Source organism: Nuphar pumila, chromosome 7 (genome assembly GCF_984573655.1).
Source record: "Nuphar pumila chromosome 7, dmNupPumi1.hap1.1, whole genome shotgun sequence".
NCBI lineage: Eukaryota > Viridiplantae > Streptophyta > Magnoliopsida > Nymphaeales > Nymphaeaceae > Nuphar > Nuphar pumila.
The window spans coordinates 104,643,787-104,715,875 of record NC_143255.1 but is presented as its reverse complement, the minus strand read 5'-3'; the positions used below and the strand labels follow the sequence as shown (position 1 = coordinate 104,715,875).

General features: G+C 36.2%; 1 protein-coding gene across 1 annotated transcript; it reads right to left on the bottom strand.

The window, feature by feature from the left end:
• Positions 1-29,956: 29,956 nt before the first annotated feature.
• LOC149832743 (protein argonaute PNH1-like) lies at positions 29,957-40,228 on the bottom strand. Its single transcript, XM_090014687.1, has 23 exons — positions 39,980-40,228; positions 38,139-38,861; positions 37,847-38,055; positions 37,459-37,608; positions 37,239-37,372; positions 36,996-37,105; positions 35,759-35,865; positions 35,392-35,530; positions 35,186-35,302; positions 34,840-34,947; positions 34,672-34,743; positions 33,383-33,505; positions 33,079-33,238; positions 32,835-32,956; positions 32,603-32,740; positions 32,309-32,451; positions 32,039-32,101; positions 31,897-31,960; positions 31,669-31,804; positions 31,234-31,307; positions 31,028-31,122; positions 30,534-30,565; positions 29,957-30,410 (listed from the first exon to the last, which is right to left on the bottom strand). Exons 2-23 carry the CDS (start codon positions 38,841-38,843, stop codon positions 30,181-30,183), a joined length of 3,231 nt encoding a protein of 1,076 aa, XP_089870813.1. The 5' UTR covers positions 38,844-38,861; positions 39,980-40,228; the 3' UTR covers positions 29,957-30,180.
• Between the last annotated feature and the right edge of the window lie 31,861 nt (positions 40,229-72,089).

Here is a 72,089-nt window from a genome sequence, read left to right as displayed (position 1 = left end):
GTGATTTCCCAGGGTAGTGGATAGATTTAGGGGCAACGCGACATGTGTCTATGACAAAGGAAGGACTTGTGAAAATGAAAGAGTTGAAGCCTGGATATCATAAGGTGTATATGCGAAATAACACTTATAGTGATGTGGTTGGGATAGTGACCTATAGGCTTCAGGTAGAAGAGACCAGTCTCCTACTAACAAATGTATTTCATATACCTTTCATGAGAAGGAATCTTTTATCAGTGAGAGATTTTGCTGAAAAGGGCTTCAAAATTCGCTTCTGGGGTGACAAGGTCATTATTGAGAAATATGAAAAAATAAAGCTCAGGGATCGCTATGATGTTGACCATGCTCTTTTTCATCTTAATGTAACTCCTTTTACAAGTAATACAATGAATATTTCTGGTTATATTGATTGTGCATTCAATGTTGATGCATATTTATGACATTTAAGGTTAAGACATATAAATAATAATAAAATAAAAAGAATAATTCGTATGGGATTATTACCTTTCCTTAAAAATGTAGAATTTAAAAAATACAAACCATGCATATCAGGAAAAATGACTAGAAAATCTTTTCTTATGGAAAGTTGGTCATGTAACTTGCTAGTTTTGGTACACACAGATATTTGTAGACCATTAACAGTAGAAACACATGAAAAAAAATCATATTTCATTACATTTATAGATGATTACTCTAGGTATGATACATATACTTAATTTTTAAAAAATATGAAGCTCTAAAAAAATTTAAGGCATATAAACATGAAGTTGAAGGATTACTAGGAAGAAAAATTCAAGTTATCAGATCTGATAGAGGAGGTGAATATAACTCTGATAAATTTAAGACATTCTGCATTGATAATAATATAACTCCTCACATAACTATGTCTTATACATCATAACAGAATGATATAGCAAAACGAAGTAATAAAACTTTAATGGATATGACAAGATCCATGTTGGCGCATGCAAGTCCTCCCAAGAAGTTTTAAGAAGAAGCAATTTACACCCTATAAATTATGGACTGGTAGGAAGTCAGTCTTGAGTCATTTGTGAAAGTGGGGGTCACCTGCTCATGTATTGATTCCTAGTCAAATGAGATGTATCTTCATGGGATAACCAAAGGGATATCGACTATATAATCCTGAAAATGGATTTATATAGAGTGGAAAGGTAGAATTCTTGGAAACTCAAGAAATTATTTTTTTATCTTGAAGATGATGATGTCTTTCTAGATATCATAAATGATCTTGGGATACCCATTCAAAAGTTAGAGCATAACAATCCAGTTGTGAATAATGAACAAACTTCACAACCCATAACTGATCAGAAAAGAACAAGAACTCCTCCATCCTATTTGAATGATTATTATACATTCTTGAGTGAAAAATTATGTTATTCTATAGATTTGGATAAAACTCTTGATAACTTGAGTTTTGAAGATACAATTACTTCTAATGAGTCTAAACTCTAAAAAGAAGCAATAAAAGATGAGTTGAACTCCATAGAAAAGAATGGAGTTTGGAAACTAGCTACCTTGCCTAATGAATATAGGGCAATTAGTAGCAAGTGGGTTCTCCAAAAAAAACTCAAGACAGATATATCTATTGATAGATTCAAGTCAAGATTAGTAATAAAAGGCTATACTCAATGAGAATTGATTGATTAAAAAAAAACTTACTCTCTTATTGCCAAACTGACATCTATTCGCATTATTTTGGCATTTGTAGCTTATTTTGATCTTGACCTATATCAAATGAATGTGAAAACGACTTTCTTAAATGGTGAATTAAATAAAATTATTTTCATGCAGCAATGAGAAGGTTTTGAAATGAAAGGTCAAGAAGATAAAGTATACAAGTTAAATAAATCCTTGTATAGACTTAAGTAGTCACCAAGACAGTGGTATTTGATTTTTCATAATGCTATAACCAAATTGGGTTATGAGGCAAATAGTCTAGATCATTGTGTATATGGCAAGAAAAGTGAGAGTAAGTTTATTGTGTTATCCTTCTATGTCGATGATATATTAAAATACAGAAAATGACATAAACATGATAAATATGACTAAATCATGGTTAAGTTCTCGATTTGAAATAAAGGATATGGGTAAAGCTTCATATATCCTTGGAATTAAAATCCACAGAAATAGAAAATCGATATTACTATGTTTGAGTCAAGAAAAATATCTTGATCACTTTCTAAAGAAATTTAGAATAAAAAGTACAAAGGCAAAAGGTATTTCTGTAGTAAAAGGCCAAAAGCTAAGTAAGAATGATTGTCCAAATGATGGACAAGAAAAGTTGAATGTTCCCTATGCTCAAACAATTGGAAGCTTGATATATGCAATGCTTTTGTATTAGACCTGACTTAAGCTTTGTTGTAAATCTAGTAAGTAGATATCAAAGTAATCCTAGGCTTTCTCATTGGGAAGCAATGAAGAAAATTTTTTGATATCTAAAGGAAACCAAGGAACTTAAGCTATGCTATTAGTCAAATAGTTTAAATCTTGTAGGCTACTCAGATGTTGACTTAGCTAGTGATAGAGATGAAGCAAAGTCTACCTCTGGTTATGTATTTATATTAGGAGGAGGGGCAATTGCATGGTCATGTAAGAAACAAGGGTGTGTGGCATAACATACCCAGAAAGCTAAGTATATTGCATATAGCATGACAATCACATTTGGTGTGTAGATAAATTATTTCTTAAATGAGTTGAAATTCGACATTCCAAAAAATTCAGTTCAACTATATTGTAACAATAAAGCAGTTGTAAGACTAATACAAACGGGAGTTGATAGCTCTAAAAGTAAGCATATTGAAGTTAAATATCAATATATTCATGATATGCTTATGAAAAATGAAATAGCAGTAGACTATATTCCTTTAAGTGACATGGTAGCAGACCTGCTAACCAAGGCAGTCACTGAGGATGTTTTCATTAGACATGTAAGTCAGATGGGACTCAGATATGTCTAAGTGTTAAATGAGTAAAGATTACTCAAGAAGTATGTGTGCAAGGTTCTCGTTGAGAACAAGCATATAAACACAATGAGAGTAAAAATTACTCAGGAAGTGTGTATGCAAGGTTCCAGTTGAGAACAAGCATATAAACACAATGAGAGTAAATATTACTCAGAAAGTGTGTATGCATAATTCCAGTTGAAAACAAGCATATAAACACAGGGTGACTAAAGATTACTCAGAAAGTGTGTATGCATAGTTCATGTTAAGAACAAGCATATAAACACAGGAAGTCCCTTATGACCAAGTGGGCGATATAAGGTCGTATGGCCATAAGTGACTGTTGGAGGCCATTCCAACTATCACAATACAAGAGACATGTCTCTTGGGGGATGAAGAGATTTCTCCCAAGGTTGTATCCCAAAACTTGAATCATTTTCATGTTTATAAATATTATGGAAAAAGAGTATGAAATATATACAAACATTCACTTAAAGTAACAGTTTTGGTTACTAAAGCATTGAGATAGTAGAAGGGTTGAGAGTTCGTACTCTCTGGCAATTTCGAGCGTAACTGTGAAGCCTTCATCCCGTTGATAATTCAGCCTCATTCAAGGTCGCTTTGCAACCGTTTCCTCTAAGATCAAATTCAGAATCTTTATTAGTACTTTAAGTTTTAGCTTTTCTATCCATAGTCATGGCATCATCTTTCAGAAGATAATCCTCAATTTCTAAGAGAAAGTAGACACCATATGAAGAGGTGCTTCACCATGTAAGTAAATTTTCAATGTGATTCAATCCTGATATTGCTAAGGAAACTAGAGCAAAGGAAAAGAAAGAATAAGACCTGGTGGTTGATGTTGATCTGAGATAATTTTTGTATATATGGTGTTTGCCAATTTTGCAGCTACGCAATGAAAGGGAAGAGAGTTCTGAAACCAAAGGAATTCTAGAAATCTATAGATGACAAGACAAAAAAGTCTCAGATCCTTGAGGAATTTCTTGGATATCATGTGAGCACCACCAAAGTAAATTTATAAGTTCACCTCCTTCTATGTGATCTACATTTAATTCGTACTCTTTTCACTAGCATTGGATTTTGTAGCTTGATGGATTACAGATCTAAAAATGCAGGAAGCAATTGTCGTTCCACTGTTTATTGCATTTGCAGTAAGAACTAATTCGAGAATCTGAGAATTCCTCAAAGTGAATGGTGATGATCTTCGCTCTGAAGAAATCTTTGCTTCTGAATACCTTAAAGTCAAAGAATGTGTATTTGATGAGAATTGGTATGTGCCTTCAGTTGTTGTGCAAGGAGCTTTATTCTTTGCTAATTCATCTACAATATGTGCTTCATTCAGATTATGACTGTAGTGATTGTTGCCAATTTGCAAAGGATTGGTGGTTTTGATAAAAGAACTAAGCACTTGTTACTGTTGATTTGTAAGGAAAATGATAAGAATTCTCTAGAACTGAATTTCGGGTCTCTTGAGTCTGCACTTCCCCACCTTAGTTTGAAGTCTTCAATCGGAGACGGAGTACATTTCTTAGCCAGATATTTGTCTTCAAAATGTCCCATATTCTTGAGTCTGTGCATTTTTGTCATTGGATCACTGTCAAACTGAGCCAAGTCATCTCGGTATGGGCTCATTGACTGTAATTTTCGAGTTTTGGAAGCAGGAGCCATGTTGAGCTGTATTGAGCCATGCAACCAACCTCGCATTCACACCACACATTATTCATATCACGGATGTATGATGCATGCAGACACACACTCATGCATGTGTGATGTTAAGATACTGGTGGTTTAAGGACTTGATTACATGTGCCTTAATCACCTTAGAACTTTTAGTTGGTTAAACACCTAACATTTAGTATCAAAGCAATTATCGTGGTCTAAGAGTTCAATTCCCAAAAGGGGTGACTTAGGAAAAGGGCTACCTATACCAGAGTGAGGGCCACCAAAGATAGAAAACACTACCTAGAGTTAAGGGCAAAGTAAAAGCCATTCTATGGTGGTAGTCTCTCAAGATCCTGGTGGTTTAAGGAGTTGACTTTACATACCTTTATCACCTTAGGGAACTTTTGGTATATTGGTTAAATACTTAGCAGTGAACAGATGCACACATGCATATTTGGAATTTCATTAGTTGTGTCATGCCCATAAATAAATTCCTATGAGGAAAGTTCTATACATAGTGATTTATTTACCGTTCACACAATAAAATCTATATTCGAATCTGAATAGTTTTCAAAAAACAAGCTGCAAAAAGTGGTCATGCAGGTGAATTCTCCCAGAACTGGGGGCATTCTTGGTTTCTCAAGCTCACGTAGGAGAACCATGCCTCAGTTTCCATATAGCTCACCTATATTTTGATAAATTTGTCTCTCATGTTTTGCTCGGTGGATTTATAAGCGATTTCACATTGGATAAAATTGATGATTCCATTGATGGGCCATTTTCTTGTTCGCAGTTATACATGAAAGATTTATGCAAGCAAGGTTGTCGACATGGGCTCAATCTACAACTTTTGGAGACAACTTAACAGTGAAAGCAAGCGAGAGAAGTAAAGATATTTACAGTTGTTTTACAACTTTCAATTCAGAACCTTAGTAAGCATTGATGAACAAAGCTCTTTTTTTTACAAAGGTTCCGGCCGAAGCGGGTAATCTGCTGGTGAGGACACCGACACCCAAAGCCCATTTAGAAACTTATGACTGTTTCATTTGTAAATTAATACACACACAACCTTAACACAGAAACTAATGAACCTTTTTTTATTGTTAGGATTAAAGGATACAAACCACTCTTCTTATTAGGATGATGGTTATCACTTAGAGGTGCAAGATGATGGCGTTCTTAAAATCGGAACTGAAAAAAGCAAGAAAACATACCGGTAGTTGCCAAAGGCGAAAGAAGCATTGGCGTAAGTGCACGACATTCTCCTTAGCCTATTGATGCCCATGATGATCACAGACCATCAAGTCGATGGTGAGCAGGACCCTGAACCCAAATGAGAGACAGAGGACACCTTGGTTGCTCTCATCAAGCAACCATGCCTCAATTTATAGTGGGGTGTTACATACATGGCATTCATGTATATGAACCCTTCACATGCCATATTGAATGTGAACCTTTTACATTCACGTAACCCCTTTCCCACTAACTTTCCACTAATGTCTTCATTAGTGCCTTGTGTCAAGTTGGGTCACTCAGGGTTGGACCTGATCCAAAATATTCAACATTCTTTCATTTGACATATTAACATAGAAAGGCACAAAATCAAGGTTCTTTACCATTATCTCAATCCAATTTTAATGTGGGTTCATATGTTATCCGTTATCACATGAATGAATCATATAAGTCATGCAGACGAACACTTCTTTATGAAATATCATATTTCTATGCACTATAATATAATTCATTTTCAGTATTTTAGCATATTAAGATTACCTTTATGAATAGATTGGTCTCTAACAATTTCTATTGGTCCTTTAATATTGTTATTTTGTTATTCTTTCTACCCAAATGAGATATCATTATGCAGAATCAACAATACATAAAGTTATAAAAAATCAATTTAGCATTACAAATGTGATCACATATAACTATAATGGATTGCCATACATCAAAAGGAATCAAATTGACTCGTCTCCTTTACATGTTAGGAATATAATCTCGGTACTAGCCCTTTAGCAAGGAAATCTACAGTCATTTTCTTCGTATCGATTGTATCAATACACACTAAATGATTCTCAGTCTTTTCTTTAATAAAAAAGTACTTTAACTCCATGTGTCGACACGAGATTGAGCTCTTGTTGTTATTCGAGAATGACACAACAACTTCATTATCACAAAAGATCTTTAATGGTCTCTCAGTCCACAATCCCAAGATCCATAATAAAGTTTCTTATCCAAAAGATCTAAGATAAAGTAGCGTATAAAACAATGAATTCTGCCTCCATGGTATAAGCAACAGTTGTGGATTGTTTTTTGCTTCTCCATGAGATAGGACCACCTGCCAGTAGGAAGATATATTCAGTAGTGGACTTTCTACTATTGGTACATCCTCCCAAGTTTGTATCAGAGTGTCCAATGACATCTAAGTGGTCAACATTTATGTATATCAACATATAGTTCTTTGTTCCTTATAAATAGTGCATGACCTTCCTTGTTGTCTTTTAGTGCGCAATGTCTGGATTAGACTGATATCTACTAAGCATTCTAACAAAAAATATGATATCTAGTCGTGTACACATCTGTGAGTACTGCAAACTCCCAACCGCCGAAGCATATGGGACAATTTTCATGTTAGCCTTTTTATTTTCATCTTGAGGATAATCATTTAGGCTTAATTTATCTTCTTTCACTATGGGTGTCGATTCAAGAAAATAATTCTCCATCCCATATCTTTTAAAAACCTTAATGATATAGGATTTTTGAGAGAAGCCAAGGATACCCCTAGTTCTATCATGATTGATCTTAATTCTAAGGACATATACGGCCTCGCCCAAGTCCTTCATGTCAAAATGAGAGAAAAAAAAAATCTTTTGTCTCATGTAGCATGCACAAATCATTAGTTATAAGAAGAATATCAACATATAAAACTAGAATTATAAACTTACTCCCACTAGCCTTAAGATATATGCATTAATCAAAAGTGTTTTTAGTGAATCTATAGCTCAAAATTACTTGATTGAACTTTTTATACAACAAGCGGAAGGCTTGTTTATGTCCATAAATTGGTCCTCAATTTGCAAACTAAATGATTCAAGTCATCTACACTGAAGTCAAGAGGTTGTTGCATGTATACCTCATCTTTTAGATCCTCATTCAGGAAAGCAGTTTTCACATACATTTGATGTAGCTCTAAATCAAATTAAGCTACGAAGGTCATGATTATTCTTAACAATTTCTTAGTTGAGACAGGAGAAAAACTCTCATTATAATCAATGATCTTCATTTGTGTGAAACCCTTTGCATAGAGCCTAGCCTTGTACCTCTCCACTTGCCTTTCAGAGTCTGACTTAGTCTTAAAGACCCACTTACAACCAACAAGTCTTACTCTATCAGGTCGAGGTGCAAGATCTCACACTTGGTTTTTTTCCATAGGATCAAGCTTTTCCTCCATGGCATTGATCCAATGTATCTATCTTTCACTTTCAATGACTTCTGCAAAGGTAAAGGGATCATCATCAATGTCTATGAAAGCATTGGCTCTTGCGAATACACCACATAGTCTGGATGGAGAGTAGATTTCTTGGTCCTGGTAGACCTTCATATAGGTGTTGCAGGTAATTCAAAATAAACTTATGCATCCTATTGTTATTGTATATCCTAATCAACAACTTGTTTTATTTGGGATTAATGTTAATTGACTAAATTTTTTGTAGCATTATTCAAAGGTATAATGATAGAAAAAAATGTATCCTTATTCTTCACAGATATGAAACATGAATCCTATATATCCTTAAATTTAAAACTTTTGGATGCATCTATCCCAATAGAACTATTTTCAAGAAATCTTGTTTTATTTATTTTCACTATCTGTGTTGTATGAAATGGACAGTAAAACTTAAAGCCTTTTAATCTTTCTAAATAACCAATGAAAAATCTATTAGTCATCCTAGGATAAAAAACGTTTATATGTGGGTTATACAATTTAGCTTTATCTGAACATCTCCATATAGTCATATATGACAAAAAAGGTTTTCTATCAATTTATAGCTTGTAAGGAGTTACTTAGACAACCTTCATAGGAACCTTATTCAAAATATGCACTACAGTCCTGAGAGTTTCACGCTACAAGGTTAAGAAAAGGTTTGAGTTATTCAATATTGCTCGCATCATTTCCTTAAGTGTATGGTTTCTTCTTTTAACTACATCATTCTAGTATACACTACCAAGCATGGTTTATTGATGTACAATGTCTTCCTCTTTTAGAAGTCATACTAATGGCCCTTCTTTTTATCTCATCTCAATGAAACAACTATAATATTCGCTAGCTCTATCATACTTAACCACTTTAATAACTTCACTGCCTTATTTTTTTACTTCTTTCTTAAAGTCCTTAAAAACTTGAAAGACTTCATATTTTTTAAATTATAAGTAGAGATACATATATTGTGAGTAATCGTTTATAAAGATGACAAAATATTTTTCACCTGTATAACGCAAGAAAAAAATACCCACAAATATTCATATGCACTATCTCCAATTTTTCATTGTTACATTTATCATTTTTCTTATATGTGTTAGAGTCTTTAGCCTTTATGTGGTCAACACATGACTCTGTATCTGAGAAATCAAGGGATCTGAGAATCTCTTCTTTCACAAGTCTTTAGACTCTCTCTTTTAAGATATGTCCTAACCTTCAATGCCAAAGCAAATAGGATTGATCCTCCTTTAAGTCACATTTATTATCAATCATTGTCTTCTTAACGGAGTAGGATTTTTGAATTTAGAATTTGGTTTTCAAATGATACAAACTATCACACACATATGCAGAACTTACAGAAATAAAATTTTTAACAATAAAAAGCTTAGAGCTTTCAAATTTAAAAACAAAACTAAACTTATTAAGTTTTGAAATTGAAATAAGATTCTAAGTATAGGATGGTACATAGAATGTATCAACCAAATTCAAAATGAATCTCGACTCCAACACAACTCTACAAGTCTCAATGTTCTTGACATGTGAACGCATCTTATTTTTTGAAAAGATGCTTCTTTTATGTTTTGTTGGTTCTCTTCTTGTAAAACCCGTGAAATTTATGAATTTCTAAATGAATGAAAGTGGAGCGTTTATGGGAAATAATAAGATTTTAAGTTAGGCAGTACAATTTTTTTTTATGACTTGTGGTTTCTAGAATATAACCTGTAAAAAAAAACTCTTAAAGGTGGTATTTGGATCCGGATCTTGGCAAGATCCGATAATCCAACCCTGTTCACGGGACCCAATGATAAATTCAATGGTTTTGGGATAATAGCGTGAGAACCGAAACACATTTAAAGTAAGCGAGTGCAAGTTTAAATCCAACATGTGAAAAATCCACTTGAAAATGGAAGAAATCCATCAACAAGGAAAAACGTCCAAATATGACATAAAAAGAATTTTCTTGCAAAAGTAAACAGCAAGTGATGGAGGGGTGTAGTGGTAGGATGCACGGTTGTGTGGAGCCACAACCCAAGTTCAAAAACCCGGAGCGCCCACGTAGAAGTGAAAAACATTATTTTTTTTATGAAATCCGGAACGAAACTGAAAAGGGTTAAATACAATTTAATTCATACACATTGCAACGAAAAGCAATGTAGCACAAGTGGTGGGGTTCGTTGCCCCTTTGGTAGAAGACCTTGGTTCAAAACCCCTTGTGCATGGATTCTTCCTTTTTGCACAAAAGGGGATAATGTGGGGAAAAAAAACTTCTATCTCATAACCACCTCCCACCAAAAACGTGTGGGAGTTGGTTTGAACTCCACTTTTTCAAGAAATAAGGAAAATCCCACTAAATGGGGGAGGGTAGCACTAAAGAAAAAAAGATGGGAAGTTGAAGATACATTTGCCAATGTGAGGGAGGGGCAAAGTTGGGACTTCCAAGCACCCACTAAAAAGGTGGGCTGGAAGTTAAGTTTTTGAAAAACCAAAACTCCCCTACGTGGGGAGAGAAAGAATTAAAGGTGGAGGAAGAGAAAGAGTTTCAAATTTCTCTCTCTCTCTCTCTCTCTCTCTCTCTCTCTCTCTCTCTCTTCTCTTCCACCGTGAGTGTAGACTCTATTGTTGTACGATTGGACTCCATTGGCATCGTAGTGGGCTCCAACATGAAGAAGAAACCACCATCGTTACTAGTCAAAACTTTGAACGAAGTTAGGGGACCAGGACTACCAGTGTGTCCTAGGTGGTAGATCCAAGTCTTCTGCAGAAGTACAGGGTGCATCCTAATTTTTGTTCTAGCCACTGGGGAGTTCTCTCTCGGTCACAGACCGTCCCCTTTGGATATTCGTATGGCTAGTCATACGGGTTATTAATTAATAAACCCTCGTATGGTCTCGGTCCGCTACGAGGTCTATGCATGTGCGTACCCACAGGGTAAGAGTAAGGGTAAGAGTAAGATAAACATTAAATATATTAAGTTAAATGAAATACTCATTCTTGAAGAATCGTGAATTGTTGATATGACTGTCGTAAAACTTGTAGAATCTACAGATTTTTGCTAATATGAATAATTGTATCTTTAGTTCAGTTATCTTTTGCACTGTATCATGAATTAGAAAGTATAATCATTTTCTTAGAATGATATAAATTCCCATGCTGGTTATATCTACAGTGGTTGCACATATTTGTACACATGACGCTGAGCACCACATATAAATATAATGTTTCTTACGCAGACAGGGTAGTCTGACCCTTCTGCTTTAAATGTTTTTCAGGTAGTAATTAAATTGGAGCATCGTTGGCGTCGCGTATGGAAGTAGTCAAGAGATCTCAGTTTTTCAGTGTTTCATGTTCGAACTCTGATTAGTAGATTTACATTTCTGTTACGAGAGGTAATTAATGACATTAATGTTTTAATTAATGAATGGTATGCTTAGTACTTCTCTGTTTTACCCTATAATGCACCCGACTTGTGTTTTTCGCACTTCCGCTATTTCAAAAAAAAATGTACTCCAAAATTTTTACTATAAAAAGTTGGGGCGTTACACTTCTATTCAGAAATGCCTGCAAAGAATTGAAAATGTACATCGTGGCACCAGAATCAATCTACCAACTATGCAAAGGAACATAGATTAAATTGCACTCATAAGAAATGAATGATTCATTATCTTTATTATCGAATCATTTCTTATGCTTCAAGCAATCCACCTTCTTATGTTCCTTCTTCTTGCAGAAGAAACACTTTATAGAAGAACCTCCTACCTGGGATTTAGCTTTCACCTGAGAGTTGAAACTCTTCCCAGATATTTTCTTCTTGTTCTTCTTCTTAAAAGTACTTTTCTTTGCTCCCGACCTATGTTTTCCCTTATGAGAGGTCATATGTGCACTCGGTACCCTCTCACCCTTCAGTCTTTCTTCCTCTTCAATACACTTAGTCAAGAGGTTACTAAAAGACCACCCATTATTATGTGTGTTGTAAGAGATCTTGAAGTGTTCATATTCTATAGGCAATGAAGTCAAGATAAGATGGACCAGAAAGAAGTCTGAAATGGTGAACTTTATGTCATTCAGATGAGATGCATTGTTTCTCATCTTCAAGATGTGTTGTCAAATATAACTATCAATGCTCCCACTTTTCAGAGCTAATCTTCTGTTTGTTTGTACTTTGCTCCGTAATAGTGGGAAGTTCATCAATTCCAAGGGCCAAATCCAAGTTTATGTAATACAAAGTTTATAATACTATTTCTTTCCAATATGAGAAATTGGATATGTCTAACATGAAGATACTACTTGAACCGTCAATAATAAAAGAACCTAGTACAATAAAAAATGAAAGAAAAATACCTTATAATTGTTCAAACAAGACTCGTATTGAAAAGGTAAAAACTCGAGACCATTTGTTATTCACCTTTTCTGAGACAAGCACAATTAGTTCATTATCGTTTCACTTTTATGAAAACGATAATACTTATAGTTGTTTCATCTCCTCAATTCACAAGGAATTGACTTCATTTGGTGAAATTAGTCAATCAATTAACTTAAAGTAATTCAACATTTTACCTTTGAGTACGAACATGCTTCATGGGCTAGTATATACATCTACTATTACAACCTATATGAATTTGGAACACAATGAGCTACCTTTGGGTATAACCATTGTTTAATAAAGTCACACATAATCATAATATTGAATCTTAACACGGTCCAAAGAATCCTCAATTAACACAACTCAGATCACTTTGGTGATTGCATGAGTCAGTTAATCGAGATCTTTTACCGTAAACATATTCATATTATTGAGCATGCCCATGCACATATGATAATGCATGTATATTCATGACGAAATATTTATTACATCATCAAAATACAAATTCATGCTTAAACTTATATGCATAAATAAATTTTGATGAAAACACATCTCATATGTCATGAATTTAGTCATAATTCATGTCATGCATAACTTAAATAACATAAAATGCATGTATTAGACATGAAAAAAGCATGCTTTTATAATAATAAACATATATAAAACATTAAAAATGATAAAAACATGCTCTAATTGATAAAACTTAGGTCCTCGTGATGAAACATGTCTAAAATTGCTCTGAACCAGCCCCAAACTAGTCAACAAAGGCCTTAACTAGTCCTGAAACTGTCGAACTGGTCTAAAACATGTACAAAAGCCCATAAACCCTAAACCTGAATGTGAAAATTCTTGTGCCTTCACAAATTCATGAAAACAGGGTTTTTACATTTAAGAACCGGTGAAAAACTGATAGAAACTGGTCAAAAATTACTCTAAACCAGTTCTAGAATGTCTCGTATCAGTCATAAAACCGGTTTAGTTCTTTAAAGGGTTAAATAGTACATGGACCTTATTTCAAACCTGATATAATTCAATCCAGATCTAGTTCCAATGGATCCTAGGTCGGATCCCCCCTCCCTCTGATTCGTATCTAGTCTAGATTCAAACCCATTTATGGTCCGGTCCTTGCTTGGATCCCATGATACAGAATTGATCGGATCCAGACCCAGTCTAAATAGGATCCAGATCTAGACCTACTCCATTATGGATCTAGTTCAGATCTGAATCCTGGATCCCGTCTAGATCGGGTTAGACCCAAACCCAGAACCCCAAATGGGTCTGGTTTCGGTCCATTCGGTTTGGGTCTGACCTAGATCCGAAACCCATAATAGGTTCGAGTTTAGATCGGGTTCCCTGGGATGTGGATCTGATACCTGATCCATTGGGTTTGGGTCGGACTAGCCGCCCGGGTCGGGATACCCGATCCACCCATACCAGGGTCCCCATTACCCGACAGCTTTCAATTTTTGAGAAACCAATAGCTATTCTGGACTACGCCTTAAAGCCATGCCCCCTTTCATCTCTAGTAACGGCCATCGGCACTGGCAGCTCCGTCAATGGTGACAGTATTCCACCCCGCGACTACAGCCTTCCACCATTAATGGCACCGATGAATGTAAGATAAAAAGTTTTTTCTTTTATATGCATGCATCGTTGGGGCTGCCATCGCCACTGGTGACCGGCCAAAGCAATCGGCAGTGATGGTCGGTCGATGGCGACCAGTCGCCATCTTACACTATCGTCCATCGCCAACAACGGTCGCTCAATGGTGACCTTTTTTTTGTTGTGTTGCATTCATCAGTTGTCGTCGCTCAATGGTGACCAATCGTCGTCTTCCACCGTTGGCTGTGGGTCCCGGATGCAACCAGCGACGACGTCCCAATGTTGATGAGGATCGACTACTTAGGGACAGTGTCCACTCAGAGAATGGCAGCAATCACCTAACTGGAAGTTGGTGGTAGAGGGTTGTGAAACAAAAAGGAGTTTTGCCTTGTCCCCGTGATCCCCTTGACCACAGCCGCCTCCGGTGGTGATTTCTAGATGCTGTCGACAGGGAAACAAACTAGCTGTTGCGAATGGTGGCGGAGACTGTCAGCACGGACTAAAAAAAAAAACTGGTGAAAAAATGGGATTTCGGCATCGCAACAACAGTAGTCGACCCACGTATGGTGGTGTGCAGATCAACTACTTACAACTTTCCAAAAACCGATCGGGAGTCTGATGAGAGAGTTCACCGATACCAATTCCATTGAGTGTCGCATCAGCATCGATGCACTCACACGCACAACAGAATGCGAGAAGTGGGCCCATAACCTAATGATGGTGTTCTTAAAACTAGAACTGAAAAAAGCAAGAACACATATTGGTAGTCCCATGGATGAAAGAAGCATTGGTGCAGGTGTACGTCATTCTCCTCAGCTTATCGTTGCCCACGATGAGCTGGGGCCGTCAAGTTAATGGTGAGCGTGAGAGGGGGGGGGGTTTACATACATGGCAACCTTTCACATGTCATATTGAATGTGAACCTTTCACATTCACTTAACCCCTTCCTCACTAACTATGCCTTCGTTAGTGCTTTGTGTCAAACCAAGTCACTTAGGGTTAGACCCGATCCAAAATGTCCAACACACGACTCAAACTCTATTTCAGTTTTTTCAATGTAAAACTTTTTGTCTGCCCACCAGGAAGAGTGGTTGCTTTTAAAAGCAAAAGATGAAAAGTAGACAAGATTTTACTTGGTTCGAATTTATGAGAAATCCTACATCCATGAGGGTAAACTCTCTCACTCTCTCTATATTATTCCAAAATTGAAAGCAGACATATATACACAAGAAGTGGCACCACCAATTTTTGAAAAGGATGTCAATCTTAAAAGATCATATTACACTTTAATGAGTTCCATAATTTTAGCAGATGTAACTATATTTCCCTCATTTGTTGTTTCTGCATTGTAGGCACTATGATCGACACACTTTATCTTTTGCATTTGAGTGATCTTCAACCGTTCAACGTTATCATTATCTTAAGCAGATGACTTACCAGCATTTCCTATACTGTAGGCAGATTCATTATTACTCTCCCTAAAACTAAGGTGACTATAGAGACCCAATTTGCTTCTCAAAGCATGAAAGTGAGTCTTGTCCAACGGTTTAGTAAGAATGTCCCCTAGCTGTTTTTCATATCTAACAAATTTTGTGATTAAGCTACCTTGAGAGACCATTTCTCTAACATAGTGAAAATTAATCTGAATTTGCTTTGATCTGTTATGAAAAATTGGGTTAAATGTCATATGTAAGGCACTATGGGTGATTTTATAATTGGAATGTCAATCTCCTTCAGTATAGACAGAAGCCATGTAACTTCAACAGTTGTGGAAGTCATGGCTCGATATTCGGCTTAAGCACTAGATCTAGCCACAGTTCTTTGCTTTTTAGCACTCTATAAAATATAGTTACTCCCTAAGAAAGTATCATGTGGCTGATCGTCTGGTGTTGGGGCACCCTGCCCAATCTGAATCACAAAAAACATATAGATCTAACATACTCGAGAGATGATTCTCATTCCATGATCGATCGATCCTTTGACATATTTAAGGATATGCTTAACTTTTTAAACTTTTCCAATAGTGGGATTAGATATGAACTGGCTCACATAATTTACAATGAAGCATATTTTTTATCTTGTTATAGTAAGATACTGCAAGGATTCTACAAGACTTCGTATAAGACCCGCAAAATTTTCTGAGGAATTTACTGTTTGCTTTGAGTTGATATGTATACTTTCATATGATTATGAGGTTGAATCGCGTAATTAGCTCTAATTTGATGATGCTTTATATTTTAGCTTTGTGCGCGTGACCCGAAAATTGTGTAAGTTTAGTGTATGAGTAAGAAGAGCTCAATTCCGGATGAATTGAACCCTAGAAATTTAGGATAAGTTTATATTATATTTGTATAGCTTGTCCCCGAATTTGGGATCTATACGATGAAAAAATTTCGTCAGTGCATGTGAATTACGAGATTTGCTTAACGATTAGACATGAGTCGTAATAAGCCTATTTCTTGCAAACAAAAGAGAATTTTCTTAAGAAGCATTGAACATTCCATGCCAATTAAGGTGTTGGAAATAAATAAATGATTTATTAAAGTCAATTTAATATTTAAACGCATAAAATAAGCATTGTTTTAAATTTAGTGCATTTGGCGATTTTGAATTTGGATCCGGATCGACTAGAGGTGGCCCAAACCTAAGTGGCGCCCCTCTAGGAGGACGATTTTGGTCATGGTGAACCAGGTACTCAGAAGTTGACCAGCTGGGTGGCATTGTTGAAAAAAAGGTTTGCATGGGTTGAAAAGGGTAGGCCACTATTGGCCACACACTTGATTCAAGACTCATGATGAAGCATAAGGCTTCATCATGAGGGGCGATTTCCCTAGAAAGGAGGCATGGGGCTGGCACCCCATGGCTTCTTAGTAATTATTTTGAAGGTTTTCAAACAACAAAATTCAGTTGGATGGGTTGGGCGGCACCTAAGGGCACTCATTAGTAAATTCTAAAAACTTTAAAGGCTTTTATAAAAGCAAATCAATGGCGTTTTTGAAAGAGTTTCAAAGGTTTTCAAATAAGAGATATGCATTGGACATATGGGCGGCTATGGGGGGGCGTGGATCACCCCAGCCCTCCATCTACCCTCATTCAATCCCAGCCATCTGTTTCTCTTGACCTAGATATATAAACTTTCAAAAAAGGAAGAGAGAGAGAGAACTTGGGCAATTTTCTTTGGAGGCCCTCTCTCCTCTCTTGCTCTCCCCTCTCACCTCTCTTATCTCTTCTTCTCCACTGTGAGCAGCATCTCCATCTCTGTTTCTTTTCGTTGAAAGCCTCGAAGGTGAGACATTGCTTCCTTTATCCATGTTGTGAGAACGATTGTGGATTTTAATTGAGCATGCATTTCGTTGAGCAAAATAGTGATAGGACGCCATTCCAATGCTCTTGTTTTCTTTCCATTTCATGTAATTGCTTTTGTTTTTCTCGTTTTTGCAATATAGCTGCAAAATGGTTGGAAGCCATCTCACATTTCCTGCGTTTTCTTTTGTTTCAACGCACCTTGTTAACTATGGCTTGTTTCGTGGCAGCCATGGTTCTGCCCGGCTGTGCAACGATCTGGTTATGTTTGCTATATGATTCGGTTGGCAAGGAGGCCACGGTTTGGCACAAGATCAGCAAACCCACCTATTCAGGTTAGCCCCTTTTTGGGTGCTGCTGGCTTGGGCTAAAATGGGCTAAGCCATGGTGGAGTGCACCATTTCTTTTCCTACTGTTATTTTTTTTCTGTTCGTTTGGCCCTGAACACCCTTGGCCATTTGTTTTATTTTCTGTTTGGCTGGACCAGTCCAGCTAGCTAGAAGTGTCCAGCAAGGGTGCGTCCCAGGTCGACCACAAATGGGTTAGCCTGGGCGCCCCTTCCCTTTTCCCTCTTTTGGCTCTGCGTGAACCCTGGCCGAACCCACTAACCGGGTGGGTGTGGGCCGATTTACCGATGGCCTGACATGGTCTGGACCGAATATGGTCCAGACCTGTCAAAGGCCTGAGCATAGCTCGGTTTGGGCGTCAACTCTTCACGCCCCTTTTTCTTTGGTTTTTCGTGCTGGCTGCAGCCATGCTGTGGTTAGGCTGCAGCCGGGTGCAAGTTGGTGGGCCTGCACCCCTTATCCTTTTCGTGCTGGATGAGCCCAGCCTGGATCTGGACTCACGGTCCAGACCGTGCTCAAGCATGAGCACACCCTCCATGGTCTGGACCAGTAGGTCCAGACCTGAACCGACTCTTGGTAGCTGAGCCCGAGCCACATTCGGGTCTGGACGTGTAGTCCAGACCATGCTCTCAGGATGGAGCCGGCCCAGCATGGGTATGGACCAATTCGGTCCAGACCTGGGGCCTCCCTGCGTTGTCGTGACCAGCTTTGGTGGCCTTCTTCTGGACCAAGCCCACTTGGTCCGGGAGGTTCGGTCCCTACAGCAACTACTCGTTGTCACCTTGCAGTTGGGCATTGTTTCTCCGGTTCTGCAGCATTGCCCAAATTTGGGCCTGCATGTGTGCGCATGGTGCCCCATGGCACTGAGGTGGCTGGTAAGGTTACTGGTCTATTTGAGACAGCTCCAGCCCAGCTGTTGAACTTTCCTCCTTTTCGCCACGCTTTTTGCTTCGTTAACAAGCTCCGGACTGCAGCCTATGAGGCTGCATGAGTGCCTATGACGCGGGTTCCAAATGACCCAGCAATTTCATAATTGTGGACTTATCATGACGTAGTCGATGACCACGCAATTGTCCAAAGCAAAAATAGCATACGTAGTTATGTATGCACAATGAAGGGTAGGAACCGTCAATTGGTGTAGTATTGATTCACCCTCGTTGTGGGTATGGCCGCCTTGACATAAAACGCAATATATTCACAAATGATACATTGTTAAACGCCTTCAAGTAAAAAAAAAGGGGGGGGGGGGTTTACACAACTACGAAACCTAAGGTGCATGTCATCAAATGAATGTAGTCACATAGTAGTGCTTGTTATATTTGATTGCACGAATCACTTTGGCAAATTTAATATATTTTCCCTAAGTACGTAGGGATCTTGAGGCACATCTGTATGGGAATTTAGTCTCTTGAGACTTATGAGTTATTGGAACTCCTTGGTGAGTCTTGGTGCGGGTGAAGGCCCCACCTCGCGAGATGAGCTCGCTTATGTTAAAGATACAAGTTTTATATATGCTTTTGCTCGCCTCTTGATTGGTTTCTAGAGCTGCCCTTCTGTGGCAAAATGATTCTGACTGTCTCATAGTAATGCACGATGTTTGGTATCACATCATTGCTGGTTCACATACTCAAGGCACGATGCACATATGCACACTTGTACCTACGTGCAAATCAAGGCAAACTATTTGTTCTGCATGACATATTTTCTCTATGTTAATACATTGGTTAATTATGTTCCTTGATGCATACTATGCTAATTGCTATGAATTGTGAAATGAATAGTCGTAGTTGTTTTCTCATGATTTGCCTAATTACGTTTCTAAAAGCATGTTATTGTTAGTAGTATCACTTATTGCTACATGTGTAGCTTTATTACTGCCTTATACTTACTCATGTTGTAACTGCTCAATTATTGCAAATTAGCATGATATGTGTTTCATGATAAACTGTACTCTCGATTTTCACACATTGGTATATTGTGATTAGTTTGTCTCACCAGCTCTATAGAGTACTGACCCCGTTTTATGGGGATACAGGTGTTTGATTAGGCATGTGATGGAGCTCGATGTGCGGCAGCAGACATGAACCCACACTTCTGAACCATCAAGGATCTTGGCAGTTGTTGTTTTTGTAAAAAGGGAATGATTTGTACATTTTGTAAAATGATAATAAAAGTTGTTTCAAATCAGTGTTGTTTCACTCTTGCGACCTGCCCAGAGTTTTTCGCTTGGTTTCCCTTTTTGTACTTCCGCACTTGCGCATTTGTCTTCAAAAAAAAATTTTACCCAAAAATCCAAAGGATTTTTATTTTACAAATCGGGAATTCTTGGGGGGGGGGGGGGCGCACTTCGATACAATGTAGGATCTTTAAAGTGAGAGTCATTATCTCGATATTGCTTATTATTAAGAACCAACATGTGTTCATGGGCTTACAATCCAATGTTCTTACTCACTCAAGAATTTCTTTAGCTTTAGTTGGTTTGGCATAAAAACATTCCTATATTGTTGTAAATAACTTTGATACCTAAAAAATAATGTAATTTTCCAAGATCCTCAACAATTCATCTAAGACGACTTGATGATTTTCGGTGAGGATCACATTATCAACATAGACCATTAAGATTAGAACATTGTTCCCAGTTCGATAGACAAACATAGAAGGATCTACGATGCTACTTGAAAACCCATATTCAAAAAGGAAAATGCTCAACCTTTCAAATCATACACGAGAAGCCTACTTTAGACCAAAAAGGGCTTTGTTGAGTTGGAAAACATGCTTGGGAAATCGTTTATATTAAAAACTTGGAGGTTGTTTCATAAATATTGTTTCATTTAGGAATCCGTGAAAAAAAGAATTATTTACATCTAATTGTCGAATATCCACCTTTTAACTATATCCACTATAAGTACCATGGTCGAATTACAAGCGAGAAAGTTTCATGGAAATTAATACCTTCAACCTAGTAAAATCCATGTGCAACAAGCCTAGCATTGAGTCTATCCAATTGCTCATCAGCTCAGTTTGGTTTTAAACATCCATTTTGAATTAACAATGTTCATGGTTGGTTTTCATTCTACTAATTTCCAAGTCTATTCTCAACCAAAGTTGTCATTTTCTCATCCATCACAAGCTTTCATCCATGATGATTTAAAGCTTCCTTAATGGATCTTGGTTATCTTGAAATAGTGTTATATAAAACATGAAGGTTAAGGTGTTTTGGGTTTGGCTTGTTTATACCTGCCATGCTCCGTCGCTTGAGGGGCAACATCATACCTGTTTTTTTGTAACGAGTCTACATTACAATGTGTTTGATTTTGATCTGACTAGATTGCATCACTTCCTATACTTGGCGGAGGATGATCATCTTGTTGTTGCACATTGTGACTCATAACTTGAATAACGTTATCTTGATGTGTTTCTTGTTGAAACTCGCCATTAGATCTTTGATTTTCAACTTCATTCTACTCACACGAATTCTAAAAAAATGATTATTATTCATGATAGGGACATCATTTCTCTGAGTATCAATAGTTGAATCTTGTTGTTCATTGCATTCTGCATTTCTTTGAAAATCAGTTTTTCATTTTTCGAAAAATCCTTCATGATCCCAATTTTCTATTGATGAAAAATCACCCTGAAAATCATCATCTTTATAGAGCGAAGTTGGAAATTAAGGCATGGATCAAATACAACATGTCTTGACATTTGTACCTTTTGTATTGATTACAATTGCCTAGAAAAACACAAGTGATTTTGGATTAAACTTGGTTTTCCCGTAATCTCTCGAGTAGCGAAAACATTGAATTCCAAATATCCGAAGACATAAGTATTATTGTTGTCTGCCTAATACATTGAAGTATATGGAATCCATATTCAAACTTGAAGAAGGGAGTCGATTTATTAGAAAAACAACATTAGAGAAAGCCTCTACCCAATATCTTTTAGGAATGCAGCTATGAAAGATCATAGTATGACCAAATTATATTATGTTCCTGCATTTTCTTTTGGCGACCCCATTTTGATCGGGTGTCATAGGACAGAAAACATGACGACATATTCCCATATTGTCAAGATGTTCAGAAAATTTTTTGCCCATATATTTGCCACCTCCATTCGATTGAAAGTTTTTTATCTTTCTATCAAATTAACATTCAACATACTTTTAGAAATGAATGAAACTTTCAAAAAAAATTGACTTGCGTTTCAAAGGATAAAACCATGTCAATCTTGTGCTATCATCGACGAAAATCACAATAATTTTGTCTAGATAGAATGGGTGCAGATCCCCAGATATCTAAATAGATTTTCTCAAAAGACTCAAATCACAATCAAAAGCAATACAAGGCAAATGACAAGATTTTTCAAGTTGGCAACTAGAGCAAATTAAGTTCTTATTGCAAGTGACATCAATCAAGTGTGATTGCAACCTTGTGAAAAATGGATTTCAGAAAAGAGATTTCAAGCCTACAAGCACGTTCTTAAGATCGCTATCTTTAGAACTTCAATTGCCCCACTTAGGGAATTCCAAAGATGCGAAAAAAGGTATTGTTACGACTGAGTTCCCAGGATACAACTAGGCTTGAACCTCAAGAGAGTCACTGCTTCGCAAGAACAGATGACATCTCTCACACATGAACTCTGCAAGCCAAACCGAGAAGAAAGAAAGGAGAAAACTGGAGAGTCAGAAATTTCGATAATTCAAAAGACGAAAAAGGAAGAGATTTATAGACTTGTGAGAAAGGCCAAAACATTTTGAGATAAATGAGATTAATGGTCATAATCCAGACAGTTTGAAAATAGGACGAAAAGGTCCTTGAACGGTCACTCACCTTTTACTGTCAATCAAAGGCCTCCAAAACCGTCCAACAGTCACTATGCAACATAAACTCAATATAAATGCTATTAAAACCTTTCAAATGGCCAAATATCTCAAAACCGAAAATCCAAAACGGGCATTTGCACCTCGCACCGCTGCGAGTGTGTGAAGTGCAAAGTGCGCCATCAAAACGCCTCAAGCACCCTTGCGCGTGCGCGTGCGCATGTACGTGAACGGCGGTCCGTTGTTGCACAATGCGCAACAGCGTCCGCAATCCACCTAAATACTCAAGGCTTACCAAAGTAAAGAATAGATAACAAACTCTCTATTTAAACCTCTTTAAAAAAATTTCTCTCTTACATATGGGACTAAACTTTTTCAAAACACTTTTGGTAGTAAACAAAATCATTAATATTTTAAAACTTTCCTAACAATCCCCCACTAGTTTTAAAATATATTTGGCTTGCATAGAAACTTATGCATCAATGAGAGTGTCTGCATGACTTGAACCCCCACTATTTGAAAGAAAACCTAAATTAACCAAAGTGTTGAGTAGACTTACCTTGAACTTAGCTCCTTATATTGTTAACAGAGTTTTCAATCATACATAGGTTTCCAAAAGTTCGATTGTGTGGATTTCATGTTAGCACATTTAGAGCCTTGTGCTTTCCTGGATTCATGAGTGCTCTAGAGAATTGCCAATTCTCATAAGAAATAGCTCACATTTCTACACTCATATAGGTGAGTTTTTTCTAGGTGTACTGTAACACACACCCTAGCCTTAAGTTCTACAAACTCATTAAGAGCTATTAGCTCAACCCTCATATTAGTTACAGCTCATGAGCACACATCAGTAATGGGTTTACATAAATATGCTCAATATCGGTCATTCACCAATTCGTTTCACATTGAACCTATGCATGTGAGATCTCTAGCGCTCTAGGTTGGGTATCCTTAGGTGATGACTTAATTGGCTTAATTCCCATTCCCCTTGATGTTTTATTGATGACATCTCTCGAAAGGCTTTTCGTAAATGGGTCTGCCAAATTTTGACATGACTTCACATATTTCAATGAAATAATACTGTCATCAATCATTTGTCTTATAAAACTGTGTCTTAGACTAATATGTCTAGACTTTTCATTGTATTTCATATTACTTGCTTTATATATAGCTGATTGGCTATCACAAAACATTGATATAGCAGGTATAGGCTTCTCACCTAGTGGAATATCCACTAGCATATTCTTAAGCCATTTAGCTTCTCTACAAGCAGATGCCAAAGCAATAAACTCAGATTCCATTGTAGAATGAGTTATACAGGTCTGTTTCTTAGATCCCCATGTTACTGCTCCTCCAGCAGGGGTAAAAACCCAACCACTCATAGACTTGGAATCTTCAAAGTCGGTATTCCAACTTGCATCACTATACCCTTCAATAATAGCAGGAAACTCGGTATAGTGAATTCCATAGTCTAAAGTATGCTTAAGATATCTAAGAATCCTGTTTATTGCATTCCAGTGTTGATGACCAGGATTATTAGTACATCTACACACTTTACTCATTGCATAGGCAATATCAGGCCTTGTGCAGTTCATTGCATACATAAGGCTACCTACAACACTGGCATATTTTAATTGTTGAACACTTGTACCAACATTAGAAGTCAATTTCATATTTGGATCATATGGGGTGCATGCCAGTGAACTATTAAGATATCCATACTTTGTAAGAATTTTCTCAATATAATGTGATTGACATAATACAATGTCATTTTTATTTCTTATAATTTTGATTCCTAAAAGAACATCTGCAACACCCAAGTCTTTCATACAAAACAAGGAAGATAAAAATCTTTTTGTTTGATTTATGCATTCACTATTGTTACCCAAAATAAGCATATCATCAACATATAAACAGATAATAATAATTGAGCTACTATCTACTTTACTGTAGACACATTTATCAGCATCATGAATTTTAAAACCATTATGTACCAGAGAACTATCAAATTTTTCATGTCATTGCTTAGGGGCTTGCTTTAATCCATATAAGGATTTCTCAAGTTTGCAAACTTTGCACTCTTGCCCTAGCACTACAAAACCTTCAGGTTGCTCCATATATATCTCTTCATCTAATTCTCCATTTAAAAAGGTCATTTTCACGTTCATTTGATGGATTTGAAGCTTATATATGGCAGCCATTGCAATCAGAATTCTAATAGTAGATATTCTAGTTACAGGAGCAAAAGTATCAAAATAATCAATACCTTCTTTTTGTTTAAAGCCTTTTGCAACCAAACGCGCTTTAAATTTATCGATTGTACCATCAGCTTTTAATTTCTTTTTGAAAATCCATTTGCAACCAATAGTTTTGCAACCAATAGGTAAATTCACTAATTTTCAAACATTATTAGACATAATTGATTCTATTTCATCATTAATAGCTTCTCTCCAAAAGGCAGCATCTTGAGAAGACATAGCCTCTTGAAAAGACACAGGATCATTCTCAATTAGAAATGTATAAAAGTCAGAACCAAAATTAGTTGGTTTTCTAATGTGTTTACTGTGTCTAACTTCAGTTTCTAGTTCATCAGCACAATCATTAGAATATTCAATCATGTCATTAACAGGATGTTCATCTACTATAATGTGATTGCCATCAAGAAGAGAATCAAATGCATTTTTATGTTCTATGAAAGACGCATCTCTAGATTCTATAATAACATAATTAACAATGTCCAGAAATCTATATGCTTTACTATGTTCAGCATACCCAACAAATGCACATTTAAATGCTTTAGGTCCAACCTTCTTTCTTTTATTTTCTGAAATTTTAACATATGCTAAACAACTCCAAACACGAAAATAACTAAGATTAGGTTTTTTACCAAAACACAATTCATAAGGTAATTTTTCAGATTTGGAATAAGGAACTCGGTTAAGAATATAACAAGCAGAAAGTATAGCTTCTTTCCATAAGTTGGAATGCAAACCCGTATTACGAAGCATAGCATTCATCATTTCTACAAGTGTTCTGTTTTTTCTTTCTGCTACTCCATTTTGTTCAGGAGTTCTAGGTGCTGAAGTTTGATGGATAATGTCATTATCTTCATAGAATTTATCAAATTCTTCTCCTAAGTATTCACCTCCTCTATCTGTTTTTAAATGTACAATATTTGTTTTAAACCTATTTTGTACTTCAGCAAGATAAACAAGAAATTTGGAAAATGCTTCAGATTTATGTTTCATCAAATAAACATAACAAAATTTTGAGTAATCATCTATAAAGGTAATGAAGTACCTATTGCCACCACTACTTAAAACATTATCCATCGTACACACATCAAAATGCATTAATTCAAGCAATTTATAATTTTTTTCTACACTAGAAAAGGGAAGTCTAGTTAGCTTAGTTTGAATGCATGTCTCACACTTATGTTTATGTTCTATTCTAACATGACAAGGAAGAAGACCAAAGTTATTCATATTATGAATGCAACGAGAATTTATATGTCCTAATCTTGAATGCCAAATAAAATAGGAGTCAACCATATAAACAGAAGTAGTAGCTTCATTTATGCTCATCTTGAACATTTCACCAGTGGCAAACCCTTTTCCTACAAAGATTTTTCCTTTGGTCACAGTTACAATCCGAGACTCAATAACAATCTTAAAGCCATTTCGTGACAGTAGATCTGCAAAGATTAAATTTTTTCGAACTTCTGGAGCATAGTGGACATTCTCAAGTGTTAGGACTTTCTCAGAGGTGAACTTAATTTTTACACTCCCTTTTCCCAGCACTTTAGTTGAGGAAGAGTTTCCCATAAAGAGATTGCATCCTTCCCCCACTACTTTATACGACTTGAACAAGTTCTTGTCGTTTGCCACATGAACAGTGCTTCCAGTATCCATATACCAGTCCTTATTTGCAGCCACCATGAAGGTTTCAGAGATTACATCAACAAGCCTCTCCTCTGACTCATTTGGTTTAGGGCCAGTCCTCTTCCTTTCTCTGCATTCTCTAGCAAAATGGCCAAACTTGCCACAAACATAACAACTAATTTTCTTTTTATCAGTTGGTTTTTTCCCTTTCACGAAATTCTTTTTGATTTTTTGGGTTTTCATGATTTTGCCACCCTTGTTACTAACAAAATTCACTTTAGGATAACCCTCTTTAGGACTCGAATTCTTTTTGTCACGAAGACGAGTCTCTGCCTCAATTCGGATGTCCTTAAGAAGATCATCTAAAGTGATTTTCTCATTTTTATGTTTTAGATAATTTCTATATTCTTTCCAGGAATCTGATAGTTTCCCAATGATGATAGCAACTTGAAAGTCATCATCAAGATACATATCTTCTCCTTTGATCTTATAGGCCAGTATTTGCATCTCATGAATTTGAGCAAGTATAGGCTTATCATCAACAATAAAAAAATTAACATACTGATCTACGATAAACCTTTTGTTACCAGCATCTTCTGCATTGTACTTGATCTCGAGAGCATTCCACAATTCTTCAGTCGACTCCAATGGTGAATACAAGTCAAAGAGAGAATCGGCTAAAGTGTTCAGGATATGCCCTTTGCATCGGTAGTTGGCAGTATGTCACTTCTCTCGCTCTTTCTTCTGTTCTTCTATCTAAACTTCTCCAGCAGCGACAGTGGGACAGAGCTTTTTGATGACATAGTCGATATGCAGCTCGGACAGCAAGAAATAGACCTTTGATTGTCAATGCTTGAAGTTTGACCCATCAAATCGATCAAGTTTTTCAAGGTCACGGCTAAGCAGATTGATGGAGTTGGATGTTGAACCAGAGGCCATGATGAAGTTCTAAAATTGTTATTGCAACCTTGTGAAAAATGGATTTCAAAAAAGAGATTTCAAGCCTAGAGGCACGTTCTTAAGATCGCTATCTTTAGAACTTCAATCGCCCCACTTCGGGAATTCTGAAGATGCGAAAAAGGGTTTTGTTACAATTGAGTTCCCATGATACAACTAGGCTTGAACCTCAAGAGAGTCACTGTTTCGCAAGAACAGATGACATCTCCCACACATGAACTCTGCAAGCCAAACCGAGAAGAAAGAAAGGAGAAAACTAGAGAGTCAGAAATTTCGATAATTCAAAAGACGGAAAAGGAAGAGATTTATAGACTTGTGAAAAAGGCCAAACGTTTTGAGATAAATGAGATTAATGGCCATAATCCAGACGATTTGAAAATAGGATGAAAAGGTCCTTGAACGGTCACCCACCTTTGACTGTCAATCAAAGGCCTCCAAAACCGTCCAACAGTCACTATGCAACATAAACTCAATATAAATGCTATTAAAACGCCACATTGTGCCTCAAGCGCGCATGTGCGTGTGCGCGAACAGCGCGTATGCAGCAACATCCGCAATCCACCTAAAGACTCAAGGCTTACCAAAGTAAAGAATAGATAACAAACTCTCTATTTAAACCTCTTGAAAAACTTTTCTCTCTTAGATATGGGACTAAACTTTTTCAAAACACTTTTGGTAGTAAAAAAAATTATTAATATTTTAAAACTTTCCTAACATCAAGTTCATTTTATTAATGTGTCTCACAACACTTTAATGCGGATGACCAAGGTGATCATGCCATCTTTTCTCTGAAACGTGTTGAAACCTGCTGGAGACCATCCAAAGCACAAAGTCCTCCTCTCTTACTCTCCTTGGCCACTATCCTTCCCGTCTTCCAGTTCTTTATGACATGTGAAGAGAATTTGAAAACATATGAAAGATCACTTGTTAGTTGACTTACGGATATAAGAAAAAGATTGAAACATATAAAACATCTTGCAAAGGAATCTAATTATTATTTGATTCAATATGTGCATCACTAATATGTGTGATTAACATTTTTTTTTTTACCGGTGCCGACTATAACAAGTTCTTTTCAAGTATATGGTTTCAGGTTAAGCAATTTACCTAAGTTTTCTTTCATATGCGTTGTAACTCCTGTATCCACCTGATAGGCATTATTAAACCGATTGAAACACTTCAAAGCTGATTAATTTTTTTTTGTATATCTGACACATGACACCATCTTCTTTTTCTTTTTGTCTTTCATTTTGCTGAAATTTTTCTTCTCATCATTTTTGTTTTGCACAAAACCTTGGCCTTTGGAATTAAACTTAAATTGCTTCCCACCATTCCATTTTTTGTGGTTTGAAGTATTTTGACTGTTGAAAGCCATTTGCTTTTGCAATAGTTCATGGAGCATGTTCCTCTCTTCCTGATTTTGAAGAAGAGGCAATATATTTATATGCAGGAACCGACGGTTTTGACATTGTTGTCACAAAAGATTCGTATTCTCTATGAAGGCCTCTCATTAGCAGTTTATAGAGTTATGCATTTGAAGAAGTGGTGTAGCTGCCAAATCCATCCTTTAGTCTAAATACAAAAGAGAAAGAGCCCCACTTCTCATCCCAAGTACATAAATGTCAACTTTGCGCCGAGATTCCAAATGCAACCACCATGGGCGTTTGACCAAGACTGTGCCTCAGAAGACCAAATGCATAAGCGCCCATCCCAGCGTCGAGATTCCAAACAGGCCTTAAAGCACGCCCCTTTTGAAAGGAAAACTGCTTTATGAAAAATTATTCCGTAGGTCGTACCATATGCTTCTCATATACCAACGGGGGACTCCGCTTATATGACAAAAGCAGACGTCACCTTGTGTGTGTGTGTGTGTGCGTGCGTGTGTGTGTGTGGGGGGGGGGGGGGGGGGGGGGGGGGACTTTGCATGTTTAAAACCCAATGGTATAATTGTTCAACTGGTATATACATTTCATAGACATTTGTTTCACTCAGTGTAGGAAAGAAGTCATACTTCCTATAAAATAGAGCCTCTCTTTCGGAGGAAAGAGCATGTAACAAACGGTCGTTAAGGCCTCCAAAACATTTGGATCTCTAGCCATTCTAAGATTCAGTGTTTGACACAAAAAAAATAAGAATCAGAGTTTCATTCTTGTTCCCCTTTATATGATGGGTCTGAGACCGAGGGAATTTGAGAAACCTCGGATCCTGGCATAGCCCCCACACCACATCAGATCTCTAACGCCCACAAAAGTCTAGAATCAGATCAGTAAGAAAACTTATGAATTTCCTTTATTAATTCTACAGCAAACGTGATTAGTCCAGATTCCAGAGGTGAAGAATATAAGAGCTATGGATCAGCATTTAACTTATAAAACAATTTCTTCATGTGCATTACTTTTATTAATTACACAAACCATGGATGACTCCACTAACTAGTATTTTCCACGATCTGTTACAGATTCCTAACTAGATCTACCAGCCGGCGCTTAATACAAGGCTCGAGGCATCAGAAAAAAACAAAAGAAAACATATGAAGATCAGAAATACACAGAATCAATGGAAGCAGGAAATCAAACGGAAGCTGTGAATGTTCATATAACCAAAGCAAAGCACAAGAAGGTCCAAATTATAAGCAGAGAATGAAAGGAAGGAAATCAAACGGAAGATGTAAATTGTTCAAGTATCACCCCCATGACTAATTAGAATCCACGCAAAACACAAAATAAGCGGACAAAATCCTGAAAACTCGAGTGTTGTAAGGCCACCACCATGCCCTTGACCAACTAAATTTTTTCAGCAATAAAACATCACCCTCTTGACGTTCTCCTTGAGGGCAGGCAGAGGTACTACGGTGGAGCCTACAGGAACACGGGTGCTGCTGCCCCGTGAACCTGAAGCTCTGGCACCTCCAGAACCTCCCCTCCCTGGCTTCCCACTGGACAATGAACCACTATCGGATGTCTCTGGTTCAATATAGAGACGTGCTCTGAAGGCAGCGAGATGTGCATAATACGCAGGAGGCACTGTCATCACGAATATAATACGTAACTGGTCAGTCTAATACAATACATACGATTGCCATTGCATAGATAAATATTACGCAACATTTAAGCCACATAAATGGCATTCTAGTGATAAATGTTTACCTATGGAAACAGAGCGAGTGCACCGGGCATAGCTGCAAAAGAAGAAAAACAATCTTAGTAAATGAAGTATCAAGATTAACCCAATGTGGGCAGAATCATTCGTAAGAAAGACAACCGATTCAAGAGTGGACATTGTCAACTAGTGTTTGTATACGTCGGACACATAATAGTCCACCATCCAACAGTGCAGCCATGGTCAACTGGCTTTAGCAAACCCATAAAAGTACAACACATCAAGTTCAGGTGACCAACATGGCAAGGATTAGGTGCAACTAAATCACAACAGGATGGGTTTTGACTAGCAAAGTACCCTGAGAACTAAAATGAAACTGTTTTGGGCGGTGAGGGAAGATGCTTATGACCTTGTATATGGTGTAATAGGTTGAGCAAGAGCAGACCCATGAAAAGGTTCATTTTTTTCAAAAACCTGCCGATGTCAATGCCAATGCCAAGCAAAAAAAGCATGCAGATAAGGGATAAGCATGAATGCGCACGTGTAACAGAGGTTGTTGGTGAGGGTTTGAAGCCCATCAGCAGTAAATTTGTTTTCATCCCACAGCACATGGTAATGAGCTGGACGACTAGTTCCCTGTTAATTCATGATGTACAACAATCAGGCAATGATAACCATATATCAAAGCAAATATAGACCCATATTCACAAAAGCAGGCCATGCATTTGCCCAAAAGTAAAACGTTACCTGGATGCCAGCATGACTACAGAGATAAAAGTCAAATTCAGTCGGATGGCATATCTTTGAATCCACGACAGTTCCTGCAATAATGGTGCAAAATATGTCATAATGTATTTATTAGGACAACCACCCACACCAGGCGTCAACAGGCATGACAAAATGCCTAACTTCATAAGAAAATTGAAAACAAATTGCAATTCATATTTAAATAGAAAAAGAAAGCTACACTTTATACACGCACAGATACGGGTATAGGATGCTAGGTCCATTGCCAACTGGCAAGTACACTAGTTTGCTTGAAATAGACCACATTTACTTGGGAAGATGAAACAAAACAAATTATTACTAGTTTCCAAGAGACTTTCCTCTGAACTATCACCAAATTGTATTCTCAGCTCAGAAAAAAAAATTCGATCACATACTACTATTTGCTATATATACCTGGCAGTATATTTCCACTTCTATCAGTTGACCGTTTATCCTTATGATTATTAGCAAACAACCTTGTGTGATGCCGTTTTTGAACCACGACAAAAGTAACAGGAGGCTGGTAATTTGGCTCAAGAGAAGCACAAGCCTGCAAACACAACATTCTGTACAATTTAGCAAGATGCATTTAGAGTGTATATATATATATATATAAATATACTCAGGTAGAAGACATATCACCTTCCGAATAGCATCCAATTCATGCAATAACACCTGATAAAATTGACCTTCGCTAACTCCATCCCTAGAAGTTCCATAGTTGGCCTAGATTATCAGAATACATCTAATCAACAAGACAGTGAACAAGTGTGATAAAAGGTACCTGTAGAATATGATTCGCTGTGGCTTCTGACCAGTTGCTCTTCGGAAAGAAATAAGAAGCTCCCTGAAACAAACAAAATAGCAAAGAGAACACTGTTTAGAGTTCAAACGGCTCAACAAATCTCCATTGGAACAACAAAAACATGTAAATATGATCAGATGGGCAGCCAACTAGTTGTTTGAGATGTTCAAACATTCCATCACAGAATGGAGTTTAAATGACGACTTAGCATATACATAAATTTGAAAAAGGAAAAAGAAAATCACAAACTTAATCATTCCACCAGTGACAGTCCCACGTTGAGGATCATTCCAGACTTTAAAAAGATCCTGTATCAGTTCCTGTCGATGTGCTTGTGCACATACTAAACCAGCATATTTGGTAATTTCTGGCCAATCTTGTGAGGCGACAACCTACAAGGACATTATGTCATGTCACATTAGAAATGCAAGATCAAGAAGAAACAACAAAAGGAAATAGAGAACATTGTACAGATACATAAGGAAAACAGAAGAAATAAGAAACTATATCTAAAATCCATTCCACAACAAACTCTCAGCTTACAGCCGCTATAGAGGGGCTTGAATCCTCTCCAGGATGAGGATGTGTAACATCAGCGCCAAAGATTATTGTAGGTCTATCACTGACAAGAGGGATACGCATTGACACTGCATCAACAAGGACAGTGTTTCGGCCTCCAACCTTACAAAAAATTAAAAAGGCAACAGATCCACATGATCATCTAAATCAAAATTGTTGACATAGGTCAGACAATTCAAGCAGCTCCAAGGATTACCTTTACATTAATTTTAAGAGCAACATTTGCAAGATATTGCTTACTCATCTTGAACACTTGCTCTGTAAGGCAGCATTGTGACACCAAGCCAAGATCTGTCTCGCAGATCCGCTTCAAATCCCCTAATAACACATTCAGTTGGAAGTCAAGATACCATCGTTGCAAAGGCAAAAGGCAAGATTAACGGTAAGAGCCAATGGCATTTAAAAGAATAAATTGTTTAAACCAAAAAGATGGTTCATACCATAAAGTGATCCATTGTTATCAGGCAAAATAGCAATCAACAATTCAAGTTCTTTGCCGCCAAGGATGTTAGCAGCTTCCTGGTACCGTGATTTTAGAGCCTTCTCCACTTGATCTGGAAGCGTAGAGTATACAGGAAGTATGGGTTCCGGATTGAACAACTGCACGGCAAGGGAAAAAAAAAAGATTAAGCAGACACAAAGAATTAGCCCCACTAATGAGAGACCTAATGAACAATAAATATTTCCCAGGACCCCCCCCCCCCGAGGATATCACCAATACATATATGGCTTGGCCTATCATACCATTCCAGAAATCCGACACATCTGGGCTAGTTCTTGACAAAAGCCTCGAGCAACACTATCTTGCACATTCCGTGAAAAGTTTACACAAGTCCAGTAGTTCACAGTACCACCATTGACCATTTTCTGCAATTATTAATATGAAGCATAAAATTAGAAAAAGAAATCCAGTTATCATATACATATAGGATCCTATGTTAAGGATATACAACAGCATAGATCATGTATAAACATGGAATAACATACAGGATCGTAGCAACCACACAAACCAACCAACCAACCCCCACCCTCTGAAAAAACATAAGAACACCTCAAAAGTCTATAAGCATTGTGCAGGACAACCTAAACAATGTCTGGGTGAAATTAGTAGCAATATATATTCTGCAAGATAACTAGATCCTTTAGCAGAATTTCTATGGTTGCCACAGAATGGCAGCACATATTATGATGCAGGACAGCTGAAACAGCAACGTAAAGAATAAAGCATAAAAGATTGGCCAGCTTCAGAATAACAAAAATCAAAAACTAAAACTCTTCCCTCAACTCTCAAGTGATATCAGCCTGTTGAGCTGAATTCTGTAGAACACCCTCGACTGTCAGTTCTGCCTCCAAAGGAAAAACACTTGAATTTACATGAGGTAAACTTTCTTTCTCAAATCAAGAAAAATTCACAGGTTCAACATCACAGATAGGTTGAAATAAACAAAGGGCCTTGCAGCAAATTCTCAGATACAGAAGATTGACAAAATGAAATATGTCTCTGTGTACGGACAAGCATGAACCAACAACAAATTGAAGGCACCACGATAGCTACATGTCTGTCACAGGGACTCGGCAAACCGGGTGCCGCACCCACGTCGACGCGACGCAACGCGAGTGTGCACCCCCCATAGACCCCCCCCTGGACCCCTGCCCGCTGAACGCGCAGCGGGACCCGTGCCGGGGTATATATATATATATATATATATATATATATATATATATATATATATATATATATATATATATTTGCCGCACCACCGCACCCAAGTTTTTTGAAAGTGCCGCACCCCCGCACCCGTACCCATGTGACATAGCTACATGTCCAAGCATATCGATGTTGGAAGGCCAAACAGATGTATCAAAACGTTAGTCATACTGCAGTTTGTAACCATTCATGCGCAAAAATTATGGTAGAGTATTTATTTTAATGCCTAATAGGGTAACCATGTAAGAAAACCTGCCAAAATTTAGGAGAGAAAATTTCAAGATGGATAGAACTATAACTGCAACTATCAAAGACAAGGCTCTACCTTATTCATCATATTCCATTGGCCCACATTTGGTAAGCAATCCTTTTCCCTACCCGTGTCATGATACTTAAGCTGCACCACAAGAGAAATTACAAGACAAAGATACTAAGTACAAAAACATAAAATAAACAAAGATTCCACTATCCACATAACATACTCATCACTTACCCAAGGGGCAGGCAGGATGCGAGCTTCAACTGAAGCAAGTTTCTCATCAATCTTGATGCCAAACTCCTTGGCATAAGGGTCTTCATGATAAGCGTTATGACCGACAGTCTACAATAAAGCACATACAAAAAACATCATATGAAGTATAAATTAGAACTATGCAAAAGGAAACTATCTGTAAAACTATGTTCATGCAACAGCTGAGTAGCGACTAGCGACCATCAGACTTTATAATGAAAAAGGTCAATCAACTTGTCACTTAAGGCCATCCTGCCAGCATTAAACCACAATAATCTTGCAACAAAGTATTATCCATAAGAGAAGGGTATTAGATATAATGCAGCACCCGAAGAATATCGAGCTCCCGATCATGTGGCCTTTGGCAATTAACCTTAAGCAAAGCAGTAATTTGGCGCTTATTCAGCCTTTTTGAATATCTTTGGCCTTTAACTATTTTGCAGACCTGCAATCCAAGACAAATCATCAAGAAAATTTGAAAAAAAAAATAGAATTGAGATGAATCACATTGTTAAGTGCTTTAAACAACTTAACCTCCATTGGCAGATAATTTGGTCTCTGCTGATTTCCAACTTGCAGACAAGGCCAATTTGTATGCCGGATGGTAAAACCATATGTCTCTTGAAAATATTGAACAACAGACTTTGTAGTACCACTATCATCAACAGGGAACCTGCTCCCAAATAAGAAAGAAACAGATAAATATCAGTTGCCAAGACAGACCCGGCTGTAAAAAGAAAAAGGTGAACTTACAAATAAAAGAAAAAATATGACAAGTACATAACTAAAAGTAATACAATTTAACATCTTTATGTGATCAAAGTTCTTGATGGATAAATATGCCAAACGAATAAAAAACATAAGATTGAGGGAAGGAACTGGAAAGGTTTGGGCAAATTACGTCAACTCCCTTGTCGGTTGTGAAGTTACACCCGAAATGCAGTATTTTCTGCGCATGTTGCCACGATGAGTCACCTCTACTTTAACACCTCTTAAAGCCTTCTTGATCTGAGATTGATTAAGGCATGCAGTTAAGCTCACATGAATCAGAAACCAAGAAGTACAAGCTTAAAGTTGTACTAAAATTTCAAAACTTCCACTACTGGATGAAAAACAACAAAGCCACTTTATACTTGTTATATGCTAAGATTTGCCTTGACCATTAACATCAGGGGAACCACAGAAAATTGTGAGATGTCAAAAGACTCAAAACTAACTTTAGAACATGGGTCTTAGAAGCTGGGAATGCCCATGGGTGGATGGCTCTCATTTGACAAGAAAATTCGACAACTAAAAATATGGCCAAACAGTATCAACCCGCGAAAACGTAGATACACCTGAAACAATTCAGACATATAGCCACTAAACTATGAGTAAACTCAGCACTTTTAGAAAATTCAGCAAGACAAAATCACATGCATTACATAGCACAAAACTATTTTTTAGCAATGTTCTACTTTCTACCAACAAATTGGATAAAATAACAACTGATAGCCAGATTAAATATAGCAAAACATTTTGAAAGCAGTAAAAAAAAATCCCTGACTTCAGTGTATGACCAGCAGAGTTAACAGAACAGAACAACTGGCCAAAGACACCCTTAAACACTGCTACTATTCTACATGCAATTAAATGAAAGTTAACCACCATATTACAAGCAATGTTAGCACCAATATCATTAAGACTAATTATCATTCGAATTGGCCGTAACTGAAGCCCTAGAGGCTCAACCAGGTAGGATTAGCTCTCCAACCCTTTTTCTAAAAGGTCAAAGGGCACTTTTTTTTTTGCTTCTTTTTGAACATCAACATTTTCTCAAACATCATTATCGTTAACCATGACATACGTACTTTTTGCAGTTTTCAGAATTGATATATTGAGTAGCTGCATTACCACAGCCCTTGGCAGGGTCAGTTTATTTTTTAAATAGAATAGAACAGCTACATCCATAACCAATGAAAAACTTAATTGGGTCAATATTTTGGATACCCAGACTCAGCCTGAAGAATATGGCTAGGTCAAGATGGGGCCAGTTCAGCTAACTGCCCCCCTTACTTCCAGGTAAACAACATCAGCAACAAACACCTGAATCCCAGAGCACTCAACATAAAAAAGGAAAAGCTGGACTGATTGCATACTTTCACTCGGTCAGCATCAGATAATGGCCTGGACAAAACATCCCTGTTCAACAGCTGAGTAACAAAGTCAATCACAGGCAAGGGCTCAATGAAGGCAGTTGAAGACATATCTGCAGGACAAACAACATCAAACAATAATAAGAACAGCAAAAACGGCATTTAACATGGGATGGAAATGGATTCGTGGAATGAACAAGAACAATGACAAGAAGGGGAAAATCACAAAATAAGATTCACACATACCAATGTTAAGAGAGAGACCCATTTGAGTGGGTCTGATGCTCTGATAAAAGCCCCTCCAACTTTCCAACCCTTCACCAATTGGATGTCTTCTCCCAAAATCAGGTGAATAGAATGACCTTCCCACAGGAGAATACCTGCTTCCCACTATCAATAGATTAACCACTTCATGCTGGATAGATATCCAAGAATTAAAGTAACTTCACTTTGCATGGAATGTTACCGATTTGTTGGCAGCTCACGCAGGACAATATCCAGAACCTGAAGGGCTTCTTGGGGAGCATCAGCCTGCTTGCCAGCCAAAAACAGACCCAGATGATGCAGGTCAGGACGTGCAGCTAACTTTATCACAACCTTGAATAGCCTCTCTCTTCTGCAAGCATACAGGCAAAGTTAAAGTAGATCCAACTTACACATAGATTGCTGAGTCACTTTCATGTAAGTAATATGTAAGCTAACAAACCAATAGACAAAATGAGTATCAAACTTTTGAAAGAAGGAAAAAGGTAAAAGACAGACAAACTGGCTCTGGTGTTAAACCACACAAGATAAAAAATAAAGAATAGTAAAAAAAATGAAGAAGCAAATTAAGTGTAAAGTGAATAGCATACCGTGGGGGTCCCATCCCATTCTCTTCATCAATCAAATTAATCATGAACTCTTTTGATGTGAAGGGAAGTGGCCCTGCTGTATACAAGCTCTTCCGACCATTATATGCAGGAAGCCTCTTACCAAGATCAGATTCTCTGTACAACTTCACGAGTTGATCCATTACAGCCCTGTTGACACCCCTTGATGTAACTTCAGGTGTGATGGAAACCTGTTTTATGTAAATTCAACAATCAACAGAGTTTTCAAATAAAAAAGAAGAAAACTGAAAATGCTTTATAGTGATAGTTTTACATCGTATTGATGAAGATCCTTATCAGGAAGCTCAACGAAGAAATGATTAGCTTTCACGATACATCTGATTCCAGTCTGGCCCTTCCCAGGACGAAGGGGGAACTGCATCCCTTTGCTTGAAGAAGGTGGCGCTGCCAGCTCGGAAGAAACTTCCGATGGAGTGATGGAAAGCTGCTGAAACTGCTCCAGAATGGGCTGTGATTCCGGCAGCCTGGATGCAGCAGCAGAGGAACCAGGTTCTTGCAGACCAGCAGACTGTGAGAACCGAGGGTTGGGGGCGCTGGTACCATATTGATGGACAGCTTGGCGCAGATCGGGAAGCACCGCCGGCAGGCGGACAGCAGAACCGGACATGAGAGGAGACTGGAGCGGACCCTGCTGGTCACCTCCACCGCCCCCGCGTAGTCTGCCACCAGACTGAGGGGGCCCGCCAGGATTATGTGATGGTGGGCCAGAATAGTGGGGAACCGGTCCCTGATGCACCCCAGCTTCACGGCCTGCATATGCTTGCTGTGGATATGGAGGCAGGGGTTGTGGCTGTTGGGGAGCCCTACGCCGACCCTGATAGGGCTCTGTTTGCTGAGGAATGGGGCGCTCCACTGGCGGCACTGCAGGTCTGCTTCCTTGTGGGCTACGATGAGGTTGAGGGTCTGAGCCCTCACCACTCGAGGATCCCGGACCTTCAGTCTTCTGACGCCTTGGCATGACGGTACTCCTTTTTCACTGTATCGACGAAGAAAATTTAAGACAAGCACATGAAAGACAAAAAAAACATCAGGATAGGAAAAAGCAAACAATACACATACAGGAAGACTGATAGCAAATAATGCAAAAGAAAAACAAGGAAGGCAACCAAATGAAGAACCCTAAAGTGAAATGAGATATTGACAAGATAAATACCTAAAAAGAAAACTATACAATACAACCAAGAACAATTGCCATTTTGTCATATACACTACTATTCCAACCAAGCAAGCAAGACGATCCAATTCATGCAAGCCGTCAGAACTACAAACCATTGAAACCCAAATAACAAAAACTCAAACAGGAAAATCAGTAAAAAAAAAAAAAGAAAACTGATAAATGAATAAGAAAAGGAGCAAACTCTCAACAATAACGACACCTAAAACTTCTGCCACGAGGTAATACTGATCAAGGCAACGGACAAGAAATTTCCCAGCATGTATTGCTTCAATTAACCCCAGGAAGAAAACCCAATTAACATATCTGAAGATAAACATACAAAATGTGGCGTCTGCGTGGAGAAATACCCGCAAACTCACCAACAAAAATGGAAACTACCACACCCATCTTCACTAAATTTCCTTCTAAACAAGAAAATACTTTTACATTTGCCGCATAAAACGAAAGCATCCGACTATCGACACTAAATGAAAACCACAATCAGAACAGGCAAAACGAAAAGAAGAGATCAGGGAACAGTTTCCATCCAATACTTACACGAAACAAAAAAAAACGCATACAAACATAGAGGAGAGACCACACGATCCCAAAACACAGAACCCCCTAAACGCACAATGCATGTCATCGATCATACATTCTCCATCTCACTAACCCAAAGCAGTTTAGACTAAGAAGAAAAGGCACCGAAAACAAAACCAAAAAAACCCTAAACCTCCATGCAACTCCAAAACAGAGAGAAAATCACAGCACATAAAAACTTAACTCCGTACCGATAATAAGAAGAGAAAACGGGAAAATGGGGGGAAATGGAAGGAAATAAACGAAGAATGGAATCCGAAACCCTAGCTACAAGCCGAAGTAGCGAAGAGCGCGAGACCTCTACAGAGAGAGATCTACCGGAAATGAGAGAGATTTACCTCAATTGAACGGAAAACTATGCCGGAAACCGTCCTCGCACGATCGCTCCGGCTTAGAAAGAGGTAGAGGACAACGAGAGGCAGAATAAAGAAATAGAGAGAGACTGACTGGAGTCACTGGACCGAGGATTTAGCACCGGGGCTACTTATAGAAACAGGGGCAGCCTAACGGAAATTTAGGAGAGAGAGAAAAAGCCAGAAACAAAAAAAAAGCAAGAGAGAGAGATCCCAGAGCAAAAAAAAAAGGAAGAGAGAGATAAAAGCAGTCTCTCTCCTACGTGCCATCTGCCTTTTCACTCTCCACCGTCTACTTTCAATAAACAGCCGGAGATTCTCATCCTTCTCTTATGTTACCCAAATATCAAGCTTCTTCTAATTTCATAAACCAAGATTAAAGACAAGAGAATTAGTTCCCTTATTTACCCTAACAATTTAACATAATACCTTATCGAGCCACCACGGTTCATTCCTGGCATTGATTGATTGATAGGTTGTTTCTTATTTGTTTGTAGTTTAACTCATTTGTGGGGTTGATACGTACAAAGGAAGACCGTACAAAAGAAGAACCCACTTCGGGACGTGCTCACATGTGGGGGGGGGGGGGGGGGGGGGTGAAATGACGTCTGTCGAGGGCATATATTCCTTTCTTCCTTCGTTGGGTTTCGGTGGATCGAATCTCACATAATCTCAGTTTTTATTGAACCCGGGACGTGGACCCTGAAACTGTAACTTCAACAAGCTCCTAGCGTCGATGTAACGATCAGACCTGCATTTCATTCAGGTCGAGATCCAAACCTATATTATAAGCAGGATTTCGGATATGATAAACGTCTTTCAGTATATAGATTTAGATTCATGAATGGTAGAGGACGAAAGAAAATTGTAACTTCAAAATAAAAACATTCATGAAGACCTTGTTTTTCATTATGTGCGACACTATAGAGTACAACGATGATTTATCTTGGTTACGCAAATTTTTACAACTAAAGTGTGATTGACCTAGCACAAAAACAAGATGTTAGTAGGATCGTATAGAACATCTTGTTGATGATAAGTAAAAGTATAAAATTATTGTTCAGTTAGCTAAGATAACGTAAATAAGCCAAAGATTCATATCAGTTGTGTGTTAGGTTCACAGGTGGAGCGTGACATTTACCTTGTGCATGCAGAGAACGCACGTTGGATTCGACTGGATGAATTTACATCTTTAGGTATGGGAGGCTCAACTAAACTTCTATATTCTCTTCTAAAATTGTGGGTTAGCGGAGTGCCCACATTGAGCAAAATGTTCATTGTTTTGGTCCCTTAAGTTGGCAGATCCTCAATGGATTGTGTGTGCAGAAAAAATTATTGTTTATAGCTCGTTAATTCCTGCGAAAACGTTTTACTAACTCTAAGAGAGAGTTACAGCATGCTAGATTCGGGAGGAGAGTTTCTGGACACTCGTCCATGTGAGGATGAGTGTCTAGAAAGACTCTTTGAATTACCACTTTAGGTTGATACATAAGAAAATGTACCCCTCTTGAGGACTAGTTTAGACTATTGGAAAACTGCAAGTTGGTGCTTAAGGGAGTTGATATCTTTGCGGTACGTATTGGTGGTTGTCTTTCTCTATGAAGACCACGAAGGGCTTGGACTTGCCCTTGCTGGGGTTGGAATGCACCCCAGTTATGTGCATAAAGATGGAAAGTTTGTCGCGCAGGCGACGATGACCCATTTGTATTTGAGATTACATTGGAGTCTCACGAGCAGAGAATGCTCTATGTTGATAATATAGAAGACCGTTGTCTAAGTAATCGAAGATGTGTTAAAGAAATGAGACTTGATGTGTTAAAGTTTAAGGTGATAGTGGATATAAACCAAAACAACTTGAGTAGAATGAAGAAAAAGAGTAAACCAAAGATAAGTACAAAGGAAAACTGGTATATTAGTGAAGACTGTGTTCTTACCTGCACCAGTATTGTCGAGGACGACAATAGTTTTGGATAGGAGAGAATATCTCAGGTCGATCTTTTGGAATGTTGCATGTGCAGTGCAGAGCAGAGCTCTACTGAGTGAAAAATGCATCAAGTGTAGGAATGTGCGGTATGTGTTCACTTAATCGGTGACGTGCGATGGTAGCACGACATGTGATAGGTATCGGTATCATCGTTGTGTGGCGGCATAGACGCGGAGCGTTGTTCGATTAAGTAGTGTTAGTGGATCAGAGGATGTTGCCTTTGGAGATTTGGTTAAGGACCTCTCGACTTGCAAGAGTGTCCCACGCATAGCGGTTGGATGCACGGGGGTGCATAACCGAGTATGGTGACTTGGGGCTAGGCGAGTGAATGCCTAGGTGCCGGTGAATGAGTTTGGATAGTGCTTTTTGCTATGGTGTTCAATTATCAACGGGTCTTCAGACTGAGGGCCGCAAGGTCTTGTTCCTTCAGTGACGAGGTTTTGTTGTGTCGTGTGTATTGAGCTGCAATACGCTTCATGGCACGCAAGGCTAAGGCAAAGTTTATGTCTCTTTCGAAAGTGGTAGCTGGTATGAGACGACTATGCACAAAACGACATGGACTACATTGAATGCGCATTTTGAAATGTGCTTGATCAACTTCGGCTAGGCAGATGCGCACGGGGTGGTGCAAAGGGCCAATAAAAATGATTCAGCACATGGAAAAGTGTTGGTACGCGGCCTTTGGCTATTAGGCTGGGCAGCTTGGTGCATTATGGGTTTGTGATGCATTATATGCCCGTGACAGAGCGATAGAAAGGCTTGCGACGGTTAAAAAGGACGGTCGCACCGCACTGGCTTATTGGAAAAATTAAGCCCATGACATTGTGTTAGCTCGTCAATAGCAATTCATCGCCTAATGATAAAATATTAACAACTCAGATTTGTAGGCCATGTTAATGTCGCGATGGCCCGCTATGCTTTTTGGTTATGGGCAATATAACCAAATGTAAGTAATATAAAAATACCTTGATTTTATTGCGATATTTTAGGAGAACATGATTTTTTTTTATGTTTATAGTTTTTTAAAATGAAATAAGAAAAGTATAATTATTATTGTCTTATTTAAAGTTTTATATATACTTATGTTTTTTAAAGTTTATATATATGTCATGATTCTCCTTCAAACATTGAAATTTTGTCATGACTCCCAAGGGCTTGCACATATAGGCTAGGTTATCCGCTCAAGGAATTAAAGTTGAATGGTGTTCAAATGGTCTCACTTTCTGTTCGGATCAATTACTTCAGTCATCTTGTGTTGGGATGTTGCAAACTCGAATCTCAATGGTATAGTTGTATAACAGGTCTGCCTAATTCCAACTTTCTATGAAGTAAAAAAAAGTTAAATGATGCCAGAGTTCAATATATTAGATCTGTGTTTACCACTTTAACCGCAAGGTCAAACTCAATGAAAAACTATTCTTGGTGAGCAGTGAGATACTCACGAAGATTTGCATTGTGCAATACATGTCTATAAACGCGACTGCAGTCAACACGGCACCTCTTAGCCTTTTATATATACTTTTGTTTTTAAAAGTTTCAATATATGCTCCATAATTCTTTGAGATTTCCTTCAAATAAGGTAATTTCAGCATGACTCTAAGAGCCTATTTGTATGTCACATAAACCAATTCAATAAAGAAAACAAATTTGTAGAGACTTTAAATTATTTCATTTCTTTTCTGCAATGGTTACAAACAAGGCTTGTTTGTTAAAAAGAAAGTGGAAGGGATATGATTTTTGTTGTTTGCCTATACACCATAGAAATTTTGTTTCTTTGCACTACTCATTTGGATTTAAAAATTGGATATTCAAATTTAGCTCGTGAATACGTAGTAACCAATTTGCAACTAGGGTTGAAACAGATCAAATATAATTTAATACACCATTTGAATCCAACCTCTTAATTTTTGTAATGCTCCAAAATTTTAACTCGAATTTTTTTTTATAAATTTTTGAAAATTTTCTTTTAACTTTAAATAGCAGAAAACAATATTTTTCATGCAAGAGTTGAAAGACTATAGAGCGAGTTACATGTATAAATCAACAATGTAAAATTAGATAAATGTTCATGAATTATTTATGAAAACTAAAATAATTTATATTTTTAAAAGTAAGCATTCACAAAATACAATAATATAGATAAAAAAGACATATTACAGTTACTTGGATCAAAATAAAACAAAAACCATAGTTTAGCTCTAGATCCTCAGAGGTTCTTGATAATGCATGAAATGCTTATCATTTTATCATATATTCATGCATTTATATGTGATTTTATAGCTTAAGTATCCATGTTTGTGATGTTTTAGGTTCAAAGAGGCTTCAAATCGAATTTCGCTTGAAACCGAGTTAAAATGAGAGAGATAGGGTTATTTTAAGGTTAAAAAAACGGTTTTCAAGGAGATTTGGATCCATATATGACTCAAAACCTTCACCATGGACCTTGGATCAGATTCATACTCGAACCCATCCAATATTCAAAAATCCAATATGAGAAAAAACGGAATCACCTTCAAAGACGGTGCTCAGAGGTAAGTTGCAAATTTTAATAAGTTGAAGGTGGTTCTTAAAAATAGCCTTAACTAAGGGCTATTTTTAAAAATAAAATAAAATTTTCATATAAAGAGAAAGCTACAAGAACCCTAAACTCATCTAGCAGCTTTGAAAGCCATGCCTTTCTTCTCCTATCTTCTTCTTCACGTTTTCTTATTCATCTTCTTCTTTTTCTTGTTCTTCATGTGTTTCTCTTCTTGTTTTCTTTTTCTTTTTCATTTTTCTCTGTAATTATCTTGTAAATCTTTGTATTCTTCGTGTTTTCTCAATTCTTCTTGTTGTATTTTGTGTCTAGTCGCTACAGGTGTACTATTTTGGAGCTTTAAATGGGACTTGGCATAAAAATACCAATTACCTTAATTGACCGACGGTCGAGAATCCCGTCTAACAATTGCCGACCATCTTTTCTTCTCCATCAATCTCCCCCTTCATAGATTCGGCTCTGAAACGTGTGCAATAAGAGGATATCAATGCGTAGTAAGGGAAATAATGTAGTACGTGTTTTCAAGAAAGGTGGGCCGCTCTCTTCTTCCTAAAATTCGTCAAACAGCCTTTGAGGTAAGTTTTCTCACCCACTGCTTGCAATTAGGCATAAAATAGATTTAATTCGATTAGATGTATAGTTTATTGTTAATTTGTAATTAAATTATTTTCTCATATTTTAAAAATATTATTTAGATTAGATTAATTAGAATTAAATTAATTAGATTTACTTGAATAGCGTCAATCAATATAGCGTGTCCTACAGTTTTAGCGTACCTAGTTAATTTTAATCGTTTATTAATTTTAGTTCAATAGCAGTTAGATTAAATTTATTTTCATCTTGTTGTTTGTGTCAGATTTTGTTTTCATCCACATTTTTAGGATTAAATTAGTCAATTTTAGCTGTGTTTGCTTGAGTTAGTGATAGATTATTTAATGTGCGGTTTAGTTTTTCCTTATATTTTTAATTAATTTTTAACATTGCAACATCATATTAGTGATTATTTTTTTAGTTTAGAATTGATTTTAGAATAGTCTTTATTCTGATTAGTATTTAATTAGATTGATTTGCATTATTTTAATTAATTTTTAATTACATTATCGTTAGAATTAGAAATCAGTAAAGTGAATTTCACATCTTAGTGCATCATTTCATGTGAATTTTTTATAGAGTTTCATCCAGGCATAAGACAAACACGTAACTAGAGGACATTGGCAAGGTTTATGCCAAATTTGAGGAGATTTTGATATGTTTTGACCTTGCCCATCCTCTGTCCAAAGTTGACAAGTCCTGCCCAAGTCGGTTTTATTTATTTGCAAATCGAGTAGAATAGTTTAGTTTTTTTATTGTTTTCGGGTATTGCTTTGTGTTATTCGATATATTAGCGTTAGTTAAGTCTGGTCCATGTATGTGTGCGTTGATTTTCGTCAAGAAAAATAGAGATTTTTTATTTAGTTGTGATCATTAGTATAATCTCCTTATTTTTGTTTTTGAGTAGTGTTAAATTAGATAGATTTATTGTTGATTATTTGATTAGTTGTTGATTTTTTTTAGTTCTCAAATTTAGTTAGGTTTAATTTGTTTAAGTTTTTAATTATTAGTTCCGCAGGCTTCATGGTTATTTTAATAATAGTCTTGTTAGTATAGGTATAGTTGTGTTATTTTGTTTTGCAGGTATTTTCTCTTAGAGGTTGCTACTTGTGGAGAAGGATATCTATCATTGCCTCTTTAACTGAGCCCGAAGAGAAAGAGTCCTACGCTTAGTTTAGGATTTGCCTTCATTTTAATCGTGTTTACATTTATCATATTGTAATTACATAAATAATATAATTCTTTTATTTTCTTTTAAAGTATTAATAAAGTGAGGTTTTCAAGTGAAATATTATGCCTTATTTTATGTTCCCTAAAGAGACGGTCCGACTTGCTACTCTATACGAGTGCAATGACTGGTTTTGAATTTATTATTTGGTATATAATTTATGTTTTAAAATAACCGTTTGCAAAAATTACACTAGTTTTGGTTCTCGATGTCGCCCCTACATCTTGTCATCCACTGTCTAACATATCAATCACTTGAAATCCTTTTAAAATGCCAAACTCGTAAAAACTTGATAAGTATACACAAATCTCATGTAATTACATAATATTAAAATAGATTTTTTTATATAATATGTCATCGTTATAGTTAATGAAATCATGATACAATTTTAAAAATTTGTTTCAAAATATGTGTGATCAATGATCGATTTAGTAAGAAATCACACTTGGATCATGTTATTTTGAAACAAGAAACTAATTTTTTAAATATTGATTATTTTTTAAATTATAGTATGAAGACTTAAGTTGGTAATCAAGCATGTAATCATTCTAAAGGTCGGTAGGCACAGAGAAGCTTGAGGCACCTACCCTTACTCTATATACCAAATATGATGATACAAGTTATATGTGTCTCACCCACCACACACACAAAAAAACTTCTAGCCCGACTATGCAAGTAGTAAAGAAAATATATTTTTATTTTTATTTGTTTCCTTTATAAAGATTTTGTGTTATATTTCTACAGAGATTCAGTCTTGAGACCTTCCTCGGGCTGGAGAGATAGACATAGAGAGAGAGTGGATTAGGGCAAGATGATCATTCCAGTTCGATGCATTACATGCGGGAAGTTTCCCTCTCTCTCGCTCTACATGTGCTAATTCAAGGTTGCGTTCGAACTAACCTTTTGGGGTTTAGAGTATGTGACGATCAATATCGGTTTGGTTTGTCCTTTTGAATCTATTGCAAGGATAAACTTAATTCAGAGAAATGGGAAGATGGATTGATCTTTGTTTGCTTTTTCTCACGCTCTTCTTCTTCTCTCTCTTTCTCTCTCTCTCAAACGAGGATGTGATGATTGATTGTAAAATCAATTCTTTGCCTTTTTGGCCTTCTTTTGTTGAGAATTTAGTGTTTTCTTGGTCGGTACTTTTAAATGTTCTGATATTCTTCTTCTAGGTATAGGTGATTGGTAACAAGTGGGACACGTATCTGGACCTTCTCCAAGCAAACTATACTGAAGGGTATGGAGTTCTTGTTATTTTTTATTTATCCCCTTTTCTTTTTAGTTGCTTTGGTTCGTAATCGTTGTTTGAATTTTTCTTTTTCTTTTTTTCAGTACCTATGATTCTTTCACTCTTCAGATGATTGTTTGGGGTTTGGTAGTTTAATAATTTACTTTTATTTTTAATCTAGTAGTTATCTTGTGATTTGGGGACGAAGGTAGATTTGATGGATGAATCAGTGTTGCTTTGTTTGATTGGGTAACTAATTTATAACAAATAATCCTGAATTACAAAATTGAAGGTAGACTTCAGATATGCCCCACTCCCCAGTCTTCTCTCTCTTAAAAAAAAAACCCTACCGTGATTTTCCTTTTTCCTTTTCTTCGTTTTTATATCTAGGGTATATTTACATACATATAAAAACCTAGTGAATCTTCTCGAGAATCCAGAAAGAACCCAAAATTCTTCTTAGTCTAAGAACTTTAAAGATAGATTTGTGATCGTATTTGATCATGCATAATATTCACATTTTATTAATCATTATTTATGCATGATCTGTGTTAAAATCGTTGTAAAAACTTATTTTTATTGTTAGTTTCAAGAAACTGCATTGAATTGAATTTTATCAGAAAATCAGGTTTTTCAAAGCTTTTCCTGTATTTTTAGTATTTTTATTAGATTTATAAATTTTTAATTATAGTTTAGTTAGCTTAGGTTTATAGTTTAGTAAGTTTCAATTTTTTTTTTTAATATGTTTTCATAAGAGACCTTGTTTTGAAAATTGTTGAAAATATTCAGATTCTTTTGAAAACTTTGTTTTAACCTAATTAGGCCTATAAATAGTAGTTTAGAGGGCTGAAAAAAACGTTTTTCTAGCAACCTTCTTGCCTCCCCTCCTTGTCTCTCTCTTCTTTCTCTCATTTGTTCTCTTTCTCTCTTTTGCCGATTTCTTTCTTTCTTACTCTCCTCTTCTTCTTTCTCTTTTTTTTCAAGCTTATGACACTTTCATCATTGGCAACTTCTTTTTCTTTGTCGGGGCAGCGTGGATGCAACTGGATTGACCACCTTCTCTTCTCAATCCCTCCGTCAGAGATGATCTGTGACAGGTCATTTCTTTCCCTATCCTTTTCACCGTAGATTTAGGTTTTTCATCACATAAAACATATCATCGCATATAGTTTTAGATCATCTGCATATTCATCTAGGTTAGTTTATGTTTTGCATCTAAAAAAAATTAAAAAGAAAAGAAACAGATTTCGTTTTTGATATAGTAGCCGTTTCTTGATTTAAGCATAGACAAATCTTGATTTAGGTATATCATAAGTTTTAATCTAAGATTTTGTTATTTTATTTTCTTTAATCTGGAATCCTTTAGGATTAAATTTGGTTTAGACCAGGCTGTAGCAAGTTTTTATTTTGTCATCGTTTTTTTTTTCTAGATTCATTAGCTAACGTTTTTAGTTTTTAGCCGATATGCATCGTGTTTCCTAGAGTAGCCTAAATTCTGCTGAGTTTCTTTTATCAGTCAAGTAGATAGTGTTTTTATTTTATTCCAGAAGTCTTTTTGTTTAGATTAAACTGTAGTTTTGTGAGTTCTAGATTTTTTGTTTTGGATCAATCCAATTAATTTAGCCGAGTTTGGTTGTTCACTTCAATCGCATATTTCTGTTGTGAATAGCTAGTGACGTCTGTTTATATTCTTTATTTGCAGCCTCAATTCTTAATTAGATTAGGGTAGTGGCTATTAACTGCTTAATTAGATCAGTTTGTTAAGGTTAGCTAATTGATTTCCATGATCTTTTGCAATCTGCGGTTATGTTTAATGTCTAACATTGTTTTTGTTTTTCTTATTTTTACATGTTGTGTGTGCTGTAGCATTAGATCAATCAGTATAGAGTCTATAGACCAGAGTTCACGTCAGTCGAGTAGTCTAGTCCATATCTGTTTATAGCGTTTTACAGTATATAAGGCATTGATTTAACAAGCTGCATAGGCCTCATTTGCCGACTCTTGCATTGAGATCCCATTGAATTAATTTGAGTCGTTACCATAGCTAGAGTCGTTAGTAGAGAATTAGGTAGCTGATTCTTGTCATTTAGTTTATTAATTAAGTAGATAACATTAACTTTAGGTCTTGTCAAGTAAGTAGATTGTTTTGAATTAATGTACAACATAGAATTCATGTGAAGTTACTTCATTTTGTCATCCATTAGTTAGTTATTTTTTTTAATCTAGTTTAATACTTAGTTTTAGTGAACTCTTGTTAGCCGATTAGCTTTAGTTCTTGTTAATTATCAATTTTTATCAACTTTTTAATATTAGAGTAAAGTAATTAATTAGTGTGTTAGGTTCAGCTGTATGTTTATGACCATTAGGTTTAGTTGAATTCTTGCTCTCTTGAATTAATTATATCATTAGTTAGTTTTTCTTGAATTAGTTGTTAAAGTAGTTTTTTGAATTCTTGTTAGTTAGGTAGTTTGGTTATTTTGTCATTTAGTGTAGGTTGTTTCAAATTAGTTACACGTAGTTCATGTTCTTAAGTTAGTTCATAATTAGTTCATGTCTTTGTGATTTTTTTGCATATTTGCATTCGATTTTCTCGTAGATTTCTTTGTTTGCTGTGTATCTTGTTTTTTATATTTTGCAGAGAAGCATTGAAAAGTGCGATAGAGCATTTTTCGTACCCTAAAAGTACCCTCTGAGGTCCTCTCACACCCTTAAAAGTGCCCTTAGAGGGTAGAAGAAAACATGCATTACCTGTTCTATTAAAGGGTACACAAAGAGAAGGTTAAAGAGAAGCAAATCAATAAAAAAGAGATACAAGAATACTCGAAGGACTGAAGTCATTTCTTTTTTTTAGATTAGGGTTTAATTTCTGATATTTATTCATTTAATTGGGTCTGTAATAAGCCATTTATTTAGTTGGTATAAGCCCTCTGTGTAGGGTTGTACTCCCTTAGTTAGTTAATTATTGAATTAATTCATTTTATTTGACAATAAAGAGTAATTTAGCATGTGTGTTTGAATACAAGTATTTTTTGTTCCCTGAGATCAAATCGGACTCCACCACTCGTGCGAGCCAGTTTTTATTATTTGGTGTCTGGCTTTCATACTTGTTTTTATTAAAAATATTATTTTAAAAAGGGTTTTCATAAATCTGACATCAAAATTTGGCACCATTGCCGGGGAACGACGATTAATATGAGTATTCACTTTATTGTCATTGTTTGTTCTCGTCTTGTAGGTTGCTAGTTTTCTTTCAGTTCTTTATTTAAGATTTAGCACCGTTTGTTTGACTCTTGGATCATCCAATTCCGATACACATATAGGATTTTATAAGGTTTAAAAAATCAATGGTCTAATATTTTCCTAAATATTCAAGGCTTAAAAAATCATGTTTTTCATCAAAAACATGATTCAAGTGTCATTTCTTAGTAAATTGACCATGCCGAACACATCTATATGGTCAGATTTGGAAAACCCTTCGAAAGCCCCATTAGCTAGAAAAGTGGTTAGAAGCTCTCTCTCTCTCTTTATATATATATATTTATTTATTTATTTATTTATGGGGTTTATATTTGGTACAAACGATTGTACCTACAATCTAGTTTGAATCTCGCGATGCAAGTGGTTTCGAGACTTCTGACACAGTCTAACTTCATAAATGTGTTCAGGATGCTTGATTTAGTAGGAATAGACTCTTGGATCATGTTTTTTCGGTGGCACACAGGTGTGGAGCTTTTTTGGAAAACTACTAAGTAGCTTGAAGGAAAAACGTATACTGAAACTCTCTCCTTGAAGAACGTCTCGAACACTACTCGTTGTTTACAGCATGAAGAGAAGCTAACTTATGCTGAAAACACATTCATAACTCATTTTGTTTCCACAGTCACAGAGACATGATCACATGCATCTCCGAATGATCTGTTATTACAAAATAGGAGTTGCCAGATCTAGTACTTTTAACTGCATGGTAGTATTTGTTTTACATGGTTCTTGGTTATACTTGTTATTTATTGCCGTGTGCTAATGAGGTAACGGGTACTTCCTCTGTGATAGCATGGATGTTACAGGTTGGCCATGTGCATTGTCTAATTAATGTTTAATTCCTTAAGTTTGCAGTCGAATATTTGTTCAGAACCTCTTGAGATTTTGTGGTCAATGAATGTTTACTTTGCTTAGGTAGGTGTGTTGACTTATTGGGTGTGGTTTTCAGGGAGGCTCTTGATGCACTAGGCTTGGTTCGCTACTGTTGCAGGCGCATGCTAATGACTCATGTAGACCTCATTGAGAAACTCCTGAACTATAATGGTAATCACTCTCTCTCTCATCTCCATTTTCTTGAGCTACGTTTGTTAGGGAAAAATATGGTATTTTACCTGACTCCTTTCTTTTGACGCTCAGTTCAGTGTGCCATTCGTTCTTCTTGTTGGAGTGGCGGAAAACACTTCGCTCCTTCAGTGACAAGGATCTTAGGCCTGGCCATGGCCGCTCGTGGCTTCACTGGGCCATGACGAGCGGAGATAGGTTCTCCATTAAGCAAGTTTACTATTTCTTGTTGCCATCCGGGATGGATTGGTTTTCCATTGATTGTATATGGGGTAAGGGGCCCGCTCCAAGGGCAAAAGCGTTGGTGTGGTTAGTGGCTCTGGATCGTGTTCAAACTTAGATGAATGTCAGGAAATGGGGGCTTCAATTTCCAAGCATGTGTGTTCTTTGCGAGAAGGCGGTAGAGGACACGACTCACCTATTTTGGTTTTGCCTGGTAGTTTTAGACCTATTCTTTCAAACTTAGGGTGCATCGCCGGTTCAAACGCGTTCGAGTTCTGTTATTCGGGACCTCTTGTTTGGTCCCATGAGTTTACGAAACAAAAAAAAAAGGGAGATTATTATGGCGGGTATGGTTGTTTTCAGCATGGTGGGTGATATGGACTGAAAGAAACAATATCTTTTTCAGGGGCATCAAATTCAATTTTGGAAGGCTACGTCAGCGGGTTATATGTTTGATGTGTATCTGACTCTTAAATTATATAGTAGAGACGGGGGTTTGGATCTACTTGTACTCTGAACTGTGCACAGTCACCATCTAGATGGTGGCTGTCTTACTCTTATGTTCCTCATCCAATATTCAGTTGGATGTATTTTGGTAATGTTGAATGATAAATGCTCTCTCTCTCTCTGTGTGTTGGCTCGTAGTCATTCATTGATCAATCTTTTGATTTGCACTGACATGTAGGTTTGTACTACAACACTGGAGAAGAGCGAGCCAGTTTAATTTTCTTCTGTGGAGAACATGATGCTTCAGCTAATTAGACAATGCTGGAAGGAAACAAATTAAAATGGAAAGGAAAAAAAATGCTGGTCACAGAAACTAAACATTTGCCTCTTCAACACCTTTTTTAGAGATGTGATTTAAGTTGCAATTGGTATTTAAACAGTTGTGTTTTCTTCCTTCATTATGTATTGTCACACTGATTTTTAACGCACCTTGATCATCCACAAAAATCAAACCGCAAAAAGTAAATTCCGCGCCCACAACCAAATTTTCATCTTCAACATTGTCCAGTTTATAGAGATGTTTACTGTAAAATTTCAAACCATTATGGAAACTAATAAAAGGATCATTGCTATCAGGCTCCAAGGAACACAATCTGGAATTAGTAAACCTTGCTGCAGTCAGGGCCGGCTGGCCTCTTTGAGATTTGAGGCCACCGCCTAGGGCCTCCAAATTTCTAGTGTATACGTGTTGATTTGCATTAATTTTCCAATTCCCCACTGTCTCCAGTTCCTCCAACAGCCTCAGATCCAAATTCATCCCAACACTTACAGCAAACACTAGAAGTTCATACCAAATTAATCGACATGTTAGTTTTCATTCTCAACTCTGGAGTCATTAAACCACTTTGCTGGAATCGAAGGATTTCATATTCCCACCCACGTGGCAAACGGCAAACAGGCAGGAGAATGTGGGGAGTTGGACAAGGGCATTGAAGGAGATCAAGTTGCACATTGTGGCATTTATGCCATTGAAGGAATTAAGAGGCTACAACTCAACATGTTTGACGAAATATCCCCCCCCCCCCCCCTACAGTGAAAAGGATTCTCTCTCTCATGGCTGTCTTTCGTCTCCTCTTCCTTATTCTTCTATTCTTCTTCCATTACTTTTTTAGTTTAGAGTTACTTGCTCTGCTCTTTTTTGCATACCATCTGCGTTTTTCTCTGTGTCATTTCTTTCTTTTCTTAGTTTCATAATCATGACGTTTTTTAATTGGTTTTGGTTGATGTAACTAAAAGCATGGACTTCGTTTTGTTCTTGTTCTCTTCTCTTCCTATTTACTGTGACATAAGCAAAAATTTCTTTGTTTCTCGGAAGCCAAAGAGTGGGATATCATCTAAATTGAGGTACTAAATATCATATCTGCAGTAAACAAGATGGATGATGCATCTTAATTGTTGGAGACTTTTTACGGTTGGTAAGCTGAATTCAAATAATGGTCCAGTATGTTCTGTTTAAAAAGGGTAAGTATGACCGAAGAAATTCCAAAGAAATTCCAATTGAATGCTTGCTACTATTTCATTAGTGAAGTACTATTTCATTAGCTTGATTATAAAGATTTAATCAATACATTTGCATCATTAAAAGCAAAAGATGTATATTTTAGATAATATTTTTTAAACTATTTTATGTTTTTTTGGTGTAGTATGATGAATATATATATATATATGAACCCAATTAGTAAATATGGAAGATATTAAGAATTTAAGAAAAAAAGGTGCAACCCCTTTAATAAAATAATAAAAAAATTATGTACAATGAAAAAAAAATTAGGGTCTCATTCTGAGGCTTCGCCTAGGGCCTCAACTTCTCTTGAGCCACCCCTGGATGCAGTGGAATCACTTCAGTTAACATGGCTGAGACATGCATTCCTTACTATAAGCACACAAACTGCTGATTCCTAAGCTCAAATTGCTGCTCTCTTTTCACTCACTGTTTGAATCCAACAATCAATTGCATTAATCTGCTTTCTTGAGAGGGGCGTCCACAGCTGCTAGCCTCTCAACTAGAGGTGGGTGAGAATAATGGTAGGCAGAATACTATGGATCTGTGTTCATGGCTGAAAGGTTTTCCTCCTAAAGAATGCAATATTGTACATTAGTCCCAATTCAGGTAAGCAGAAGGGGCAGAGACATACACACCTGAAGTTTCACTATCCCACTCACTTGGATGCACTGCTACTGTAAAGATCTAAAAATCAATGTGATTTACCTGAATCTCGAAGGGACGACTAACAAGATTAAGAACAAAGCTTACAGGATGTTGAAGAGGTATTACTGTATGCTGCAAAGAACAATCCACTGTCAGAAAGGCTAACAGCCTAACGGCTACTTTCCGCTAGAATATCAGTAGGCAAAGCTTCCTCGGACTTCTTTTAGTGAACTGCCAAACTTTCCCAAAATGCATGAAACATTTCCAAAAAAAATGGCAACCACTTACAGTCGTTCGGTAACAGGAGATCAAGTAATTTGCCAACTAATTGCATTTTGTTCAATCAAACAAGCATGCAAATGAAAAGTGTCGGGTGATAATGAAAGAAGCTTGAAGTTAAATCATGACCAAGTGCTGCTCGGGTGGATGATGCCTCATGGCAGCTCATGTATGGTTGGGAAGTCCATGATTGTGTTAAGAAAAGCCAGAATGCAGTTATGTTACATAGATACTTCTAGACACCCAAGGTGTTAGTTTTCAGACACAGCTAGACACCGACAAGGATGTGGACACGGCTGGACACATAGATACATGACTTTTTTGACATGCAACTGTCCAAAAAAGTGTGTTGAAAATTATGTTTTAACTTAGTGGGTCAAGTTACTGATCTTGAACTAGGTACCTTCGGTGGCACACGTGATAAACTATTTTTTAAGTGATAGTTGTGCAAGACCTCGGTACAATAGGTACTTGTGCAAATATGCTTTCAGGATACAACCAAACTTTCGCCTTCCCTCAAAAAATTGATCCACGCCCTACATTGGGTGAGATCAATAACCTCGACATGAACCACTTTGAACAAGCTCTTGACTATGATAGGATGATCCAGACTTGTATTGGATATAGATCTTGGGTTCAGATATGGGTATTAATTATGTATACAAGAGGGTATGAATCCAAACTACAACTGGATATGGATATGAAATATAACTGAATATGGATATAAACTGCAATCGGATATGAATCCAAACTGCAACTAGATATAGATCCAAACAAAAACTCTGAAAGAAGAGGAGAGAAGAGAGCTCAAGAGAGAAATGAGAGAGGGTTGGGGTTTATATAGCCCCTAGCCCCAAGACCACTATAAAAGACAATAAAGGGTCTTGAATAGGCCCAAACAATTAGCAATAATGGGTCATGGCTAGCCAAAATGTCTAGTCATAAAGATCAAAACAGTTAGCCAAAGCGGAGCACCAAAAAAGAGATGAAAAAGAACAAAAACATGGTTCGAAATGACTTCGAAAGAGACTAAAACGTTCAAAAAAAGTCGAACAGTTAATGGTCAAAGCAAAGGATGGATTTCGAACTGTTTGGACCTTTAATGCCTATGCAAGAACATTGGGTAGGGTCCAAACAAATCTGAATAAAAACCAAAAAGATTTAAAGAGGATTCAATGCAAAGTCAAACTATTAATGGGTTGGTCAAAGTCAATTTTAGACTTGGGGATTAAATTCATCTCTAGTACTAAAAAGATAGGTCCAAACCCAAATCCAAAGTCAAAGGTTAAGAGTCAAGACCCAAGATCCAAGGTCTAAGGTCCAAGAATAAAGAGATGCACAAGCTCTTGAGGGCCTTTCCCTTTAAGGCACCACCATCTCCATACAAGGACAAAAACAAATTCTTACAACTTTCAATATTTGAGTAAACTTATAGGAAAGACAAGAAACCCATAAACTTAAGAAAATATAAAAAATACTTAAGAAACTTAGAGCTAAATGACTCAAGAGGTTGTTTATGAAGATCCAATGCATAAATGAATGTACCTTTTGGGTATGAACCTCTGCATTAGTGCTACTTAGTTCTAGTTAATCTAGGACCTCAATAGCATTAGCCTTAAATTGAGAATCTTAATTGACTTTCTAAACACTCTAACACACACTTTTACTTCAAGTGGTCATAGTGTATTTACCAATATATAGAAGTCACATATTTAGGGTCTTGTGTTGTATATCAGTTTTATGAGTGTTGTAGAGACAAAGTTCAAGTCACATACAAGACGACCCTCACCTTCACACTCACATAGGTAAGTTTATCAAGGGTGTAAATTTGTTTGAAACACCCTAGCCACAAGACCTATGAATCTTATTAAGAGTTCAATTTGAACTCAACCTCCGTACGCAAGTTTCAAGCACTTGACATTAAGCATGAAAAAAAATATTAAGTGATCAATTCAATCACTCAGAAACTTGTTCTTCTCATTGAACCACTTGATATAGTTTGATCCTTATTATGTGATTGAGTTTTCATCAATGGTGATTGTTTTTATAAACTTTAACTTCATTCTCTTTGATGTCTTAAAGATCATTTATTGAGAAAGTCTCTTTGTCAATGGATGTACTAAGTTTTGATAAGATTTCATATATTCAATTGAGATTACTCCTTGCTTGAGTAAACTATTCACATAATTGTTCTTTACATTGATATGTTTAGATTTTTTTACCATAAATATTACTTCTCACTTTGTATATAGTTGATTGACTGTCGTAATATATCGCTATCAGGGGTACACGCTTATCTCTTAATGATATCTAAATTAAGAGATGTTTTAGCCATTCAACTTTCATACTAGTTGATGCATCGACTCTGCTTCTATTGTAGAATGAGTTATTATAGTTTACTTCTTAGATCTTCAAGCAATTGTTTCATATCCAATTACTTGTGGATAATGATTCATTGGAACCAGAATTTTAATTTGTATCACTGTACCCTTCAAGTATAACAAGTTCTTTTTCATAGAATATCCCATAATCTAGAGTTCATCTTAAGTACTTCAGAACTCGATAAATGATATCACAATGCTCTTGTATTAGATTACTACTATATTGACTTAACTTATTTATGTTAAAATCTATGTTTGGTCTAGTTTTATTTATAACATACATGAGGTTGTCAATAATACTTGCATACTCTAATTGCGATATACTTCTTTCAGTATTAATTGATAGCTTAACATTATGATCAAACAGAGTAGCAACTGACTTACAATCATAATGATTATATTTTCTTAAAAAAAATTCAATATAATGAGATTAAGTTAATGCATAATGATTCTCATGTCTAATTAACTTAATACCAAGTATAACATCAGCTAAGGCCATATCTTTCATTAAACTTAAATGAAAAAAACTTTTGGTATTCTGTATGCATTCTACATTATTGCTCATGATTAGCATGTCATCCACATAAAGACAAATAATTATAACATGAGTACCTTCTACTTTGCTATATATTCATTCATCAAAATTATGAATTCTAAATCTACATAAAATAATTATTTCATCAAAGTTTTCATGTTTTTGTTTAAGTGATTGTTTCAAACCATATAAAGACCTTAACAATTTGCAAACTTTCTTTTCTTGACTTAGTGTTATACATCTTTCAGGTTGTTTCACATAAATTTATTCTTCTCAAACACCATTGAAAAAAAAGTTTTAGCTTTAAAGTTTTCAATAGAGACATCAGTTTGAAGTTTTCTCTTGAAAATTCATTTGCATCCCAAGGGTTTAAAATCAAGGGGTAAACAACTAAAATCTAAATTTTATTTTCAATAATAGAATCCTATTCACTCTCTACAGTTTCTTTTCAAGAAGGAGCGTCATGAGAGGTCATGACCTTAAAAAAAGAAACAAGGTCTCTATTTATCATGTAGAGATAAGAATTATGACAAAAATCATTTGGTTTTCTTGGTCTTTTACTATTTTAAATTTTACGATTTTAAGGCTCATGAATTCTTTCATTTGGATTATTTTCAATGTCTTTTGGAGCATCAAGTGATTTTAAAGTTGAATTTTTTCTAAATTCAGCTTGAATAGATTCTAAAATTACTTTGGTTTTAATATTCATAAATATATGTCTTACTATTTTAAGAATATCCAATGAAGACACATGTTTTATTCTTTAGACAAAGTTTGATTAATTTTGGTTTAGTAAAATTTACATAAATAATACAATCTCAAACTTTTAAATAATTTAAATTTAGTTTTTCATAAGGTTAATATTAGACTTAGAATATAGAATTCTATTTAAGATATGACATGAACTAAGCAATGCATCATATACATCAATGTGTATTAAATCTAATAGTTACCACCACGAGTTGGAGTACTTTTCAAATCACATTAATCACTATGTATTAAATCTAATAGTTTTAAAGTTCTTTCAATACTTTGAAATGACTTTTTTGTAAACTTTACTTGAATACAAACATCACATTTTCTAACATGTTCAATTTCATATTTAAGAATAAGTCTTAAGTTACCTATGCTTCTCAAAGACTTATAATTAACATGTTTTAATCTAGCATGCCATAAATCACATGAGTCAAACATATAAACAAAAGCAAAATCTATTTTATTAATGAAATTAAGCTTGAACATTCTATTGATGGAGTAGTCTTTGCCTACAAACTTGTGGTTCTTAAACAATACAATAATATCAAATTTCATTACAACTTTGAAATCATGAGTTATAAGCAGGTAGGCAGATACACAATTCTTTGTGATGGTAGGTACATGATACGCATCTTGGAGAAGTGAAGCTCCACACTCCTTTTTTCATGAACTTTAGCTTTATGTTTATCTTCTATATAAATCTTATGGTCTTCCCCCAAGATTTTATATGTTTTGAATATACTTTTATCATTGCATGAATGGATAGTTGATCCAGAATTCATGTACTACCATTTATTCAAATTAATCATGAATATGTCACTAACTACAATCACCATGGCATCATCGGGTTTACCAACATTATTGTCTTGGAATTTCATCATATGTCAGCATTTTCTCGCCACACGTATAACAGTAAAACAAATTTCTTCTCTTAGCAAAGTTTTTGAAATTCTTATTCATGTTCCTAATTTCGGGTTTGAACCTTTGTTTGCTTTCATCTATATTCACCTTAGCACAAACTTCTTTCCTATCATCTTTCTTATCTCGACATCGAGCTTCTTCTTCAATTTTAAGATATTAAATAAGTTGTTATAAGACAAACTCTTTATTCTTATATTTTAATTCATTTCGATAATCTTTTCAAAATGAAGGCAATCTACCAATTATTGTAGTCACCTGAAATGATTCATCAAGGTTCATACCCTCAGACTTGATGTGATTAGCGAATATCTATATCCCATGGACTTGAGATAGCAGTGGCTTATCATCGAATAATTTAAAATTCATATACTTATTAATAAAAAAAACTTATGATTTCTTGTATCCTCCATTTTATACTTGCTTTTAAGGGCTTACCACAACTTCTTTGTAGTAGTGAATTTTGAGTAAAGGTCAAACAAGGTATCAAATAGTGCATTTAGTATGTGTCTATTACACACAAAGTCATCCTTCATCCACTTTCACCTCTTTCTATTTTCAACAATTATCTCATCCTCCAATTCTTCTGAATATTCTTTCATTAATAAGTACACCACATTTACAATAGTGAGAAATATAAGCACTTTGTGTTGCCATTGTTTGAAATTTGTACCATCAAATTTGAACAACTTAGGCAACCCCTAGTTTTCAACCTTCACAATCACCATATCTATATGTGGGACTATCACATGCAAATTATTGGAGCTTATGCTTTAACTTAGTGGGTAAGGCAACTGAGCTTGAACCGGGTATGCTTAGAGGCATGCATGTACACACACTATCTTTCAAATGATAGTTGCCCCACTTAAGATGAAATTCTTAATGCAATGGATACCCGTGCAACTATGCTCCCAGGATACAACTGAGCTTTTGCTTTCTCGCAAAAAAATGATCCACGCTCTACACTAGGTGAGACCGATAACCTCGACATGAACCACCTTGAACAACCTCTTGACTATGATATAATAATTCAAGCTAAAATTGGATATAGATCCTGGGTTCAAGTATATGTATGAATCTAGACTGCAAGCAAAAGCAAAAGCAAAAGCAAAAGCAAAAGCTCAGTTGTATCCTGGGAGCATAGTTGCACGGATATATAATACTGGGACAATGTCTGATCACCCTGCTATAAATTATATATCTCCTGTTCAACTTGGAGAATACGACTCGCATTCGTCTCTTGAGAATATGTATCTCGAAGATTATCCCACATTTGTTTAGTTGTATTATAATAAATTAGGCCATCTGCAATATGTGGTTCAATACTATTCATGATCCATGACAGAACAATGTCATTATCTTCTTCCCAAGTAGTATATTTTTCACTTTTATCATTTGGCTCGGATTCCAATAAAATGTGCTTTCTACGATGTCCAGACACCGACATCATAAACATCCTGGACCACCTTGTATAGTTTGTTTCATTCAATTTAACGAAAGAACCATATGAGAAAGGATTGACAAAGGCCTTGTATTCCCCAATAGCCTCATTCTTGTAATCAGATTTGGAAGCTTCACCCATAATATTTAAACCAAAAGTTACTCATAACTCAAAAAAAATTGCAGCTGCACAATACACAGATGGATGAGGATGATTTTTCTTTACCACGACACCCAGATTTGTGTCAGATTTGAAAACAAAAAAAAAACTGATCTGTGTTCCCCAAAACGCAGGTTCAACCTTCAGATCTGTGTCAGATCTTACACAGATCAACAACGAAAACAAAGTCTGCTTCAATGGACGACGATGATTTTCCTTACACAGATCAACAGCAAAACAACGTCTGCTTCACGCTGTCAGACCATCCTCACCAAACATGAACATAGTTAATCCCTGTCGCCCAGTCCACGACATCAGCGCAGTGTGCATATCTACACTCACCAGATCAGGTCGACTAAAGGTCCATTGCTTTGCCACGATTTGTAGATCTGTTGAGTTATGACGTTTGTCAGACTACAGATCTGTACCAAAACAAAACCAATCAAATAAACCTTACCCGATCGTCAGCGTGTGATCTCCCTTCACGCAATCTTCAGATTCACACATACCTTACCCGATCCTTCTACACGTGATCTCCCGATCCACAATCACACGATTTTCTTCATGCAGGATTTGAAGAAGATCCAGAGGTCACGTTTCCAGGAGCTTCTGCTCTGATACCATGTAGAATGGTATGTCTGTGCAGTAGAGGAAAGTGAGAGAGAGAGGGAGAGAGAGGGAAAACAAGAGAGAGGAAGAGTTCTTATTCAGCAATTAGGTCTAATCAACTATTTAAGTAGTGATTAGCCTTAAAAGAAAAAATTACACTTAGGTCCATTATTTATTATAAAATACAATAAACCACCTTAAGCAAGGATAAACTCTAATTGGTCAACTTATCTTAACATATATGATGAGATCTTTGGGATGCATAAATAATCCTTGAACTTCAATAATGCGACAGGAAATTGTAGCCGGGATCTGGCATATAATCCTTTCTCGCACAAGCAACTTCGATCTCTTGACTTGTTTTTGAGCTTATGTATCATATATCAATGCATGTGAATGGAGTCTTTTGGTAATTATGACTAGCTATGCCCTTTGGATTTGCGTCTTTGTTCTAGATATGGTGCACATAGGCTAATCTGGAATGAGGAAGGAGTATGCAGACTGCATCATGCTCCCCAAACTTTGACAACATATTCTCCAGTTTTAAGCTGAATGGACAATCCGATATTGAGTTTTTCTTCCTTTCTAGAGCCTACAGAAATTCTGAAAGTGGGAAAGCAATAGCAGTTCCTGGAGTTTGCTCATAAATGGCTATACCTTACTGATGTTGATTGGTGTTGAACATAGATAAGGATAGCTGCCATAATTAGTAAGAACTGGAGCACTTATTGACTCATCTTTTAAAATTATTATGCTTACCTGCCATCATCTCTATGCCAATCATATAGATGAACGAGCTTGAAGATGGTTACACATATACTTACACATATACACACACACTTAAAATATGTACACCTTGTGTATATATATTATATTATATATATGGTTATGTATACATATATATGTATGTATATATATTCATATATACATGTATATATATATTATTTTTTATTTGTTGTAAATATTTTTTTTCTTTATTTTATTTTAGTCAACTCATGTTGACTAGACTAGCTGTTAGAGCTGGTCTAACCGCTAGCGGTTCTAGCCGGCTAGTTAATCTAGCCGTTAGACCTAGTCCAACAACTAGAATCCTTCTCTCTCTTGTCTCTCATTACTCTCTATCTTCCCTCTCTTTATGTATATATAGGGGATCTCCCCGATTGTTTAAGTATGCATTTTGTATACTTTGTGAATTAATAAAATATTATTTTTATATTGTGAGTCTTCTTTGGTGTGTGCACTTAATGGCCTTTGTGAGTGTGCCCATAGTGGCTCTTTGTGCTTGCCAATTTTGGCTTCTTTGGTGGATATTTGTTCTTGTTTAAAGGCTCCTCTTTCTTTACATGGTATCAGAGCCATAGTGCTCTCAATCTTTGAAGTTAGCTACTTCCTTGTTCAAGTGCTCGTATTATGGTGCTCGTGGTGGCTCAAGTGAATGTGCTCGTTCTCTACATCAACCTCTCTCTCTCTCTCTCCCCTTTATTTTCTTTATAATCATGGAGGACAATGCGAGTATCACCATTGTTCCCATCAAACTAAATGACACTAACTATGTATTGTGGTCTTCAATAATTAAACACCATATTTGGGGGGCAAGGGCTACTCCTCACCAAAATAGAGAACGGGAAGGATGTTCCCCTTCAAGATGATGAGAGGATCAAGGCCATGACTAATTATGAGAAAAAATGAAGACACAAAAAATGTCTTCACTTATCAATAGCATAGACATTAAGAAATGTTCTAGCCTAGCGAAATTTAAGCATGCCAATGATGTGCAAGACTACTTCAAAAATATGTATTCTCTTAAAGATATTGCACATGTTCAATTTACAAGATTAAGGTTAGAACCATGACTTAAGGGGATATAAACATTAGAGAATACTATAATGCTTTATCTGAACTTTGGAAAAAATTGACTCTTCTTGAATCAAAGGGCATTACCTTTTGGATGTTAAGCTTCGGTAGAAGCAAATAGATGCGAGCATTTTTACCAATTTATTAATGGATTGCGATCCGAATTTGAAGCCACCAGGTCGGCTTTCATATAGAGGAAAGTTTTTCTATTGTTGATACAATTGAAGAGTTAAGTACGGAGGAAAAAAGGTTGAAGAAACATATGTCCAAAAGTGATGATGAATTAGACATAAGTCCAAAGCCTTTTTGCATTTCTAATTTTTTCATAACTTAGTTAAAAATAGGTTTAAAAAATGACATTTCTATCGTTCACATTGATTCACGAAGAGATTTTTTGTCAAAAGAGTTTAAAGATTATCTTAATTTGCATGACATTACGCATCATAGATCTTGCTCACATATACCATAACAAAATGGTTTGTCTGAAAGAAAACATAGTCATATCGTTGAAACCACGAGAACATTACTTATTGCAAGTTATGTACCTAAAGTTTTTTGGGTTGAAGCCACTTTAACTGCTTTGTATCTTATAAATAAAATGTTATTTTCATCATTACAGAATATATCTCCTATTGAAAAACTTTTCAAACTTACTCTTCATTATTCCAATTTAAGAGTCTTTGGATGCAAGTCTTTTGTCTTAACCAACAAAAATGAAAAGCTTTATCCACAGGTTATTCCATGTGTCTTTTTTGGATATGTAGATAACAAAAAAGGTTATAGGTGTTTTGATTCTAAAAATAAAATATTGTATGTTTCAAGAAATGTTTTTTTTTGAAAAATGAAAAATTCTTTGATTATAACTAGGGATGGCAGTGGATCGGGGGACAATGGGGCTTCGCCCTGCCTCGCCCCGTTTGGACCGGGGATGAAGGGCATGAAACGAGGATGGAGGCGGGGATGAAGGTTAAAATCTATCCCCGTGCGGGGGTGGAGGCGGGGATGGACTTACGCTTTTCCCCGCCTCGCCCCGTCCCCATCCCAATCCCAATCCCTGCCTAGCCTCGCCCCACCCTGTCCCGTCCCATCCCGTCCCCAATCCTTTAAGGGATGACTATAGACTAAGGGGAAACGGGGCCCCGCCCCGCCTCTCCCCCATTTGGATCGGGGATGGAGGACATGAAACGGGGATGGAGGCGGGGGTGGAGGTTAAAATCCATCCCCGTGCGGGGATGGAGGCGGGGATGAAGGTTCAGATTTTGAAACGGGGCTGGGGTAGAGACCTTGTCCCCCGCCCCTGTCCGCTGCCATCCCTAATTATAACCTATGTCACAGGGATCTGGCCAGACAAGTACCGCAACCATGTCGATGCGACGCGGGTGCGACACCCGGTGCGATCAACCCGACCCTGGGTGCAGTCAACGCACCCAGGGTTATTTTGGTCCATTTTTGGATTTTTTTAAACAAAATTTTTGCATGACACTTAAGGTTATTAGAAGGGCACAAAAGCAAAACAAACAAACAACTAATGATCTCTGCCTCGATGGATAGCCACTGAAAAAAATGGAGCTTCACCAGTCTTGCGCCCTACCAACTACAGGAGACAGAAGCTCAAACTTAGAGTAATGTTTGCTGAAAAATTGAGCTCTGCCGTTTTTTAAATTTATTTATCGAGTGAAAACAAGTGGTGGGGTTTGGGAGAGTTTGATTCTCTACCATATGACCCACTTCAAAAGAAGTTAAACCCTTCAACCCCTCCGCCCTTGATCACCAAGAAGCCTGCTGCTTTGTCCATAAGGCAAAGGGATGCACACCTCGAGTATCAAACTTGTAACATCCTTTAACTTGAATGTCTTAAGGCATTCCACATAACCATATATATCCGGAGCCCTTTGTGGGCAGAGCTATGCCATTTTCGTGTCTTACAAACCAAAGCATAAAGAAGCCCAAAGGCACCAAAACTCAAGCAAGAAAAATGACATGCATGTCAACTAAGGGTGTAAAGGATCAAATTTGACTCTGTTTAGTCAGATTTGGAAGGCCAAATCCATATCCAATTATAATAAGATGCAGATATGGTTTTGACTTTTTGCTACAGAATCCGATGGATTTTTGGATTTGATGGATATCCAAATTTGAAAAAATTGGACTTGGTATGAGCTTTTCGCTATTAGAATTTGAATCTGAATCAGAATCCAAATCTATTTAGCCAATATCTGATTAGTCAGCAACCTGAATTTGAACCATTTACATCCCTAATGCCAGCAGTCTTTGGATTGAGATATGATGGATCGATCCAAAAAACCAATGTAGCTGTAGAACTAATGATTAGGGTTAACCCACGTTGACTAACCCTAGCCATCCATATACATCAATTAAACATCTAGAATCAGCATAGATATTCTGACATCATATGTTAATGTTAAGAGGCTAAGATCCATTTTTGGTTTGGGATCACGTATCTTGCAAAGGTACTCAACCATTTTGTCCTCCAACAACACATACACACGTATGTCACTCGTGACACTCAACGGTACTGCACTCTCCATTGAAAGTCACTTTTTTTTTTGCATAATTATATGTTTTATGGTTTTATTTAGTTAAAGATGTCTTTGATTGTTTGGTTTTCCACTATAAGAAAGATTTTTAAGGGCTTAAAAAATGAAAAATGATCTTAATGTATGACAAAATGATGCTTTTTTTTGAAAAACCCTATAATTTTGTAAAATCTTTTTGATATCCAAAATCACAAATGTTTGGTTTTAAAATAACCATTTTACCCTTCACACAAGTAATTTCCCTCCATATATACAAATTTTCTCTCAAATATGTACCCAAGTATTGCCTCCAAGTTTCATGACAAACATTTATACTGATTTTTGACCTAAAAAATAAATGATTTAAAAAAAAAATAGACATAAATATATTTCTAACGACACTCGATTCATTAAAAAAAAATTAATGAATGTTGAGATACAACCCCAATAGTGTTCGTAAAATAAGAGATGGACAAACAGAGTTGCGCCTCTCTTGATTATTCTGTGCTATTTTTAGTCACTAGTGCTAGAAATTTGAAAAGTAAAAAAAAAAATAGAGACAAATTGAGGCATTAGCTTTCCAACATCATTAAAATTACCTTGATCTGATGAGTAGTTGGGAAGAAATGTTATCTAGAAGATAGACTGTTCGGTTATTCTATTTTGCAAAGCATGTTTCAGTTTCAGTTTCAGTTTTGGAACTCAGATATAGGAACCCTGAATGAATTTTCAGTTCTACTTCAAAAAAAAAGTTATAGTTATGTATTTCAACTTTTTGATGACTATAAAAACATAGGTTTTCGACGTCGAATCAAAGAGATACAGATTTGAGAATAGAGACTATTCTATAAAAAATATGTGAATATGCAAACATGCAAATTTCCTTCTGAACATGCGAATTTCATCCTAAACATGTGAATTTTCTCATATATGTGATTATATGATTTTTTTCTAAATATGAGATTTTTCTCTCAAATATGCGATTTTTGTCCAAAATATGCAAATTTCTTTTCAAATATATGAATTTTCTCTCAAATATATGATTTTCTCCTAAATATGTGATTTTTTTAAATATGATTTTTTTTAAATATTTGGGAGAAAATTTGCACATTTATGAGAAAATTCACATATTTGAGAGAAAAATTGAGTCAAAATCATATATTTAAGAGCAATTCACATATTTGAGAAGAAATTCATATATTTGAAAGAAAAATCATATATATAATAATAAAATAACACATATAGAAGAAAATTCACATGTTTTGAAAAAAAATTACATATTAAAAAAAAAATCACATATTCGCATATTTTCTGCAGAACAATCTATATTCTGAGAAGTATCCCTTCAATCCAATGTCAAAAACTTGCATATTTATAGTCATTGAAAAGTCTAGACATATGCCTAATAATTCCTAACCATAGAGTCAAATTAACCAAATAAAGCTTTTCTCATAAAAAAATTATTTTGGGAATGTTAGCATCATTCAATTGATAGAAGTTGCCAAAACACTTAAAAATAGTTACATTTTTAAAGACATTTTAAGCCTTTATTAAAAGGCTCTATGCTCGCTCATTCATGACTGTCAAGCCTTTAAGGTCAAGGGGTGATTAATAAGACTAACATAAAAAGTTTGAAGTGACATATACCTAGGGATGTTAACTAGTCATTATTTCACATGAACTTTGGGACCGAAATCTCTTAAATGATCTCCTATGTGCCCCAACCAATTGATGTTGGATATTTTAAATGGCCTTGCATAACTTGTGATAAAATCCATGGATATTTAAATATGACATGATTATGTTCATAAATTGTTGTTCTGGTATTACATGCAACTATGACTTATTTAAGATCTTATCTTGATTTTACTAATTTTGGTTGCAGGATGAGCACATTTAAAAACTTAAATAAATTGTGCCGATTTAGATACGAGAAAAAACATTAGCCTCAAAACTTTGGATACACTGCCTTTGATGTCTTACAAATTAGGTTTGTGAGTTGTGATAATGTAGCGTATCTTATTTCTTTTTTGCAGTATTGTCTCTTGAATATGAGACTTTTAAGAGATAGAGCTACTCATGACACCAATATAGGAAAATCCCTGGGGACCTAATAGATACCATGGAGCATGCAACACACATGCTTATAGTAAACTTGATTTTGTCTCTTTGCAAGTTCGACAATTTGATATGCATGGAGGCAGGTAGGCTCACTAAAAGACAATGGTTGATAACCACACTCTTCCTTAGCCTTTGAGATATGATTGGCTATGCGAACTTTGGTTTTAAACAATCAGTGTGTCTTAGATTGGTACCATATATCTATTTACTTGGTGAACAAAGTTTTTCTAATACTCATAAAGGCAATTAGCGTGTGTGCATTATATTAAGGTTAGACCTCTAGTATATCTTTAAATATGCTCCCAGTTAGTATACTAGTAAATATGCATATAGAGTAAAAATTGAAATTTGTCAAACAAGTTTTTTTGTAAATCATTTTTTGAGATTTTTTGTAATTATTGTGTTTGTTATATTTTATTTTTGTTATCTCTAAAATCTCGATAACTTTTAAAGTCTTATTTTAGTTAAAAATATTACCTAACGAAGGATGACCATATCAATTAAGAAAATGTCATTAGAGGTTGTCATCAATTAAGACTCATTTTCTTAATGGGAGACTGGAGTCTCCCATACTCTATAAATAGTGGGTCTCATTATAGGGACGAGTAATGGAGAAATCCTTCTAAGTAGCCTTGTGTCATGTAAGTGACAAGCCCAGGTCCGCCCCATTCGGTATACTCCTAAAGCCAAGATGGATACAAAAGCTTGAGCCCAATTATCTTTTAACGGTGGTTCAAGTTAAAGTAAGTTGATCTAGCCTTGTGCCTTATTTTTTCTTTCTTTTTTTAAATAAACATGGATTTAGTAACTTTGACCTATCAGAATATATTCAGTGATTTTTGACGAGTTAAAAAATTTATTCAATTATCTAAATTTTGTCTTTTTAAGCAAAAAACAAATTCCTTTTCTTTCATGTCCTAAATTGCATGATAATCAAACCATTTTTGTTTTATTTTGGTAGATTCAATTGCTTATTTAAATAAACTTAATCTTATTTTTTATATTAAATAAAATTATATCTATGACGGTTGATTATAATTGCATATTTATTGCTAATTATAAGTATAAATTATTTATAATTTGATTTATCTAGATATGCTCAAATATTTTAATTGATTATTTATGATCTTATATATTAATTAAAACTATCACACCGGCGCCCGGGTGTGGTGTCAAATAGGCAAGGGTTCCCTCACTTTGTTGGACGGGTGGGGGTAAAGAAGTTAGTCCAAAACCATAAAATTAGGTTAGCCACTTGGAACATAGGGTCTTTAACTGGTAAGTTGATAGAGCTAGTAGATGTTATGTGTAGGAGAAAGATTGATATTTTATGTCTACAAGAGACCAAATGGATAGGTGAGAAGGCAAAAGTGATAGAACCTCGAGGATATAAGATTTGGTATACATGAATAAATATAAATAGGAATGGAGTAGGGATTGTTATGAGTCATGAGTTTATAGATAATGTAGTTGAAGTCCGTAGGAAGGGTGATAGGATTTTACTTATTAAATTAGTATTAGGTATGAATATTATTAATATTATTAGTGTTTATGCACCACAAGTAGGTTTAAATGATTCAATTAAGCGAGGTTTAGATGATTCCATTAAGCATCAATTTTGGGAAGATTTAGATGGAGTAGTACAAGGGATATCTTATGGTGAAAAGCTTTTCATCGGCGGTGACCTTAATGGACATGTAGGCATTAGTAGGGATGGATTTGAGAGTATCCATGGAGGCTATGGAATAGGAGAAAGAAACGAAAGTGGAGAAAGGATTTTAGATTTTGGTTTGTCCTATGATATGATCTTAGCAAACACTTGGTTTAGGAAGAGGGAGTCTCACCTAGTAACATTTAAAAGTGGGGTTAATACGAGTCAGATAGATTTTTTCCTACTTAGAAAGAGAGATAGGGGTTGTTGCATCGATTGTAAGGTTATACCGGGAGAAAGTGTAGCTACACAACATAGAGTCTTAATTTTAGATCTTAGAATTAGACAATGCCGCAAAAGGATAGACATAGGATATATCTTAGAATTAAATGGTGGGCACTGAAAGGAGCTAAACAAAGAATGTTTGTAGAGCAGGTAGTTAAGGAAGCTGATTGGTGTCTCGAGGAGGATTCAAACTCAATGTGGAATAAGATAGCGGGTGGCATGAGAAAGGTGGCTACGGAGGTATTGGGTGAGTTTAAAGGCGGTGCACCGCTAGGTAAAGATACATCATGGTGGAACGAGGATGTCAAATTAGCTATTAAGGTTAAAAGAGAGTGTTATAAAAATCTAAGTAAGAGTCATGATAATGAGAATCTGGAGAAGTATATGATAGCAAAGAAGGAAGCTAAAAAAGTAGTTTGAAACGCGAGTGATAAGGTATATAAGAAGGTTTATGACAAGTTGGATACCAAAGAGGGCGAAAATGATATTTATAGGCTTGCAAAGATGAGAGATAGGAAATCGATGGATTTGAGTATGATTAGATGTATCAAAGATGAAACACAAAGGGTTTTAGTCAAAGATGAGGAGATTAAGGAGAGATGAAAAGATTATTTTGATAAACTATTTAATGGAAGTCATGCTCAGGATCTTGGAGACTTGTCAATTCCTTTTCATGAGATGAATCATGACTTCATGTGCAAGATTCAAAAGAAAGAAATTGCAGAGGCTTTGAAGAAAATGAAATCAAGAAGGGCAGTTGGCCCAGATGGTATACCTATCGAGGCTTGAAAATGCTTGGGAGAGAAATGTTTAGAATGGTTGACAAATCTTTTTAACAAGATTTGGCGAACAAATAAGATGCCTAATGAGTGGAGGAAGAGTACTTTGATGCCTCTAGATAAGAATAAGGGTGATATACAAGATTGCATAAACTATCGTGGTATAAAACTCATGAGTCATACTATGAAACTTTGGGAGAGGGTGATTGAATCTAGGTTGAGGAAGGTTGTCATGATATTGAAGAATCAATTTGGTTTTATGCCTGGAAGATCAACTATGGAAGCTATACATCTTCTTAGACAACTTATTGAGAGAAATATAGAGAGGAACAAAGATTTGCATATGGTTTTTATTGATTTAGAGAAGGCATATGATAGAGTATCTAGGGACGTTCTCTGGTGGACAATGATGAAGAAATGTGTTTCTCTCAAGTACATTAGTATAATTAAAGATATGTATAAAGGAGTAGTAACCAATGTCCGCACTTGTGGAGGGGTGACAACCAATTTTCCTATAACGGTTGGGTTACATCAAGGATCTGCTTTAAGCCCTTTCCTATTTTCTATAGTGATGGATGAACTTACGAGATCAATTCAAGAAAATTTGCCGTGGTGTATGTTGTTTGCTGATGATATTGTTTTGATTGATGAGTCTAAAGCTGGGGTTAATGCTAAGTTGGAATTATGGAGACAGACATTGGAAGCAAGAGGTTTTAAGTTGAGTAAGAGTAAGACAAAATATATGGAATGTCGGTTTAGTAAGCAACGAAGTAGTGATGGGAGTGTAGTGAAGCTTGGTGAGCAAGAAATATCGGTGGATGATTGTTTCAAATATTTGGGATCTATCATTCAAAAGTATGGAGAAATTGATGGAAATGTAAATCATAGGATAAAGGTTGGGTGGATGAAATGGAAAAGTGCAACTGGAGTGTTGTGCGATCGTAGAATGCCATTGCGGTTGAAGGAAAAGTTTTATAGGATGACTATTAGGCCCACTTTACTATATGGTACGGAATGTTGGG

Excerpts from the sequence above, each read along its gene's own strand:
- LOC149832743 (XM_090014687.1), bottom strand. The coding sequence starts at position 38,843 with ATGCCAAGGCGTCAGAAGACTGAAGGTCCGGGATCCTCGAGTGGTGAG. Across the intron at positions 37,609-37,846 it reads AATGGGATGGGACCCCCACG|AAGAGAGAGGCTATTCAAGG; the intron begins GTATGCTATTCA and ends GTATGCTTGCAG. Across the intron at positions 35,303-35,391 it reads CAAATTATCTGCCAATGGAG|GTCTGCAAAATAGTTAAAGG; the intron begins GTTAAGTTGTTT and ends CTTGGATTGCAG.